At 43.7% G+C, this 50,895-nt stretch overlaps 1 protein-coding gene and 1 non-coding gene across 3 annotated transcripts; both read left to right on the plus strand.

The window, feature by feature from the left end:
- Nucleotides 1–8,371: 8,371 nt before the first annotated feature.
- On the plus strand, nucleotides 8,372–50,605 carry ABCB10 (ATP binding cassette subfamily B member 10). 2 transcript variants are annotated; one of them, XM_063724752.1, is made up of 13 exons: nucleotides 8,372–8,474; nucleotides 17,873–18,073; nucleotides 19,600–19,802; nucleotides 24,840–24,974; nucleotides 26,456–26,602; nucleotides 27,617–27,752; nucleotides 35,490–35,585; nucleotides 36,828–37,037; nucleotides 39,947–40,026; nucleotides 41,138–41,318; nucleotides 45,598–45,641; nucleotides 48,312–48,346; nucleotides 48,777–50,605. In XM_063724752.1, exons 2-13 carry the CDS (start codon nucleotides 17,893–17,895, stop codon nucleotides 49,006–49,008), a joined length of 1,680 nt encoding a protein of 559 aa, XP_063580822.1. In that variant the 5' UTR covers nucleotides 8,372–8,474; nucleotides 17,873–17,892; the 3' UTR covers nucleotides 49,009–50,605. The 2 variants fall into 2 exon arrangements, with proteins under 2 accessions (XP_063580822.1, XP_024093911.2); XM_024238143.3 differs by lacking the exon at nucleotides 8,372–8,474 and adding an exon at nucleotides 8,573–9,227.
- Nucleotides 32,015–32,150, plus strand: LOC112130883 (U4 spliceosomal RNA). Its single transcript, XR_002913056.2, has one exon. It is a non-coding gene; the product is annotated as a U4 spliceosomal RNA (small nuclear RNA).
- Nucleotides 50,606–50,895: the final 290 nt, after the last annotated feature.

The raw sequence follows: 50,895 nt of genomic DNA on the forward strand, positions 1-50,895 counted from the left end.
GAGAGGCCGAGGCAGGTGGATCACTTGAGCCCAGGAGTTCGAGACCAGCCTGGGCAACATGGTGAAACCCTGTCTCTACAAAAAAATACAAAAACTAACCATAGCCAGGCATAGTTGTGCGTGTCTATAGTCCCAGCTACTTGGGAGGCTGAGGCAGGAGGATCACGTGAGCCTGGGAGGTTGAGGCTGCAGTGAGACATCATCGCACCATTGCACTCCAGCCCAGGTAACAAAGTGAGACCCTGTTCCCCACATCCCCCCCCCAAAAAAAAATACCACAGCACTTGTTTTCATTTCCCCATTCCTTTATTTTTAGCCTTTTTCTTACATACAGAATATAGTTGATCTTGTTTTGTAGCCAAATTGGAAACATTTTCATTTCATAGATTAAACCCATTCCCATTTGTTCATTTTTTGTTAAAATTTTACTGTGTACATGATTATTTGCTTTGTTTTTGCCCATGTGATGTGTTTTCTTTGCTCTATTTTTAAATTTTCTCTTGGCATTTAGAAATCTTTGTATTTTTCAAGCAATTCTTTGGTATTTTTGCACTTTTCTTCCCTTTTTTTCTATAATACATAGGTTATCTTTTATTATTTTTGATTTTTTTATTCAATAAATTTATTTATTTTTGAATAAATAGTATACAATTTGAAAGCTACAAAGGAACACATACCCTTATACTTCAGTTATTTACTTCTCCCCAGAGGTCTTGGTGTATCCTCCCAAAGATATTCAATGAACACATGAATATAAGTGCATGTATGTGTACATTGATACATTTTTAATTTTTTACACAAATATAGCCATATTTGTGTAATATGTGCTTTGCCTGTTCATCCTGTGTGTGCAATACAGCATGCTGTACACACAATCCTGCACCTTGCTTTTTCATTATACATGTTAGGGTATGGTACCAAGTGAGCACGTGTAGAGCTGCCTCGTTCTTTCTGAGGATTGCATAGTCTTCCATTGCCTGGGTATACTACAAGTTATGTAACTAATGCACTAATGCTGGAAAGTAGTTTCCAGTCTTTTGCTATTACCAACAATATTACAGAAAGTTTCTTTGTATATATTTATCATTCTACACATGTGGGAGTTTAAATGTACCTTAAATTCCTAGAAGTGGCACACTGTTTTTTTTTGTTTTTTTTTTTAATTTTGAGATGGAGTTTCACTCTTGTTGCCCAGGCTGGAGTGCAATGGCACTATCTCGGCTCACTGCAACCTCTGCCTCCTGGGTTCAAGCAATTCTCCTGCCTCAGCCTCCCGTGTAGCTGGGATTACAGGTGCCTGCCATAACGCCCAGCTAATTTTTTGTATTTTTAGTAGAGACGGGATTTCACCATGTTGGCCAAGCTGGTCTCGAACTCCTGACATTAGATGATCCACCTGTCTTGGCCTCCCAGCACTTTGGGAGGGTGCATGAGCCACTGTACCCAGCCGGCACATCTCTTAGGATGACTCAAATCCAAAACTCTGACAACACCAAATGCCGGTGAGTATATGGAGCAACAGGAACTCTCATTCATTACTGGTGAAAACCCAAAATGGTACAGACACTTTGAAAGACAGTTTGGTAGTGTCTTATAAAATTAAACACACACTAACCATACAATCCAGTAACTGCACTCCATGTTATCTACCCAAATGAGCTGAAAACTCATGCCCACACAAAAACCTGCACAAAGATGTTTATAGCAGCTTTATTCATAATTGCCAGAACTTGAAAGCCACCAAGATGTCCTTCAGTCGGTGAATGGATAAACAAACTGGTACATCCAGACAATGAAATATTATTCAGTGCTAAAAAGAAAATCAGTTATCAAACTACACAAAGACATGGCAGTAACTTAAGTGCATATTACTAAGTGAAAGAAGCAACTCTCATAAAGCTATATGACTCTGGTTGTATGACATTCTGGAAAAGAAAAAACCATAGTGACAATAGAAAGATTAGTGGTTGCCAGAGGTTAAGAAGAAGGGAAGGGCTGGGTGTGGTGCCTCATGCCTGTAATCCCAACACTTCGGGAGGCTGAGATGAGAGGATCACTTGAGCCCAGTATTTCATGACCGGCTTGGGCAACATAGATGGGGGTTTATATATAAGACCCCATCATATATATATATATATATATGTACACATATATACACACACAAAAAAAAAAAGAAGGGAAGGGTGAATAGGCAGAGCAGGGAGAATGTTTAGGGCAGTGCAACTACTCTGTGTGATACTCTAAAGATGGATACATTTGTTTCCCTTAGAAAGGAATAAATTTTTGAGCTCTATTGCACAGCAGGATGACTATAGTTAATAATAATGTATATTTCAAATAGCTAAGAGAGTAAGTTTCAAATTTCTCACTACAAAAATAAGTGGGGTGAAGGAAATGTTAATTAGCTTGCTTTTAATCATTCCACATTGTATTCATTTATCAAAACATCACATTGTACCCCATAAATGTATACAATTATGACTTGTCAATTAAAAATAATATTAATTTTAAAACATAAACAAGTGATAGGGTATGGATGCTTTTTCTATTTGTCTGAGTCCAACCTCAGACTCTTAACATATGAAAAAATACTGTATCTAATTTTTTTCACCCGCTCCCCTATGTATCTAAATATTGTAAAACATGTAGAATCAGGCTCACTGTCTTGTTTGTAGTAGAAGAGTCCTGAGCTACATTTCATTACATCCTGCAAGGTTCTTTGTGTAGTCTGAAATCTAGATGGCTGTTGAACATACTTGCGGTAAAATGAAGGTAAGTATTGTAACAGATAAGATCAGCAAACTGACTATCTAAAGCAGCCTCAGTAACTCAGTTGCTTTTTTGGCCAAACATGAGTAAATAGACAAATACTGAACATCTACTGCAGTATTATTCAAGATACTGATGTCAGGACTTTGTATCCGTTTGCTAGGGTTGCCGTAAGCCATAACAAAGTGCCAGGAACTGGATGGCTTAAACGAACAAGCGGGTAGCTCAGGCCTATAATCCCAGCACTTTGGGAGGTTGAGGTGGATCCCCTGAGGTCAGGAGTTCAAGACCAGCCTGGCCAACATGGTGAAACTTGGTCTCCACTAAAAATACAGAATTACAAAATACTAAAAATACAAAAATTAGCTGGGCGTGGTGGTACAGGCCTGTAATCGCAGCTACTCAGAAGGCTGAGGCAGGAGAATCGCTTGAACCTGGGAGGCAGAGGTTGCAGTGAGCCGAGATGGCACCACTGCACTCCAGCCTGGGTGACAAAGTGAGACTCTGTCTCAAAAAAATAAAATAAAATAAAATAAAATATCTCACAGTTCTGGAGGCTAGAAGTGTGAAATTAAGGTATTAGCAGGAGGGCTGCAGGGGAGTCCTTCTATGTCTCTTCGTAGCCTCTGGTGATTTGCAATCTCTGGCATTCTCCTTGGCTTGCAGCTGCGTAGCTTCCACCTCTGTGTTCCTCATCACATGGCGTTTTCCCTGTGTGCGTCTGTCTTTGCATAGCTGTCTTATAAGGACACTCTGCTCCAATATGACCTCATCTTACATGAACTCATTATATCTGCAATGACCCGATTTCCAAATAAGGTCACATTCTGAGGTCCTGGGGAGTTAGGAACTTCAACATATCTTATTTGGAGGGACACAATTCAAACCACATCAACCTTTCTTTGGGCTCTTTTGTGAGAAGGTGAGAGAAAGAAATGTAAAAGCTAAAGATGGTAAAGCCTTCTACCTACAGTGCACTCACCTGCCTAAGGCATAGTGCTAAGAGGTTAAAGTTACACCCTCAGCATTCACTGTAATCACACAGTACAGGTGAGTTGCCAAAAGCTTCGATCCTAACCTCTTCAGAGGAATTTACAAAGCACTCCTGCCCCATGTGGATTCCACGCCTTTGCTGTGCATGCTTCACTGAGCTGCTTCCTTTATCTTCAGCCACAGTCCTGACACCCTACCCTTGACATGATGAGCTGCAGGCTTGAGCTGAAAGAAAAAGAATGTACCAATAAGGGTCAAATGACACCCCCAATCAGCTTACAAACTCCGACCAGAGAGCCTTTGTTTTGCTTCTTGCGCTATGGTGTACCCGTTCCTGCTGTCCATGTGGGCTCCCTCCTTCGCCACCCTTAGAGAGGGACAAGCACCCACAGGTGGAATGCTCTTGAAGTAATCCCAACAGCTCTCAAGTTGCATCAAAAGAAGTCCCTTTTGAATTCAATACCTGTTAGCCACGAAACCTATTAAGAGTCTCTTCAGAGGGCCAGATTTTACCTCTTGGTTCAGTCACACCTCCACCAACAGCATTCTGTGTCTTTCTTGTGGGCAGGACTTAAACTTTTGTTATTCTCTTGGCATTAATACACAGCCCTTTCTTGCTTTGCTCTGGTATTTTATTAATCCAATCACATCTGACTGGCTTGTTTTATTCTTTTCCAAACACACCTTAGAGCACTTTTTGTTTTGTTTTGTGTCTTTTTTTTTTTTTTTTTTGCTTGTTTCAGAGGCCTAGGAACTTGATCCTAATTTCTAAAGAGGCAGTGAAGGGCCGGGCGTAGTGACTCATGCCTGTAATCCCAGCACTTTAGGAGGCCGAGGCAGGCGGATTACTGGAGGTCGGGAGTTTGAGACCAGCCTGGCCAATGTGGTGAAACCCCTTTTCTACTAAAAATACAAAATTAGCCAGGCGTGGTGGTGCGCGCCTGTAATCTCAGCTACTCAGGGGGCTGAGGCAGGAGAATTGCTTGAACCTGGGAGGTGGAGGTTGCAGTGAGCCCACTCCAGTCTGGGCGACAGAGTGAGACTCCGTCTCAAAAAAAAAAATAGAGGCAGTGAAGTTATTCTTGTTTTCAAGTGAGAAGAGAAGGTCATAGAAATGCAAAGCAATAATTCATATATATATGAATATATATGTTATATAAACATATGTATGTATATTTAGAGTAGGTCATCTTTCTTTTCTTTTCTTTTTTTTTTTTTTTTTTGGTGTGATGGCTATATAGGTCCAGGTGATCCTTCTGCTAATATTCATTCCCCATTGTACTTTTAAGAGCCATAGACTTTTTTTTCTTTTCTTTTTTTTTTTTGAGACAGAGTCTTGCTCTGTTGCCCAGGCTGGAGTGCAGTGGTGTGATCTCTGCTCACTGCAACCTCCGCCTCCTCGGTTCAAGCCATTCTCCTCCCTCAGCCTCCCCAGTAGCTGGGATTCCAGGCACCCACCACTACACCCAGCTAATTTTTGTGTTTTTAGTAGAGATGAGGTGTCACCATGTTGGCCAGGCTGGTCTCGAACTCCTGACCTCAGGTGATCCACCCACCTTGGGCTCCCAAAGTGCTGGGATTATAGGCTTTCTCTTTTTTTTTTCTTGAGACAGGGTCTCACTCTGTTGCCCAGGCTTGAGTGCAGTGGCCCAATCACAGCTCACTGAAGCTTTGACCTCCTGGGCTCAGGGAATCCTTCCACTTTAGCCTCCCAAGTATCTGGGACTATAGGCACACGCCACCACACCCAGCTAATTTTTACGTTTTTAGTTTTTGTACAGATGGAGTCTCCCAATGTTGCACAGGCTGGTCTCAAACTCCTGGCCTCAAATGATCTTCCCACCTTGGCTTCCCAAAGTGTTGGCATTACAGGCGTGAGCCACCACACCTGGCCAAGTTTTGTTTTTTAATCAGCTACAGTTGAGTTATTTTTCTATTGACCGAAGGCCCTAGAGAGCAATGGCAGAAAAAGGCAGTGGGATGCCATGCCAGGGAAGGCAGGAAGGGAAGGCCAGTCTGACATTTCCTGGCCCTTGCAGCAGCAGGGGTTTTCTGGAAAGTGGGTAAGAGAAAGATGAAGCTTAGGTCTGGGTTAAAATTGTCACTTTCTCTCCAACTGGGAGAGTGTCGTTCATTGATGTTTCTTCAGTTGGGCTCAAAGAAGACGTAGCAGGATGCATGATGAGGAATGATCCCACTTCTTTTCAGAAGTCACTGCATAACATATTTGCTAAAAGGAATATGCTTACTCATAAATATCAGTGGAGCTGATTTCACACTATACCTCCAATTCTAGAACTTCTGCACTGATGAGAGACTAGCTTGAATTGTAGTCACCCTGGGGGCAGGAAAGTTGTGGGGGGGGCGGTAGGGAGGCGAGACTCCATGTCCCCTGGGTTTAAGAGGTTGGACTTTAGAGGATTACATGCTTACTGCTCATTTTACAGGCACATTTAAGGCCCGACTTAACCCCACACTTTCTATTATCCATCCTTCCTCCACCTCACGCCTTACCTACCAGAACCATATACTTAAGGCACTCTACCAGGGACAAAATTTAAAGATGTGCTAAAAAGTCTCAGTAATCAAATAATGCAAAATTTATTTTAATTGAAAAATTTTTAAGTCAGGTTTTATGAGGAGACTTCTGAAAAGAAATGGGATTGTTTCATCATGCATCTTGCTACCTCCTCTTTGTGTTTTTTGTTTGTTTTTATTTTGTTTTGAAAAGATGCAGTCTTGGTGTGTCACACAGGCTAGAGTGCATGGGGTGCAGTGATGTGATCTCAGCTCACTGCAACCTCCACCTCCTGGATTCAACCGATTATGCTCCCTCGGCGTCCCAAGTAGCAGAGACTACAGGCATGCACCACCAAGCCTGGCTAATTTTTGTATTTTCAGTAGGGATGGAGTTTCACCACGTTGGCCAGGCTGGTCTCGAACTCCAGACCTCGAGTGATCCGCCTGCCTTGGCCTCCTAGAATGTTGGGATTACAGGTGTGGGCCACTGCCCGGCCGCTACCTCCTCTTTTTTTTTTTTTTTTTTGAGACGGAGTCTTGCTCTGTCTCCCAGGCTGGAGTGCAGTGTGGCACCATCTCAGCTCACTGCAACCTCCGCCTCCCGGGTTCAAGCAATTCTCCTGCCTCAGCCTCCTGCGTAGCTGGGATTACAGGCACCCTCCACCACACTTGGCTAATTTTTGTATTTTTAGTAGAGACAGGGTTTCACCATGTTGGTCAGGCTGGTCTCGAACTCCTGACCTCGTGATCCGCCTGCCTCAGCCTCCCAAAATGTTGAGATTACAGGTGTGAGCCACCGTGCCCGGCCACTACCTCCTTTTTGAGCCCAACTAAAGAAACATCAAGGATTGATACCCTCCCAGTTGAAGAGAAAGTGACAACTTTAACCCAAATCTCACCTTCCTCTTAGTTTCTCTTTCCCATTTTCCAGCTGCCAAACTAAGGGCAGCTGCTGTCAGTTTTTGTAAATAAAGTTTCCAGGGCTGGGATTAGAGCGAGAGAAGAGAGGCAGGATTGTGAAAGGTCAGGAGTGGATACTCAATTAAAATTTTTTATATTTTGTTCATTATGGATTTTTTTAATTAACTTTGATTTTTAAAAATATTGCACTAAAATGTTTATGTTGATTGTTGAGGTTTTTTTGTTTTGTGAACCCATAAAATTTGCAACTGTCACCCTGTCCAAGTCCAGTAAAAATACCTAGGAGTCTACAAAAATCTACCCACGACTCACTGTACCCCAGGTACATATCCCCCCCATGAAGTCTCCATAAAGTGTCCCAGTGAGTTTTAATGTTCTCTCCTGTCTTTCCATGCACGTGTATTAAGATGCATTGCCTTCTGATTGGTGTTTTCCACTTCGAGCAGCGGGAATGCCTCGACCACGCCTGTCTTCAAATTTCTGCTCTAGTTAAGAAACGATCTCGGGCCGGGCGCGGTGGCTCACGCCTGTAATCCCAGCACTTTGGGAGGCTGAGGCGGGCGGATCACCTGAGGTCAGGGGTTCGAAAAGAGCCTGACCAACATGGTAAAACCCCGTCTCTACTAAAAATACAAAATCAGCCGGGCATGGTGGCGTATGCCTGTAATCCCAGCTACTTGGGAGGCTGAGGCGGGAGAATCACTTGAACCTGGGAGGCGGAGGTTGCAGTGAGCCGAGATCGTTTCAAGAAAAAAAAAAAAAAAGGAAAAAAAAAGAAACTATCTCTTCCCTTCTCAAAGTTATATACATTTCACTATTCGCCAACCACCTCCTCCACGCCGTCCAGAGCTGAGCTGACACGCAGCGAAGTCCTCTCAGTGGTCCCTCCGCACCTCAGCCCTGTGCTTGGCAGCGAGACGGGTGACAGGGCCGCCCCAGCATGGGTCTCCCGGGCCGCGGACCCGCCCCACGCCGTCTCCAGCACTCTGTCCTCCCGCCCCATCCTTGTGCCGGCCATCGTGTGGTCGCGTCTGCGCGCCCGGTCTGCCGGCGTGAGAAAGAGCTCGTGTCGCTCCCAAGTTCAGACCAGAGGGGACGGCGAAGCGCGAAAAAGTTCCCTGCGCCCAGTACGCAGGCGCAGCCGTGCTCCTGGGCTTCCCCGGCCTCGTCCCAGCTGGCGCGCCCGGCGCTCCTCCGCCAGCGGACCGTTGGGGGCGCTGCAGGGAGGGCACCCGAGCGGGTTGGGGGCGCTCGGAAGGGTGGCTTGCAAGGTCCGGGTAGCTGCAGTCCCCGGAGTGGGGCGGAGGGGCGCGGCACCGCGCGGACGAGGATGGGGCGGGGGCGGGCGCAGCCCGGGGGGTGCAGGCACGATAAGGCGGGTGACAGCCAGCGGGGAGGAGCGGGCGCCACCGCGTCCACGCCCTTTGCTCGGGGCCGGACCAGGAGGGTCCTCGGACTTGCGCGCGCCTGGCCGGGGAGCTGAGGCGTACGGGTCGCACGCAGCGCCATGCGCGGCCCCCCTGCCTGGCCGTTGGGGCTGCTCGCGCCACCGAGCCCAGCCGAGTCAGGTCGGCTCCTGCCGGTAGCCTGCGTTTGGGCCGCGTCCAGCCGCGTCCCCGGGTCCCTATCGCCGTTCACTGGCCTGAGGCCGGCGCGGCTATGGGGCGCGGGGCCCGCGCTGCTCTGGGGCGTTGGAGCCGCGCGCCGCTGGAGGAGCGGCTGCCGGGGCGGGGGTCCGGGCGCCTCGGGGGGCGGCCTGGGCCTCGCGCGGCTTCTGGGGCTGTGGGCTCGGGGCCCCGGCAGCTGCAGGTGCGGGGCTTTTGCCGGGCCAGGCGCTCCTCGGCTCCCGCGCGCCCGGTTCCCGGGCGGTCCCGTAGCCGCCGCCTGGGCAGGGGACGAGGCCTGGCGGCGCGGGCAGGCGGCGCCTCCAGGGGACAAGGGTCGGCTGCGCCCCGCGGCGGCCGGACTCCCGGAGGCCCGGAAGCTCCTGGGGCTGGCGTACCCTGAGCGCCGGAGGCTGGCAGGTAGGGCCCTCCCCGGCCACTTCCCTCCCCCGGGCCGCTCCTTCTCCACGCGTGGGGTCCCGGGGCGCCGAGAGGGACACGGCCGGGCCGCAGAGCGCCTGTCACCGCCGCCTCTCCTGGGCCACTCCTAACCCCGGAGGAGGGAGGGGATAGCTCACCTCAGAGTAGCGTTGTCAAGATTTCGCCTTAGCTGGGGACTCGTTTGCAGATTTTACACTTGTTTTCTTGTTGACACACGTTATGTATGTCATTATTGGAATCTTTGGGTCTGTTCCGCCACCAACTTAGTGGGAGCGTCTGTTTTGGCTTAGGCAGCAAAATGAGTTGGAGGTTTTTCTTTGGAAAAAAAAATTCTAGCCAAAAATATGCCTATTTTGTTATTAGGCATTTATACTTTTTTTTAAACCAAAAAAAAACATTATTTGCTTTAAGCGAGTCTGTCAAGCAGTCACCAATGCTTTCACAGGGGAAAGCAAAACTTTCAGACTTGTCTCTTGTGCTAAGTGGTAAGCAGGAAGTTACAGCAGTGTTCAACAGTCCACACCAACCAGTGATCTGTTCAGTAATTAACTTTTTTTAAAGAAGCCACAATGAATGTTTTTAGAAACAAAATTTAAATAGAACAGTTTTCTATAGCTCCTCATTTTTTAGCCATAATTGGAGGAGTGTTTAGATGCAAGGGCCTTGTAAGATCTAAAATTTTTTCGATTTCTCTAAATCTTCATTCCTTCTATAAACATTTGTTGAGCCCTCATTCTGGACTGGGCCCTGGGGTTACAGTGGCATGCACAAGGAAACATGGTCCCCACTTCTGCTGGGGCTTCTAGCTTAGCGGGGAGAAGCATCTGTGAAATATTCGTATGTATAGAGGTAAACCTGCACCTGTGGGCTGTGGAAGGGGGCCTGTGAGGTTGTCAGGTGCAACACCAGAAAAGCATTCTTTGCTGCAAATCCATTGCTTTAGAAAGGACCCTCCTGAGTAGTGATTTGGGATTTAGAGTAGGTTTGCACAGTGGAGGAGAGCAGTTAGGGTGGCGACTTTTCATCTGCCAGTTGCTATGAAAGCTTAGGGGGCTCTTGGTATCACTCGGGTATAAAGAGAATTATTTCATTGTTCAGTTGGTTGAGTGTAGATTTTGATGTAAAATATCTTTTTCTCTTTCCTGTTTTTAAAAACATTGGAGACTAGGAGCTCTCACTGGACTTTGAGCTGCTTGAGACGGGGACTAATTTATCTTTCTCTAGTTGTTAGCATGTGCACAGCACAGAGCAGGCGCTCAGAGTGCCTTCAGTGAAGGAATAAATGACCATACCACCAGGCACAGAGTGAGGCCTTTAGAAACCCTAGGCATCATAGGGTGCACCCACCACTTCTGTATGTGACTCAAAGTAAGTGTAAGGAAATCCAGTTCTGTTTTGTTTCTGAAATACTAGATGTCAGGAAGGGTGTTTAGGTGTCAGGCTTTGGTGGCCTACACGTGCCCAGTCCTGCTTATCCCACGACCATTGTTCCTGTGAGCCCTCACTCTGTCCCCAGATATCCTGCCATGCTAGCATGTTTTGGTGACAGCCTTAAACAAGACAAGACTGCCTCCTTTTTTATTTCTTTTGTTTTTCTGGGATAGGGGTCTCACTGTGTTGCTGAGACTTGTGTCGAACTCTTCAGCTCAAGCAGCCCTGCCTCTTTCTCCTGAGTAGTTGGGACCACAGGCATGTGCCACCACACCCAGCTTGTACCTTTTTTTTTTTTTTTTTGAGATGGAGTTTTGCTCTTGTTGCCCAGGCTGGAGTGCAATGGCGTGATCTCAGCTCACCACAACCTCCGCCTCCCGGGTTCAAGCGATTTTCCTGCCTCAGCCTTCCAAGTAGCTGGGATTACAGACATGTGCCATCATAACCGGCTAATTTTGTATTTTTGGAGACAGTGTTTCTCCATGTTGGTCAGGGTGGTCTCGAACTCCCGACCTCAGGTGATCTGCCCTCCTTGGCCTCCCAAAGGTGCTGGGATTACAGGTGTGAGCCACCGCACCCGGCCTTCTTTTTATTTTAAGAACAGAATATATGTTGTTCCACCACATTGAGAAATTATGAATATATAATTTGAAGAAACAAGCCTAGGGTTGGCACACTATTTTTTTTTTTTTTTTGCTTTTCAAACAGATAAATACATATTGTATGTTATGAGGATATCTGATAAAAAGCCCTTATTTAGACGTATGATTTCCTGAGAAGTCATTATGTATTAAAGCCAGTTAGGATTAAGAGGAAGTGGGAGTCATGGTTAATTTGTAATTTTAAAAAAAATGTGTAATTTATCATTCTAAGAGCATCCTGAGGTGTTGGCATATCTCTTTGAAATGCTGGAGGTAAAGAGCAATTGTGTGTGTGTATTTTCTAATCAAAACACTAAAAAAGCTGAGCTGAAAAGGAATTCCAATTTTAATTTGTTAATTTTTAGAAAAACAAATACAAAAATCTTTTTTCAAAAATGCAGCTTTATATTTTAATAATAATACCTCCATCTGTCTCAGCATTTTGCTGGGTATGCCTCCTAAACTGTGTGAACAGAAAACTTTGATAAGTAGTTTGCATCAGAAACTTTAAAAACACAGTCTACCATGAAATATATACAGACGTGTGCCGAAAGCAGTTTTATCATAACTGTGTTACATTCCTCTCCTAAAGGAAGGCCTAAGCCGCCCCTTTGGGGAGGAATTCGCTGCTATCTTCATACAGATGTAAGGTCCCTTTTCACTGATAATTCTCCATCTTATCACTTTGGCAGAAGGACTCTTAAAAGATGCTGGTGCTTGAGGAGGAGCAGGGTGTGGACTGATGGGATAAGCGACACTTCATCAGAACCATCTGGCTGTGCCTGGCAGATAGAGGAGGCTCTGACCTGAGTGAGTTAGGGGCAGGGTTTTAGGAGCAAATGTGGGCCCCTACAGTACTGTGAGATTAGGGCAAAGCTGCCTCCTGGAGGTTCTTTGGGTGGGGGGCTTCGGCGGCGGGGGTGGGCAGCATGCCTCCCCCACACCTCCCAACGGTGGACTGTACACATATATCCCCTCCGCTGGGGTGTGTTCAGTTGGTGCCTGTGTGGAGGACTCGGGAGGGCTCCTCTCACTGCAGTTACTGATAAGGGGTTGGTGTGTGTTTTGAGGGCAGGACTGCTCTGAGAACCTGAAGCTTGCTGGCAGCTTTTGCTGAGTTTGTAGTTGTATTTTATGAAGATGGACCGTGAGTGACCACAGTGAATATAGTGACAAAAGCAGTGGGTATGATGGGCAAGGAGGCCAGAGTAGCTACTTCCTGAAGCCCAGTGAGGGTGGAGATCCTGCAGGGACAGTGCCCTGTGGGGGCTGGGGAGGATGAACCTTTGAAATCGGAACTGCCCCCAAAAGCCAGGGATGTGCGTGTGCTACGGAAATACATTGTTTCAGAGAAACTGAGCATTCTGTAGCTGTGCTGTCACATCAGATTCTAGAAGGACAGTAGAGAAAAAATGTAAAATATCTTACTAATTTTTTATGTTGATCATGTGTGGATAATATTTTGGATATATTGGGTCAAGTAAAATGTTACTAAAATTAATTTTATGTATCCCTTTTTATAGTGTGGCAACTAGAGAAGTTTAAATTACCTAGGTGGCTCCCATCGTATGTCTGTTAAGAGTCCATGGCGAGCCCTCCTGTGGTTCATGGGACAGGTACCCCTAACTGTTTTATTTTAATTTTGTCTTTGGGGTACTCCTAACTCTAGAGCATGCTAATAGCCTGGACAGAGACAGTCTGATCTCGCACCAGACACATGGGGGCCTCGGATCTTTCTTCTCCAGATTTCTTCTCCAGATTTCCAGAACCTGGAGTCTCTGGCTTCTTCCTCTCTTCCGTTCTCATCTGTCAGCCGCTCATGTCCTCACTTATTCTCTACCCTTCACTCAGCCTCCATCTCCCCCATACCCTCGACTCCTGTGTTCTCCATCACACCCACCCGCATCCGTGGAAATGTGTCCCAACATGTCTAAAAACCAAAGTTACCTTTCTCTGCAAAGCATCTTTCCTCTTCTGTCTCTTGGTTGAGTGAGAGAGACTGCAGTGTGAACCTCTTGGCCTTGGCCAGAGACGTAGGTCATTCTTATAACGATAGTAATAAAGATAATAGTTAATACTTCTTGTGTACTCAGCCCTGGGCATTGTACCAGATGCTTTGAATATGTGTCTAGTTTACTCATAATTCTGTGAGGGAGGGATTGTTTCTATTGCCATTTTACAAATGAGGAAACTGGGCACAGAGAGATGGAGTGACTTATGCAAGGTCAAGCAGCTAGATGGCAGAGCTTAAAAGGAGAATTTAAGATAAAGAACGCCTAACCTAAGAGGGCCAGTTCTGAGGTTGAGTTGGTCAGGGTTCCGACGCAATCCTGACCAACTCAACCTCAGAATGGCCCTCCTAGGTTAGGCGTTCATTATCCTAAATCCTCCCATTTTTCAGAGAGGAAAAATGCTCACATCCAACCAGTCATCACGTCCTAGTTCTTAAAAATATCTGCAGTCCTCTACTCTGCCCTTTATCCCTCTGTCCCCAACCTACTTCACCCTAAGTTTGCTTCTCACCTAGGGTACTAGAACAACGCCCTGTTGGCCACTCCTTTCGCTCTGTAGCCAGAGTGGATCATTTAAAAATGCAAATCTGGCTGGGTGCAGTGGCTCACGCCTGTAATCCCAGTACTTTGGGAGGCTGAGGCGGGCGGATCACCGAAGGTGGAGAGTTCAAGACCAGCCTGACCAACATGGAGAAACCTCATCTCTACTAAAAATACAAAATTAGCCAGACATAGTGGCACATGCCTGTAATCCCAGCTACTCGGGAGGCTGAGGCGGGAGAATTGCTTGAACTTGGGAGGCAGAGGTTGCAGTGAGCCGAGATTGCGCCATTGCACTGGGCAACAAGAGGGAAACTCTATCTCAAAAGAAAAAAAAGCAAATCTGGCTGTATCATTCCCCAGTGTAAAGCCCTGTTAAGCCGACCTTGCCACAAAATCCTTCCTATAATCTAGAGGCTTCATTTCATTTCTCAGTTCTCCTTCCTGTGCACCCATGAGGTCTCTGCCCCTGCTCCATCCTGCCAGGCTTTCTGCTCCCTTCCCTGACTTGAAGGTGAGGCCTGTGCTGCTTCCTCTGCCTGGGACATGGGAAGATGCCAAAGACAGGCTTTGTCGCAGAATGTGATTCTGCGTTGTGTAAACTGGGAGACCTTGCGTAGGCTCCCTCTCTGTGTTCGAGATTCCCGTCTGAAAAACGAGGATGAGGGTGAAAGGGAGGATTTAAGATGATGGATGCCAGATCCTTCAGATAATGGTGAGGACTCTGAAGTGCTGTCTTTGAGTCCTTGAATGACAGTGGGGATTGCTGTACCTGCCTGATACAACCAGATGGGTGCCGTGTTCAGCAGTGGGCAGGTGGTAGGCACAGTGTACAGCTTCCTCCAACCACCCCCAACCTCTGTCCTTCTATCCAGCCCTGTTGTCCAGGAATCTGCAGTTCAGATTTTCCTTCCCCTTTCCTTTGAAGGGTATTTGTTTCCATCTTTGCTGCAATTCAGTAGAATGAGGTAACAGAAAGATACTTGAAGATATCTGTCAAGAAATAGATAATGGGAGAAGTTGCTGGGGCCGCATCAGGCAAGAGTGGGGGCAATCAAGAGACTTAACTATGGAGAAAAGGTGTGGGAGAATTTCAGAATTGCAGTATGCTCAGTTGTGTCCAGGGCTTGTGGTGGAATTTGAAATGATGTTTATGGAGCAAGTCTATAGTATTCATTAATATCAGAAGACAGTGATATGTAGTCAGATCTTGATTAACAAGAATCCAGTTAACTAAAAGCTGAAAAATATCTTTTACTTTTCTTACATTCAAATTGGACAAAGAAGCAAATGACAATAAAACAAGCTGATAATTTTTAAATGATTATTAAAAAGTAAAAGTGTTGGGGGGATACCCTGAAATTAATTTGGGTTCAGGTAAATTACTTCCTCTTTGTAATCAGCATTATTACTATGTGAGAACAAGACTCAGAATCATAATTAGGGGGCATTTCATTCATGTCATATGGATTATTGTAGAATCGTAACTGATTTAGAAAACTAGACGAGGAGGGAAGAGGTGGACCTTTATATAGCAGGTCACATACACTGTGCTTTCAGAATTATTCACTGAGGCGAAAGAATAGAGATTAGCTACTGATGAAGGACAAAAAGAATTTTCTGCTGAATCCTGAATTCGCCAGGATGACTCCTTCTGGAGCTGCCAGTTCATCGAGGCTGAGGTACTCGGAACCTCAAGTTAGACACACTCCCCGTCCTTTGGGCCTTCAAGCCCCTTTGGGCACTGTTGTAAGAAGCATGGTGCTTTGAAACAAGACCCCGGGCTTTACGTCAAAATAAAGTGACCCTTGCCCAGCTTCCTATTATTCAGTTAGACTGTGATTATGGGTTTTTAAGCCAGGCATATGGACTTTATGAGCTGCCAGAACTCACATTTCTGCTTAGGCTATTGAAGAATTTTGATCTGATAGATGTTATTGCTTCCATTGCCAAAGTTCAATTTATTTGTTTGTTCATCCAACAAAATAGTGATTGAGATTCTCCTATGTGCCTGTCACTGTAGGCAATCGGTGACAATCCAGACCAAAATCTTTTATGTCCTAATGGGGAGAGAAACTAAAACAAGTGAAACATTTAGAATGCTGAAAGGTAGGAGCTTCGAGAACACAAATGGAGAGGGAGTGAGGTGGGTAGTGTAGGGTGTCTGTATTTTAAGTGAGGCTGTCAGAGCAGGCCTTTTTGGGGAGGGGACTTTAGAATAAAGACCTTAAGGAGGGGCGAGAGCAATTGTTCTAAATGTTCTCCACTTAAAAAGGCCCATGTTTTTCCTAGAACTCTGTTTGTCGACTAAATGTCCAGTGGGCACTGAGTTTGCTCTGGACTCTTCATTAAGGTTATATAAAAGTAATACTTTTGGCTGGGTGCAGTGGCTCATGCCCGCAATCCCAGCACTTTGCAAGGCTGAGATGGGAGGACTGCTTGAGGCCAGGAGTTTGATACCAGCCTGGGCAACATAGTGAGACCCCCATCACTATCTTTTAAAAAAATGCATTTCTCTTATTATGGATGCAGTTATCTGTGATATGTGTTGTTACTAATTGGGTTTTCTTTTCTTTTTTTTTGAGACAGAGTCTTGCTCTGTCACCCAGGCTGGAGTGTAGCAGCACAATCTTGGCTCACTGCAACCTCCACCTCCCGGGTTCAAGCAATTCTCCTGCCTCAGCCTCCCAAGTAGCTAGGACTACAGATGCGCACCACCACACCTGGCTAATTTTTTGTATTTTTTTTTTTTTTAGTAGAGACAGGGTTTCACCATGTTGGCCATGGTAGTCTTTAACTCCTGAGCTGAAGTGACCTACCCGCCTTGGCTCCCAAAGTGCTGGGATTACAGGCATGAGCCACCATACCTGCCCTATTCATGTGGATTTTCTAAACCTTTTTTTTTTTTTTGGAGACAGCGTATTGCTGTGTCACCCAGGCTGGACTGCAGTGGCATAATCATGGCTCACTACAATCTCGACCTCCTGGGCTCAAGTAATCCTCCCACCTCAGGCTTCTGAGTAGCTGGGACTACAGGTGCATGCTACCATCCTGGCTAATGTCTGTATTTTGTGTAGAGACAGGGTTTCGCCATGTTGTCTAGGCTGGTCTCAAACTCCTGGGCTCAAACAATCCACCCGCCTCAGCCTCCTGAAGTGCTGGGATTACAGGCGTGAGCCACTGTGCCAAGCCAATATTTTCTCTTCAGATAAGACTATCTTGTTTGCCTGTTTTTTAGGTGCATGAACAATTCTGTTCATATTTATTTTCATATCATGTTGATATTTCGCAAAGCAATAATAGAATATTAAGAAGCAATATATTACATGTTTTATTGACATTTGCTTCTGTGTAATGATCTCTGAAACTTTTCCAAAAGTTATCTAGAATGGGTTGTTTGTTTGTTTAAAGCCTATGGCACCTTGTATTCCCAGGCAGTCTCCCGTCCAAGTACTAATGAGGCCTCACCCTGCGTAGCTTCTGAGGTCAGACAAGATTGGGTGCGTTCAGAGTGTATGACCGTAGACAGAGTGTTTTGAGATACTAGATGTAATCAAGGGCTTTAACTAGACAGCTTGATCTTCAAGTTACAGTATATTTAGATGCCAAGGAGTGTAGCATGTATAGCATGAATGGAGGAAAAATACGATCTGAGATGAACACCAAAATCAAGAGATGGGGAGGGAGGGGCTGGCCAGAACGGGTTCCATAGTTGGCTCCCAGTTTTTCTTGGTGAGGAAGAGTTGATCAGACTAAGAAGTCATCTTTTCTGGCTCAGATATGATCACTAACTTCCTTAGTCAACCTGCTTGTTCTCACCTGGAACTATTTGGTTCTTCCCTTGAGTCAGAGGTCGAGGAACAAAAGGGAGGAAACTGCTAGAGACTGAGATCAATGCATACTCTGAAAACAGCTTATTTGGCAAGGAAGCCTCCTGGACTCAGCACCGCAGCCCCTTTGCTGAAGCACCCTGAACATTGAGAGTGCTTGTGTTTTCTAGCTGCGGTTGGATTTCTCACGATGTCCAGTGTTATCTCCATGTCTGCCCCTTTCTTCCTGGGGAAGATCATCGATGTCATCTATACCAGCCCCACTGTGGACTACAGCGACAACCTGACCCGCCTCTGCCTTGGGCTCAGTGCCGTGTTTCTGTGTGGTGCTGCCGCCAATGCCATTCGTGTCTACCTCATGCAAACTTCAGGTAACAGTCTCTCCTCTCAGGGATGTGAGTCATCCTGAAGAAGATGTAGAGTCCTGTGGGTTTGTTCGGGCTCAAGTCTCATGTGCTGCAGGCTCCATTCTCTTCCTCTCTTCCTGGCATCCCATTAAGTGGGGATAGAGTCCAATGACTGCCCAGATGTTGGAGTTACAGGTTATTTTAGATCAAGCACTCTCTTCTCAACTCTTCTTTTATAGTTGAAATTGAGCTGTAAGGGCAATCATGTTGGTCTTATGGGAGGTTTGAAAATAAGCCCCTTGGGCTGGGTGCCGTGGCTCATGCCTGTAATCCCAGCACTTTGGGAGGCCGAGGCAAGTGGATCACGAGGTCAGGAGTTCGAGACCAGCCTGGCCAACATGGTGAAACCCCGTCTCTACTAAAAATACAAAAATTAGCCGGGCGTGGTGGTGTGTGCCTGTAATCTCAGCTACTCAGGAGGCTGAGGCAGGAGAATCACTTGAACCCAGGAGGCAGAGGTTGCAGTGAGCCCAGATAACACCACTGCACTCCAGCATGGGGGACAGAGCGAGACTCCATCTCAAAAAAAAAAAGAAAATGAGGCCCCTGGCCATGAAGCTGGACTTCTGAGGCTTCCTGAAGGCTTCAGAAACCCATTTACATGCCCCATGCTTGTGTTTCTCCTTAAGTAGCAGCTGGGATGATAACTTTGTTAGTATTTCTCTGAAGAGGTCTCGTTGTTACAGGCAGGTCACTGCCACAATAATGAGAGAACCTGGGACACCAACTCGGAGTCTGTTGCTCTCCATTTATCTCTGTGGATAATTAACCAGTTCTTGCCATTTGAAGGTTCAATACAGGAAAGGATTTCCAGGGAGGAACAAAATGAGCTTTTGGAAGTTAATGTAATAAAACTTCTTTGTAAATAATACCTTAAAAAAATCTCGGCCAAGTGTGGTAGCTCATGCCTGTAATCCTAGCACTTTGGGAGGCTGTGACAGGAGGATTGCTTGAGCCCATGAGTTTGAGACCAGCCTGAGCTACATAGCAAGACTCCGTCTGTACAAAAAATAAAAATAATTTAACTGGGTGTAGTGGCGGACATCTGTAGTTTCAGCTACCCAGGAGGCTGAGGTGGGAGGATGGCTTGAGCCCACAAGGTTGAGGTTACAGTGAACTGTGATCGTGCCACTTCATTCAAGCCTGGGTGATAGAGCAAGACCCAGTCTCTTAAAAAAAAAAAAAAAAAGTAAAAATAAAAAAAGCTTCTGAGTCATGTTATATTTATTTTATTCCTGTATCCTCTCACTAGCGCCCACAGTCTGTAGTTAATAAGAGAAAAGTAGTGTTAGTAGTGCATGACAGTTAATGTGCCTGGTTTGGGAAAGTCTCTTTCCACCCCTGGGATACAGTGCAGCAGACATGCTCAGAGGCTGCATTGCTCAGAAGGGTTACAACTCCAGGCCAAGCTGCTGCACAGTAGGTGGCTGCCCCATAACGGTAATGGATGTCTTTACCCTTGGTGAGCTTGTTCGTGTTTGCTTTTGCAGGTCAGCGCATTGTGAATAGGCTGAGAACTTCATTATTCTCCTCCATTCTGAGGCAGGAGGTTGCTTTCTTTGACAAGACTCGCACAGGAGAATTGATTAACCGCCTCTCATCAGACACTGCACTCCTGGGGCGCTCAGTGACTGAAAACCTCTCAGATGGGCTCAGGGCCGGGGCCCAGGCTTCTGTAGGCATCAGTATGATGGTATGTGGGCCTGGTTCCCCTTGGTACCTTCCTGCCAGGGCTTGGCTTGCACCAGGCCTCTCAAGTGTGAGATGAGCTCAAGCTGAGCGGTTCGCATCATTCTGTAAGTGCCTAGAGCCAAAAGTGCTGTTGCAGAGGCTGCTGGAACGTGGGGATTGCCTCTGCCTGCATGGCCTCTTATACCTTCATTTCTCCAGAATGAGTAATTATCTGGAAAATGAACTGTTGTGTTACTGCTGGATATTCTGAGATGTGTGTACCTGGGGTATTAAGGCAGAAAAGAGCATCAGGTAGAAGGAGCACTGGGTACTACCCTGTGGGTGGCACCAAGCGGTGACTAAATTCCATTCCTCTGTGTGTGTAAGTCAAACTGTGCCCTTTTAAGGGGAGAGCTCTTCACTCCCATGGCCTTTTTTCCTTTCCTTAACTGGGTGGCTTGTGCCTGTCCTGTCTGCTTGCCTTACCTCTTCAACCAGTATTTCTATTCAGCCCAGTGCTGCAGGTCATTAGAGAGGCAATGCAAGCCACATATGTGATTTTAATGTTTTAGTAGCCACATTTAAAAAAGCAAAAAGAAGCCAATGAGATTAATTTTTTTTTTAATTTTGATTTTTTTAGAGACTGTCTCACTCTGTTACCCAGGCTGGAGTACAGTGGCAAGATCATAGCTCACTGCAGTCTTAAACTCCTGGGCTAAAGTGATTCTCCCACCTCAATCTCCCAAGTATCTGGGACTACAGGCACACACCACCAAGTCTGGCTAATTTAAAGAATATATATATATTTTTTGTAGAGGCAGGGTCTCTCTATATTGCCCAGGCTGGTCTCAAACTCTTGGCCTCAAGTGATCCTCCTGCCTCGGCCTCCTGAAGTGCTCGGATTACAGGCTTGAGCCACCATACCTGGCTGAGATTAATTTTAATAATGTTTTGTTTAAGCCAGTATAAACAAAATATTGTCATCTCAATATGTAATTAATATCAAAATTATTAATGAGATATTTTATATTATTTCTTTCATATTATAGTTGACCCTTGAACAATGCAGGAGTTGGGACATTGAACCCCACACAGTCAAAAATGAAAGTATAACTTTTGACTCCCCAAAAACTTAACTACTAATAGCCTACTGTTGACCAGAAACCTTACTGATAACACAGTCAATTACCATGTATTTGGTATGTTATATGTATTATATACTATGTTCTTATAACAGAGTAAGCTAGAGAAAAGAAAGTGTTATTAAGAAAATCATAAGGAAGGTACAGTATATTTATTATTTATTAAGTGGAAGTGGATTATCATGAGAAGTTTTTTTTTTTTTTTTTTCCCGAGATGGAGTCTCGCACTGTCATCGGCCTGGAGTGCAATGGCGCGATCTTGGCTCACTGCAACCTCCGCCTCCTGGGTTCAAGTGATTCTTCTGCCTCAGCCTCCCGAGTAGCTGGGATTATAGGCGCCAGCCACCACGCCTCACTAATTTTTTTGTATTTTTAGTAGAGATGGGATTTCACTATGTTGACCAGGCTGGTCTTGAACTCCTGACCTCGTGATCTGCCTGCCTCAGCCTCCCAAAGTGCTGGGATTGCTGGCGTGAGCCACTGCGCCTGGCTCATCATAAAAGTATTTATTCTCATTGTCTTCACACTGAGTAGACTGAGAGGAGGAAGAAAGGTTGTTCTTGCTGTCTCAGGGGTGGCAGAGATGGAAGAAAATCTGTGTATAAGTTGACCCATGCATTTCAAACCAGTGTTGTTCAAAGGTCAACTGAATTTCCAAATCTGGTGTGTATTCTCTACTTATGGAGCATCTTAATTCGGATGCTAAATTTTCATTGAAAGTACTTGATCTATATTTAGATTTTATAAAATATACAATTGAAAAAGTAGTTTGACATACTCAAGTTTTCCAGACATACTTAATAGTTTTCCAATAACTGAATGGAGTATAGGCTTTTAAATTTTAATTAAACCTAAATACAATTAAAAAGTCAGTGTCTCAGTCATACCTGCCACATTTCAAGTTTCCAGTAGCCATGTAAGGCTATCGTTTTGGGCAGTGCAGTTCTAGACTCGTGGAATAAGAACTGTAAATAATCCTTTCTCGCAAGTGGAAAAGCTTGGATTTTGTCCTTTGTGTCCCATGAAGCACTCAGAGAGGAACGGTGTGTTGCCTATTAGATCTGACTTACGGAATGAAAAACAGCTTTGAAATCTCATGATTTTCCAGCTAAGAGAGAAGCAAACCTCTGGAAGAGGACCCTTCCTGCACTAACATGCCATTTTCCAAATATGAATAGTTTTGGGGATCAGGAAGAGTTCAAGCTGGGAAAAATCACTTGGGGTACCTTTTGTAACAAGGAAAGGGAATTCAATGTAGGTCAGATGAGCAATTCAAAGGGGTCTGTTTGGGATGCCATAATAATACCACAGACTGGGTGGCTGAAACAACAGAAATGTATTTCTCACAATTCTGGAGGTTAGAAGTCCAAGGTCAAGGTGCTAGCAAAATAGCTTAATTCTGAGGCCTTTTCTCTTGGCTTGTAGGCAGCTGCCATCTTGCCGTGATGTGCTCACACAGTGGAGAGGGAGTGTGCTCTAGAGTGTCTCTTATAAGGACACTAATCCTATTGGATCATGGCCCCATACTTAACGACCTCATTTAACCTTAGTTACTTTCTTAGAGGCCCCATCTTCAAATACAGCCATACTGGGGGTTAAGGCTTCAACATGTGAATTTCAGGGGGAATTTCCATTCAGTCTGTAAAAGGGCCTCAGGAAGTGGCTTCACCTAGGATCTGATCTTTGGATCTAGAGGATCAGAAATGTGACCTTGTTTCTCCTGCACAAACTCAGGGACCTGACATAGGGGAAGTCCAATTATGAGAACCTGATATTGTGTATGGCATGCTGCCAATTTATTAATTTACATAGTGGGCCTTCCCACCATTAAGTTGTGTTTCTGCTATTTCAATTTTTTTTTTTTTTTTTTGGGACAGGGTCTCATTCTGTTGCCTAGGCTGTAGTGCAGTGGTGTCATCTTGGCTCACTGCAACCTCTGCCTCCCGAGCTCGAGTGATCCTCCCGCATCAGCCTCCTGAGTAGCTGGAACTACAGGCGTGCACCACCATGCCTGGCTAATTTTTGTATTTTTTATAGAGACAGTGTCTCACCATGTTGCCCAGCCCACTGGTTTTGAACTCCTGGGCTCAAGTGATCCGCCCGCCTCAGCCTCCTGAAATGCTAGGATTACAGGTGCGAGCCACCATGCCTAGCCCATTTCTGCTATTCAAAACACTTCATTATGATGCCAGCGCCCTGTATTAGTCATCAGAAGTCTTTTCATTAAGTATGGAACCAGAGTGAAGGGAGGGGGGTGGTTCTGGGACAGTTCTAGGACAATCTTGATGGACTGTGCCTGCCCCACACAGAGGACACCTGTCCAGTTGGTTCATTTGACATCAGTTGTGTTCAGGCCCCAGAAGTGTTAGACCTGCCCTCTTGGTCTCATGTCCTGATGGTGACCATCAGAGATATGATTATGTTCCCCAAGGCTCACCCCAGGTGTCCTGATGGACTTGTCTTCTCAGGGTGGGACATTCCTATGCACATCTGCTTGCTCCTCTGTGAAGGTGCCAACCTCCTTTCTGCCTCAGGGCCTTTATGCAATGGCTCTTCCCTCTTGGTGGAGAGGTCTTCCAAGATCGTGTTACATCTGCAGTGATACTTTCTCTTTCTTTTACTTGTTTATTGTGTAAGTCTCACCTCTTCTTGCATGAAAACTCTGTGAGGGTTGGTTATCTCCCAGGTGCCTGGAATAGTACTTGCACTCAGTAACGTGGGCTCTCAGTAACAACTTGTTGAATGAGTAAATGAATGAGTGAATGATTGGTTGATCAGTCCACTTATGTTTCAGTTTGCAGTTTTTCCTTGGTATTATTTAGCCTTGTACTGATTATACTATTTTCTGTGCAGATGAGATATGGTAGATTTTAGTAATTTGTCGAAGAGATGCTAGTACTATTGAAAGTACAATCACCAAATTGCAAGGTTGACAGGAAAACCCTCTGTTACTTACATCTAGAAGTTAGGTTATTCTTTCAGCAATTCCGATTGCTAGAAGCTTCTCAGTATGTTGAGAACAGATCCATCCTGCTGACTTCAGTCCACTGAGCCGTGAAAGCAGCTCTAATTCTTCTTCGACTTGTTGTGTTCTCCAAGTCCTCTGTTGACTGTTTGTCATGCAATATGCGGTTTTTTTTGTTTGTTTGTTTGTTTTTGAGACGGAGTTTTGCTCTTGTTGCCCAGGCTAGAGTGCAGTGGCTCAGTCTTGGCTCACTGCAACCTCCACCTCCCAGGTTCAAGCAATTCTGCCTCAGCCTCCCGAGTAGCTGGCGTTACAGGCGTGTGCCCCAACACCCAGCTAATTTTTATATTTTTAGTAGAGATGGGGTTTCACCACGTTGGTCAGGCTGGTCTCAAACTCCTGACCTCAGGTGATCCGCCCGCCTCGGCCTCCCAAAGTACTGAGATTATAGGCGTGAGCCACCACACCCCACCCGATGTGGGATTTTTTGGTGACTTCACCATCTTGGTCATTTTGATGGGACGTGTTGCTGTGGTTGTTCAGTGCCTGCAGGTGGTTCAGTCCTGAATACACAACTCCTGAGGTGGACTGGAGCGTGGAGCAGAATGGGCCTCTGCCAAACTCCCATCCTGTCTCTTCCCACTCTGTTGTTAAACAGCATGGTCTGATCTAGTATTGGCCTGAGGATTCTTTCTTCAGCAATTGCTTGTCACATTTCTTCTATGTGGCATGCTGAATATTTATGGAGTTTTGTGAAGAATAAAGATGTCTGAAAAATTCCACCAAAACAGGATGTAACAACTTGAGGACAGTACCTTCAAGCCTGCTGTTAATTTAAACACACTCACACACACACAGACACACCCACACACACACTCCCCTATCGTAGGTAATGAGAATGCCTTGCCACCCAATGTAACAAACACCTCTGAATTTTTTTTGTTTTTGACAGTTTTTTGTCTCACCTAATCTGGCCACCTTTGTTTTGAGCGTGGTGCCTCCAGTGTCAATCATTGCTGTAATTTATGGGCGATATCTACGGAAACTGACCAAAGTCACTCAGGATTCCCTGGCACAAGCCACTCAGGTAAAGGCCCCTTCCCGTCCGTGTGGTTTCCAGCAGAATGGGGTCACAGCCAGGATCCTAGAGGGCAGATCCTAAGGGATGTACTTAGGTTTTTCAATAAAGTGACTGCCTTTCCTTTCATTAGAAATTACCCCAAGATCCCAGAAACTTAAACTACTCTGTTTTCTAGACTAGATTTCTACCCATATCTCAAAGTAGATCCAACTTCACTAAACATTTTGTGGAGTCCTCACTTGTTACTATCACTATTTCTTTTCTTTCTTTTTTTTTTTTTTTTTTTTTTTTTTTTTTGGGAGACAGGGTACATGAGAAAAGTTTTTTCATGCACTCTAGGCTGGAGTGCAGTGGTACAATCACAGCTCAGTGAAGCTTTAACCTCCCAGGCTCGAGTGATCCTCCCACCTCAGCCTCCTCAGTAGCTGGGACTATAGCCACATGCCACCATGCCCACTAATTTTTAAAATTTTTTGTAGAGACATGATCTTACTGTGTTGCCCAGGCTGGTTTCAAATTCCTGGGCTCAAGTGATCCTCCCACCTTGGCCTCCCAGAGTGTTGGGATTACAGGCATGAACCACCATACCTAGCCACTATCACTATTTGTTATAGGACAAAACAGTTAATCAGGTTTTGAAAGTAGTTACTAGATAAGTGTTTCATTAATTTAATAAATCTAGCTTTGCAGTGCTGTGCAACGTTATCTTTTCAAAAATTAAAAATGGCCAGGCGCAGTGGCTCGTGCCTATAATCCCAGCACATTGGGAGGCCAAGGCAGGTGGATCACCTGAGGTCAGGAGTTTGAGACCAGCCTGGCCAACATGGTGAAACCTTGTTTCTGCTAAAAATAGAAAAATTAGCTGGGCGTGCTGGCTTGTGCCTATAATCCCAGCTACTTGGGAGGCCAAGACAGGAGAATCGCTTGAACCCGGGAGGTGAAGGTTGCAGTGAGCTGAGATTGCGCCATTGCACTCCAGCGTGGGTGACGAGTGAAACTCCGTTCCAAAAAAAAAAGAAAAATTAAAAATAATCATTATACTTTCATGTTACAAAAACCATGCATGTTTATTGTTGAAAAATTTGAAAATATAAAGAGAGAAAACAAAAACACGCATAATCCTGTCTTTTAGAATTAACATTATTAACATTTTGGAGTCTGTCTTTTTCTCTGCATAAAAATGCATTTCTGCATCTACATATACTCGTATTTTTCTGCCTATATGTTTTTCTGATATGTTTAGGTATAGATTTTGTTTCCCCAAAACTAGGATTGTTTTGTATACTCTGCTTTGTCACTCTTTTTTGACTTAGTCACGTATCGAGAGTGGCTTTCCATTGATAGTGTCTTTTATGGAGTTCTCACTTCTTACTATCACTATTTCTTTTCTTTTTAATAACAAAATGAGAACCACATTTTATTGTTGCTTCTAGAAGCTCTTGAAATATGACCCTTCTCCTCCTGAAATGTATTTATTATTCTCCCAGCTAGCTGAGGAACGTATTGGAAATGTAAGAACTGTTCGAGCTTTTGGGAAAGAAATGACTGAAATAGAGAAATATGCCATCAAAGTGGACCATGTAATGCAGTTAGCAAGGAAAGAGGCATTCGCTCGGGCTGGCTTCTTTGGAGCGGTAAGTAGATCATTTTGGAAAAAGTGAAAGTGGCAAATGTTAGAATGGTGAGAGTTTTATTCTGTGGTGCTCAGCATAAGTAGAAAATAATTTTAATTTTTTAAATTTTAGTCTTAATTTCAAGGCCGAGACTGACTTTCTTTAAAATATTTTTGTGAAAAAGGAAGAAACAAGTAAATGTCCTTAGAGAAAAGTCAGTGCATGGTGTGATCGGGCACTGATTCTTTGTGCGGTGCAGGCCAGCGGCATCAGCTTTGCCTGAGCACTGGTCTGCCTCACCAAGACTCAGCTCCACCCCAGATCTGCTGGGTAGGAAACTGGGGCCAGCAATCTGTTTAACAGGCCTTCCAGGTCATTCTGATGCCAGCAAAGTCTGAGGATTAACCAAAATCACCTCAATGTGTTTCAAGAAACAAGTATAAAAAATCAATCACAATGCACTCAAATAGGACACTGAAATAGAAAATCATCATGAGGGAAAATTCAAGATATGTATAAACTGAAAAGAACTTCAGAGGCAATTCCATCATTGCTATGATTAACAGATAAGGAGCAGTGGCCTGGAGAAGGCCTCCCCTATACCTAAGAAAACCACACATGTAACCAAGGTAAAAGCAGGCCATAGATACAGGAGTCCAGCTCCTCAGGCTGGTGTCCTTGCCCAGAACATCTCATCATATTATATAAACCCATACGGTAGATATTTACTTGTTTCCTCTAGTTAGGGAAGGAACCTTTAATATTACTTTTATCCTTTGCAAACTGAGTGGATGGGATAAAATCGGGATCTGATGGGAGACTTAGCTTATAGGTTTTCATGGTGATGAGATTGTTTTCTTCATTATTGCAATATTACAAAACCATTTATAATTTGAAACTCAGGTGAAATTAATATTGTGGAAAAATCTTGCTGTGACAGTTGAATGAAAAAGGGACATGACAGGCCGTGTTCATGCTTTTCGCATTCTGGGTCCTTGATTCCCACCTGACTTCGATGTTTTCTTCATTCGACAGACTGGGCTCTCCGGAAACCTGATCGTGCTTTCTGTCCTGTACAAAGGAGGGCTGCTGATGGGCAGTGCCCACATGACCGTGGGTGAACTCTCTTCCTTCCTAATGTATGCTTTCTGGGTTGGAATAAGCATTGGAGGTAAATAATTTAAATAGGCTTGGGGTGTTACAAATTAAAAATCAGAGCATCATTTCTGAAAGAGAAACTGAACTTTCACATTACTTCAGTTAACTTCAACTGAAAAAGCATTTCCTAGAATGTTATTATTCCAACTGGGCTTTTAAAGAAGTAAAATGAGTGTGACCCTCCCCAGCAGGTGAGCAAACAGCTCCTTGGTTGGGAAGTTTGGGGATCTTTGGAGGCCTCTTATAGCTCAGCATCACTCTGGAGTGGTATTTCCCAGCTTGTGTCTTCAGACCATTTGTTCACTTGCTCACAGGTGCAGGCAGAAGGAGGGTGGCGCTGAGCAGGTGTGGACACGGAAACCCATAGTCCTGTGTTAGTCATGGTTTCGTGATTGGCAAATCAGTGGAGAATAAAATTCCTTTTGCACAAAGTCGACCATATTCAAAACTAATGAGCAATCAGAAAATATTTGTAAATTATCAAGTGTATGAAACAGAGTTGCCTGCTTTTATTAAGAATCTGTAAGAGTTCAGCTTTTATTTTTCATTCCCGGATGAAGGAAAGCAGGAATGCATCCCCAGTCAACTTGGGACAAATGATTTCCTGGTTTTTGTTTCCCTTCTTGTCTTTGAAAATCAAGATGGAAAGGTCAGGTAAGTAGCTTAAGGTCTGATTAATGGAACATTATCAGGTATCCTATGGTGTTGCCTCAACCAGAGAGTTTTATTTTCAGGGTTTTGTATCTGTCTAATTGTTGAAGGTAGAGGCATTTCCGTAGACATCTGCAGGCAAGTGAGGATTTTTTTCTGGAATGAGATTTTCAGAGACCCCTGAAAAAAGCATTTTAGTTCTGCTGGCTGGTCTTAAATAAAAACTGATTTTAAGATGTTATGGGGTGCTGGATGGTTTGGGAAACGAGAAGGTGGACCAGTTCAGGAGGACCCACAGACAGCATGTAGCTCTTCTCTCTCCATTTCCTGGATCGAGCCTGCTGGGCTGGAGGTTTCATACCCTCTTGTGGTCCTGTTCCCTTAGGTCTTCCATCCTCCTTCAAGTTGGACTACCTACCCCACTTCCCCTCTCCCTGGCCTTTCTGTTCACATTCCAGGTTTCCTCCCTGGCCTCCCGTCATCTTAATGTTTTCTGCCACGTTAGACATGATCTTTCTCAGCCCCTCCTCTTCCCTGCTCTGAACCATTTGGCATGATAGAAGTTATTTCTGTTTGTGGTTGTTCTGTTGCCCTCTCTGTTCACAATGGACAAGTTCACAACTGTGCCTTGCACAGAATGGGTTGGAAAACACAGTTCTAATCCATTGCTATGGTCAGTTACCACCACTGGTTATGGGAGGTGCTGCTAAGGCTTTGTCTGCATGCAGAGATTGGGTAATTTGGCTTTCTTAACCACAGGCTAGCCCACAACTCTGGTCAACTGTCTTGTTCAGGATCTGCCATCTGGTGCAAGGAGGGATGAGAGAAAATATGGGTAGGTCAGTGTACATCTGTTGCCACCAGTTCTTCCACATTTATAACATAGATGCCTAAGGTGATAGGAATTTAATCCAACAACTTGAATTAGCAGGTGAGAATTCTACCACTGAACCACCAATGCCCAACAACTTAAATTAGATTTTAAGTGCTTTTATGTTTGTTTGTTTGTTTGTTTGTTTGGAGATGGAGTCTCACTCTTTCGCCCAAGCTGGAGTGCAGTGGCATGATCTCGGCTCACTGCAACCTCCGCCTCTGGGGTTGAAGCAATTCTCCTGCCTCAGCCTTCTGAGTAGCTGGGACTACAGGCACGTGCCGCCACACCTGGCTAATTTTTTGGATTTTTTTTTAATAGAGATGGGGTTTCACCATGTTGCCCAGGCTGGTCTTGAACTCCTGAGCTCAGTCAATCTGCCCGCCTCAGCCTCCCAAATTACTAGGATTACAGGTGTGAGCCACCACACCCAGCCATGCTTTTATGTTTTTAAAGTAATTTTATACTATTATAGAATCACTGTCTAAAGTGATTCTATAATCTGCAAAGCAAGAAATTCTATTTTATTTATTAAATAAGAATTTTTATTTTGGTTTCTGCTTAGAAAGGCATACTAGGGGTAAAACCCCCAATGATTCTAAGTACGTTCTCTGCTAAGATGAAGTCAGAAGTACTGTATGAAGAAAAGCAAAACCTAACCATTTTCAAGTTTACAATTCAGTGGTGTTTAGTACATTCATAATGCTGTGCAACCACTACCTCCATCTAGCTCCCAAACCGTTTCATCACCGAAAAGAAAACCAGTACTCATTAAGCAGTCTGTCTACTTTACTTCCTCCTGCCAGCTCCTGGCAACCACAGTTTGCTTTCTGTCTCTATGTATTTACCTATTGTAGATATTTCATATAAAAGGAATCATACAATACATGTCCTCCTGTGCCTGGCTTCTTACACTTAGCATAACATTTTCAAAGTTCATCTACATGGTAGCACGTATCAGTACTTCATTCCTTTTTTTTTTTTTTTTTCTTTTCTTTTTTCCTGAGACAGGGGCTTGCTCTGTCACCCAGGCTGGAGTGCAGTAGGGCAGCCTTGACCTCCTGGGCTCAAGCAGTCCTCTCACCTCAGCCCCCTGAGTAGCTGGGACTTACAGGCATGCGCCACCATGCCTGGCTAGTTTTTGTAGAGACAGAGTTTCAACATGTTTCCCAGGCTGGTCTTGAACTTCTGGGCTCAAGCAATCTGCCCGCCTTTGCTTCCTAGAGTGTTGGGATGACAGGTATGAGCCACCGCAACTGGGCTAGTACGTCGTTCCTTTTTATGGTTGAATAATATTTCATTATAGTGAGAGATTGCATTTTGTTTATCCAAGGCCATTGTGCTTTTGTTCTTCAGAATCAAAGCTCTTTACTATGTTAAACTACTTCTGACTCTTTCCCTTTACTTCTTTTTTGTTTTGTTTTGTTTTAGAGACAGGGTCTTACTATGTCTCCAGGCAGGAGTGCAGTGGCACAATCCTAGCTCACTGCAGCCTCAACCTCCTGGGCTCAAGTGATCCTTCTGCCTCAGCCTCCTGAGTAGCTAGGACTGCAGGCATACACAACCATATTCAGCTAATTATTTTTATTTTTTGTAGAGACAGGGTCTTGCTATGTTGTGTTGCCCAGGCTGGTCTCAAACTCCTGGGCTCAAGTGATCCTCCTGCCTCGGCCTCCCAAAGTGCTGAGATTATAGGTGTGCACCACCATGCCCAGCCTTACTTTTTTTCTCTTCTTTCTTTCTTCCCTCCCTCCCTTCTTTTTAAAAATTAATACCATTTTCAAAGTAGTTTTATGTTCATAGCAAAATTGTGTGGAGATAGGGGTGTATACCCCTGCCCCCATACATGCACAGCCTCCCTATTAACATCCTCTGCAGAGTGGCACATTTGATACAATTAATGAACCTACAGCTGGGCGCAGTGGCTCACTCCTGTAATCCCAGCACTTTGCGAGGCTGAGGCGGGCAGATCACTTGAGACCAGGAGTTCGAGACCAGCCTGGCCAACATGGCAAAACCCTGTCTCTACTAAAAATACAAAAATTAGCTGGGTGTGCTGGTTCATGCCTGTAATCCCAGCTACTCGGGAGGCTGAGGCAGGAGAATTGCTTGAACCTGGGAGGCAGAGGTTGCAGTGAGCTGGGATTGCGCCACTGCACTCCAGCCTGGGTGACAGAGTGAGACTCTGTCTCAAAAAAGAAAAAAAAAAAAAAGAGCCTACATTGACACAGCATTACACCCAAAGTCCACACTTTACATTAGGGTTCGCTCTTGGTGTTGTACATTCTGTGGGTTTGGACAAATGCAAAATGACATGTATCCAACATTACTGTATCATACAGAGTAGTTTCACTGCCTCAAAGATCCTCTGAGCTCTGCTTATTCATCACCCTTCTGCAACCTACTGTTTCCATGGTTATGCCTTTTCTAGAATGTCATATATTTGTAATCATGCAATATGTAGCATTTGATTGGCTCTTTTCATAGAAATATGCATTTAAGATTTCTCCATGTCTTTTTATGGCTTGATAGCTCATTTATTTTTAGCACTGAATAATATTCCATTGCGTGGATGTACAACAGTTTATTCATTCACCTAGTAAAGGACACTTGGCTGCTTCTAAGTTTTGGCAATGATGAATAAAGCTGCTATAAACATCCATGTGTAGGTTTTTGTGTAGATAGAAGTTTTCAGCTCATTTAGGTAAATACCAAGGAGTACAACTGCTTGATTGGATGGTAAGAATATGTTTAGCTTAGCACAGTGGCAGTATCGTAGGCAATGAGGTTTATCTGAGGTGTAATTATTGCTAATTGAAAACTTTTCTCAATACCCTTCTGTGATGTTGCAATGTAGTCAGCATTGGCAAGGTTTTTTTTTTTTTAAAGGGAGTCTCATTCTGTTGCCCAGGCTGGAGTGCAGTAGCATCATCTCAGCTCACTGCAACCTCCACCTCCCGGGCTCAAGCAATTCTTGTGCCTCAGCCTCCCAAAGAGCTGAGATTACAGGTATCTGCCACCATGCCCGGCCCTTTTTTTTTTTTTTTTTTTTTTTTTTTTTTTTTTTTTTTTTTTTTTTTGAGATGGAGTCTTGCTCTGTCACCCAGGCTGGAGTGCAGTGGCGCAGTCTTGGCTCACTGCAACCTCCACCCCCTAGGTTCAACCGATTCTCCAGCCTCAGCCTCCCAAGTAGCTGGGACTACAGGTGCATGCCACTGCGTCCAGCTATTTTTTTTGTATTTTTAGTAGAGAAGGGGTTTCACCATGTTGTCCAGGCTGATCTTGAACTCCTGACCTCAGGTGATCCACCTGCCTCGGCCTCCCAAAGTCCTGGGATTACAGGCATGAGCCATCTGCGCCTGGCCTAATTTTTGTATTTTTTTTTTTAGTAGAGACAGGGTTTCACCATGTTGGCCAGGCTGGTCTTGAACTCCTGGTCTCGAGTGATCTGCCCACCTTGGCCTCCCAAAGTGCTGAGATTACAGGTGTGAGCCACCGCACCCGGCCAGCATTGGCAATTTTTGACATCTCTATGGTGACTGAATGAATTTTTTTTCTTACAAAAAAAAATTTTAGTTTTGTAAGAAACTCCCAAACTGCCTTCCAAAGTGTGTGTCCCATTTGCATCCCTACCAGCAAGGAATGAGAGTTCTTGTTGCTCCACATCCACCCCAGCATTTGGTGGCGTCGGCGTTCTAGCTTTTAGCCATTCTGATAGATGCATGGTATTTCATTGTTGTTTTAGTTTGCATTTCCCTGATGACATATGATGTTGGGCATCTGTTCATATGCTTATTTACTCTCTGTATATCTTCTCTGGTGAGTTGTCTGTTCAGGACTTTTGACCATTTTTAAGTAAGTCTTCATGTTTCCGTATTGTTGAGTTTTAAGAGTTCTTCGTATATTTTGGGTAGCAATCCTTTATTGGATAGGTCTTTTACAGATATTTTCTTCCGGTTTGTGGCTGGTCCTCTTCTTTTCACATTGTCTTTTGCAAAGCGTACATTTTTTATTTTAATGAAGTCCAGCTTCTTTCTTTCATGGATTGTACCTTTGGTATTGTATCTAGACAGTCATCACCAAATTCAAGGTCATCTACACTTGCTCCTATATTGCCTTCTAGGAGTTTATTGTTTTGTGTTTTACATTAGGTCTGTAATTAACTCTATATTAGTTTTTGGGAAAGGTGTAAGGTCTGTGTCTAGATTTCTTCTTTGCATGTGGATGTTCAGTTGTTCTAGAACCATTTGTTAAAAAGATAATGTGTATATTGCCATTGCATCTCCATTGTATTGCCTTTGCTTCTTTGTCAAAAATCAGTTGACTGTTCATGGGGGTCTATTTTTGCCAAATGCATTTTTAATTCAGCCTAAAAATCTTAGTCCATTGTATCTTGCGTAAATATTCATACCATAGAATATTTTAATTGTATTTTTTCAGCATCCTCACTGAGGGAAAATGTTACAAATAAATGTCCTCACATTTGATGTAGACCATTGCATTTGGGGTTTAAGTTGTTAAATGGTTCAGGCCAGGCATGGTGGCTCACACCTATAATCCCTGCACTTTGGGAGGCTGAGGTGGGTACATCACTTGAGGTTGGGAGTTGGAGACCAGCCTGGCCAACATGGTGAAACCCCATCTCTACTAAAAATACAAAGATTAGCCAGGCATGGTGGGGGGCGCCTGTAATCCCAGCTACTCGGGAGGCTGAGGCAGGGAGAATTGCTTGAACCTGGGAGGCAGAGGTTCAGTGATAAATACTACACCACAGCAGAGCAAGACTTCGTCTCAAAAAAAAAAAAAAAAAATGGTTCAAAGCTGACTTTAAAAAGTGATCGCTAGAGACCAGGGATGGTGATGCACACTTGTAATTCCAGCACTTCAGGAGGCCAAGGCAGGAGGATTGCTTGAGCCCAGGAGTTTAAGACCAGTCTAGGGAACATAGTAAGACCCTGTCTCCACAAAAAAATAAAAATAAAGAGATTGCTGGAATGTTTAACATTAACCAAATTTATTTCAGTTTTTGCTACTGTGAAAGTTTTTTTGTTGTTGTTGTTTTTTGTTTTGAGACAGGGTCTTGCTCTGTTGCCCTGAGTGCTGCCAGAGTGCAGTGGGGCAGTAATACCTCATTGCAGCCTTAACCTCTTGGACTCAAGTGATCCTCCTGCCTCAGCCTCCCAAGTAATTAGGAATATAGGCACATGCTACCAGGCCTGGCCTTACAGTTATTTTTTGTAGAAATAGGGTTCTCTCTGTGTTGCCCAGGCTGGTGTTGAACTCCTGGGCTCTACAGTCCTCCCACCTTGGCCTCCCAAAGTGTTGAGATTACAGCCATGAGCCACTTTGCCTGGCCCTTTTTTTTTTTTTTTTTTTTTTTACATAGCATTACATTGTATGAGGTATTGTAAGTAATCTAGGGATTACTTGAAGTATATGGGAGAATGTGAGTAGCTTATCAAAGTTGTATTTATTGAGTGCCTGAAGGTGAGGTATTATTTTGTGGATTTGTCTTTAAAATCAACATTGAAGTATTTTATATTTTTTTAAATTATGAGATAGCATTACATTTCAGTTAAATTGCTATGCTTTTAACTAGGTAGATTTCCTCTGCGGCATTATGATTTTAATCCAGTGGTTGATGAGTATGACTATATATGTTTTTCAATCCCTGATCAAACATTAAATCCTTATTAGAAATCAGTGAAATGTGGCCGGGTGCAGTGGCTCATGCCTATAATCCCACACTTTGGGAGGCCGAGGCGGGTGGATCACCTAAGGTCAGGAGTTTGAGAGCAGCCTTGCCAACATGGCGAAACCCCATCTCTACTAAAAATAAAAAAATTATCCAGGCCTGGTGGCGTGCACCTGTAATCCCAGCTACTCGGGAGGCTAAGGCAGGAGAATCACTTGAATTGGGGAGATGGAGATTGCAGTGAGCTGAGATCGTGCCACTGCACTCCAGCCTGAGTGTCAGAGTGATAATCTGTATCAAAAAAAAAAAAAAATCAATGAAACTGGAGGAGAAGCCAAAGGAAAACTAGAGTATGAGACAAGCAATTCTGAGTATCAGTTCCCAGGAAGCTGCCTCAAGTTGTTTTTTGAAAATATTGATAACAGATTTTATATTAAAAGCAATCATTGTCACTCCTTTCGGAGGAGTGGTGGCCAGTGCCAGTGCCAGTGCCAGTGGTGGACATGTGTGTGGATTCTGCTTCTCGTCCTCAGGTCTGAGCTCTTTCTACTCGGAGCTGATGAAAGGACTGGGTGCAGGGGGGCGCCTCTGGGAGCTCCTGGAGAGAGAGCCCAAGCTGCCTTTTAACGGTGGGTCTGAAAATTGATTGTTTCTTTGCTAGGATTAACAAATGTGGCTTTGAACAATGAGACCAGCTTTTCCCCTGCCTGCAAGGGCGTGAGGGATGAGCCACAGTAAGGATGTGGCTCCTGCTGCATGGTGGGTCTGGCGGGGGGGCGGTCAGGTTTTCTATGAGAGGGGGTGGGACAGCTGCTGGGGCACTGTTGTGGGCCAGGGTGTCCCTGGATGCATGGGCTGGCCACATAGTGTGCTGCCCTCTGTTCCCCTCCTTGCATCTGGGTGTTACCGCAAAGGGCAGGATGGAAGTCAGTGTGGCCCAGGGCTGTGACTAGGAAGGGTCCCAGCTAGTCCGCCAAATTGATCTTCCCTAGTGATTCTGACATCTCTGTGGAGGGCTATGATGGGAAGAAGGGAGGAGGAATCAGACATAAGAAAATATCTAAGTTTCTTGGCATTTTGGTGTGGGGTAGGGGAGGCTGGTACTCATTGGCTGGAGCCATCTCCTTCCTTATCAGTGACTTCTCTGGAGCTGTAGGGCCTAAACCAACTAGCCAGGAATCGGGAGAAATGGCTATGAGTAGTAACCACTCCCAACTGCTTATTAACTTCCTAGGACATTGTTAGGTAGCCCCAGGTCCATAAGTGAAAGCCCAATATTCTCCAATGTGATAGGCCTAGGAAATAGGCCCAGCTGAGAGAGTTTCAGTGGTGTCTCCCAAAGCACAGCAGGTGAACACCAGGGCAGAACAGACCTCTGACCCCTCCAGTTCTGCGGCTGCTGTGCAGCGCTCCCCGTTTCATCATAACTCTTTCAAAATATTTATTCCAGGTAGGTAAGATAAACTCTGGAGCTACACAGAGGCAGTGGCGTAGAGAGAAGGCCATCGGGTTTGAAACCAGACTAACAAGGGTGGATCTTAACTCCACTACTTGTTAGCTTAAGCAGGTTGTTGTCTGTGGTCTTCAATGTCCTCATCAGCAAAATTGGAATTATAATTTCTGCCTCTCAGGGTTGTAAGGATCAAGTAAGACCATCTACGTATATAATACCTTGGACATAGTAGGTGCAGAGTTGGCACGTGGTAAGCATTTAGCCTAGGTCTGCTTCTGACTTGCCCTTTAAGAGCTCATATACCAGGATTAGCTGTGGTGGAGTCACCCATCCATAGCCAGATGAGTAGGAGAACCGAGTTCAGCTTTTGAGTTTAATTTTTTGCTGTTAGTAATTAATATTCCATTTTATGTTTCAGAGGGGGTCATCTTAAATGAGAAAAGCTTCCAGGGTGCTTTGGAGTTTAAGAACGTGCATTTTGCCTATCCAGCTCGCCCAGAGGTGCCCATATTTCAGGATTTCAGCCTTTCCATTCCGTCAGGATCTGTCACGGCACTGGTTGGCCCAAGTGGTTCTGGCAAATCAACAGTGCTTTCGCTCCTGCTGAGGTTGTATGACCCTGCTTCTGGTAAGTGGTTCACCACACTATAGCACCGGGGGACTCTCCGGAGCTCTGCTCCCACTTTTGCGCCCTGGGAGATGCTCAAACCATGCAGATACCTTATTTTGTGAGAGTACCTTCTTTTCTAAGTGCCGGTGGAAAGAAATCCCTCAAACAGAAGGTGTCATTTGCAGGGGCATGACAGCTCATACAGAGGCCTTTAGAGCTTTTTGTATGTAATGTGTCCTACCTCTTCAAGCCCAGAGTGACTTCCCCAGTTCTACCTCCTCATCTCCCATGCGGGTATCTCCTCTGGATATGCCCTCTACTGGGAGCAGGTGGATGAGGCTGTGCTCAGCAGCCAGGAGAAGGTGCCTGGGGTGCCGCTGGACATCCCTACACACCAGCAGCACCCTGGAGAACCACCGTGTGCCAGCGCGCATGCTGGGCGCAGGAGCGATAGGGAGCTCCTAGAGAACCTCTGCCTCTGCCTGTGACCCATTGAGTGCTTATTGTGCACACAGTTAACTTGGCAATCAGTGATTCACTTCTTTTTTTTTGAGACAGAGTCTTGCTCTGTCGCCCAGGCTGGAGTGGAGTGGCGCAATCTCAGCTCACTGCAAGCTCTGCCTCCCGGGTTCCCGCCATTCTCCTGCCTCAGCCTCCCGAGTAGCTGGGACTACAGGCGCCTGCCTGCCACCACGCCCGGCTAATTTTTTATATTTTTAGTAGAGTCGGGATTTCACCGTGTTAGCCAGGATGGTCTCAATCTCCTGACCTCGTGATCCGCCCGCCTTGGCCTCCCAAAGTGCTGGGATTACAGGCGTGAGCCACTGCGCCCGGCCAGTGATTCACTTCTATGTGACTGTTCCATTGAAGCTATTTTGAGCTAGTAGGGATTTTCTTTTTTTTTTTTTTGAGATGGAGTCTTGCTCTGTCGCCCAGGCTGGAGTGCAGTGGCGCGATCTCAGCTCACTGCAAGCTCTGCCTCCCGGGTTCATGCCATTCTCCTGCCTCAGCCTCCCGAGTAGCTGGGACCACAGGTACCTGTCACCACGCCCGGCTAATTTTTTTTGTATTTTTAGTAGAGACGGGGTTTCACCGTGTTAGCCAGGATGGTCTCGATCTCCTGACCTCATGATCCATCCGCCTCGGCCCCCCAAAGTGCTCGGATTACAGGCGTGAGCCACCGCGCCCAGCCGGGATTTTCTTAATGGATGATTTTTCTCATTCTAGTTTTTATTTTATTTTTAACTGGATTATAACATCTTTAAGAGCAAAGAGCACATGATTTTACTTCCTTCTATCTTCCCTGTAGTAGACAACAATGTCTACTACAAACAAGCAAACAACTCTGAGTAAAATGTCAGCAAGCAAACAACTCTGAGTAAAAATCAAATCATGAATTTAGAAAGAATATTTTGGCCAGATGTGGAGCCCCACACCTGTAATTCCAACACTTTGGGAGGCTGAGGTGGGAGGATCACTTGAGGCCACAAGTTGGACACCAGCCCGGGTAACATAGTGAGACCCTGTCTCTATTTATTAAAAAAAAAAATAATTCTTTAATTTAAAAAATGAACGTTTTGTGTCTTTGTGCTTACGCTTTTTGGTTAAAACAATGTGAGAGCTGGTTACATGTCAGATAAATATGTGACTTGCAAATCCTGACCCACGGAATCACCACCTGTGTTAAAATGGGGCTTACTACATTGTTTGTCTCTGGAATCGCTTTCTTGATTCACCATTGACTTGCTATAAAATTTGGAGTTTAAGAAAATCCTAGTTAGCCGGACACAGTAGTTCACGCCTGTAATCTCAGCTCTTAGGGAGGCAGAGGTGGGAGGATAGCTTGAGCGCGGGCGTTTGAGACCTGCTTGGGCAATATAGTGAGACCTTGTTCTCCATAAAAAGGAAAAAAAAAGACAAGAAAGAATCCTATTTAGGTTGCTGTAATTCAAGTAAAAATACTGAGTCTCTAGTTTCTTCATCACAATGAATAAATCCAGGACAAAGCAAACTGCAGTTAAATGTCTGCCATGTGTAGTCTATAAAGAGCTTTGTGCTTTTTTGTCAAAGACCTCAAGTTTTTGCCAGTTTGTGAATGTTTCCAGCTGGCTTCTATAATTCCACAACATTAACTGAGAAGAAATGGCATTTCTTATGCTGTCACTGTTGTCATCATCACCAAGTTTTGTTGAGCACCCTCAATGTGAAGAATTCTGTTAGCAAAAGTCATAGAGATAGCGTCTGATTATTTAAAAGCTCTGCCATTGTATCGACCAGATTCTTAGTTGCAGACAACAGATTCCTCACCAACTAAGCTTATTACAGAAAGGGATATTTTAAGGAGTAATACAAGAGCTCAAAAATCACTGGCAGGAATGACAAAATAGATTCTAGGTTGTACTTCCAGGACAGTTCCCAGAACTCCACCCCAGAACCAGGCCTTCAAGGTAGCTGCTGACACTGGCATGGTCAGGAAGCTACAGATTTAGGCAGTTGCCATCATGGGTGCCAGCTTCAGAGCTGTGCCACCTCTGCCAATATTTGTGCCACAAGTGGACGCCTCATGGCTTGCCCCTCCCTTCTGAATTAAAGCTTTGCACAAGTGCATCTTATCGGTGGAATCCTAAGTCACTAGGGAGTTTTGGGAAAACTTCCTAGAACCTCCGGAGTACAGGAAGGCAAGCTGGACAGATGGACTCGGTGAGATAGTCATCCAGCTACTGTAGGGAAACAATAACTTGGACAATCCAGAAAGTCCCTTTTAGCTCTGAAATTTCATGAAATATGTTAGTTTTAAGAGTCCATCTGGAGATTTTCAGTACATTTTGATCTTTAAAAAATGAGTCTGGAATTTTCCCACCGGATCCCTTCCGTGTTGGTCATCAGCCTCATCACACTCAGTGACTCTTTCCTTTCCTCTCAACAAGGAACTATTAGTCTTGATGGCCATGACATCCGTCGGCTAAACCCAGTGTGGCTGAGATCCAAGATTGGGACAGTGAGTCAGGTAAGAAGAGAGGCTTCCATTTCTATTTCACTTTCTTTTAAAATTACTTTTGTCTTTTGCTTTGCTTTTTTTTTTTTTTTTGTCTTGAACTTCTCAAGAGAGAAGGAATGGAAGTCTTTGGGATGTATTAAGCTCATCTCACATGGCAGGTTGTTTAGGTTTGCAAGTAGCGCTGTTTCCTGAAAACCCTAAATGACTGAGCAAGGGTGAAGCATTGACTTTTTATTGAAAGCTGGAGACTACCATTACTAGATAGTCTACAGGATGGGGAGGAAATGATAGAAGATTTTATTGACTCTTTTTTAGCTTTTACTGATTCTTCCCATTTTCATTACCAGCCACAGTCTACTATTCTGCATAATGGGTTTCAGGGAGAAGTGAGCAAAGACTATGGCAAGAGTCAGAGTCCTCCTTGCAAAGAAGTTGCAGATTTCAAAGCAGAGTGTTAATGTAATGTGGTCACTTTGATAAGGCCATTTTCACAAGACCCTTTGGGGCAGGGAAATGTTGCTGCAGCTGTTTTAATTTTTATTAACAGGCTGTGCACACAGCATACAAACCTGAGCCTCCCCCCATTTCTGAACCTCTCTTTGTGATTAGCTCATCCTCTCCCCACTCCACTTGGGTGAGGGCAGGTGGACAGTGATGGGTGCTCAGGAGTGTAGGGACATCAGTGGTGTATATGATTAAGGATGGAGAAAAGAGCCTGGAAGTTTGCTTATTTTTTAGGACTACTCCATAGGGTTCTGTCAGAATTGTTTGTTCCCATCTGATTTGTGTGTATTTCAAAAAGTAATGGATGGAGATGGATTCCCCGCTTTGTCCTGAGTGGAAGGCAGGCAGCTGGAAAATGCAGATGGACTTGGGGTCTCCCGGTGCCTCCTGATTCCTAAGGCAGGGGACTGACATTTACGAAGTTCCTACCTTGTGCCAGGCGCCTTGCAGGCACCTGCTGTGAGGTCTCATTGCCTGCAACATGGTGAGAACTACAGATGATAAAATCCTGTTCGTGGCAAAACATAAATTTTAAAAAAGACTTCTAGGTCTAAATTTATTAGACATGTTTTAAGTCTGTTTGAAATTCATGATATGTTTTATTTCTAATTTGTAGGAACCCATTTTGTTTTCTTGCTCTATTGCTGAGAACATTGCTTATGGTGCTGATGACCCTTCCTCTGTGACCGCTGAGGAAATCCAGAGAGTGGCTGAAGTGGCCAATGCAGTGGCCTTCATCCGGAATTTCCCCCAAGGGTTCAACACTGTGGTTGGAGAAAAGGGTGTTCTCCTCTCAGGTGCATTTCTTTACTGCTTTGTAGCAAAGTCTCTATATCCAAAGAACTTTTCACATGTTTCTTGTTTTTTTTTTTTTTTTTTTTTTTTGAGACAGAGTCTTGCTCTGTCACCCAGGCTGGAGTGCAGTGGCGCGATCTCTGCTCTCTGCAAGCTCCGCCTCCCAGGTTCATGCCATTCTCCTGCCTCAGCCTCCCGAGTAGCTGGGACCACAGGCACCCGCCACCACGTCCATCTAATTTTTTGTATTTTTAGTAGAGACAGGATTTCACTGTGTTAGCCAGGGTGGTCTTGATCTCCTGACCTCGTGATCCGCCAACCTTGCCCTCGCAAAGTGCTGGGATTACAGGCATGAGCCACCGTGCCCGGCCCACATGTTTCTATATTGCAGTATTCTTTTCTAATTAGGTTTTCATCTTTAGAGTTTTTGAAATTAGCCTTACCACTTGCTCTCTTATATGTGGAAAACTCCACAGTGTTTTCTTTCACTTTCTACCCCATGTGTGTTCCAAAAATTCTGAGTAGTACTCAGCCACAGCAAGCTTTTTTTCATCTGAAAAAAAAAACAAAACAACAACTGTGCTTTGCAACCTGAGACCCTCAAAAATTAAAGAAAATAATAAGTGGCAGGATGATTTGCCCATGGAGTCAGGGAATGTGCATCAGGAACAAAGCTGAAATTTGAAGAATTATTTACTCCCTACATACTAGACCAGGGTTTGACAAACTTTACTTTAAAGAGCTAGAGAGTAAATATTGTGGATTTTGGCCAGGCACGGTGGCTCACACCTATAATCCCAGCACTTTGGGAGGCCGAGGCGGGTGGATCACTTGAGATCAGGAGTTCAAGACTAGCCTGGTGAACATGGTGAAACCCCGTCTCTACTAAAAATACAAAAAGTTAGCCGGGCGTGGTGGTGGGCACCTGTAATCCCAGCTACTGTGGAGGCTGAGGCTTGAGAATTGCTTGAACCCAGGAGGCAGAGGTTGCAGTGAGCCAAGATTGTGCCATTGCGCTCCAGCCTGGGAGACAGAGTGAGACTCTGTCTCAAAAAAAAAAAAATTGTGGGTTTTATGGGTCACATATGATTGCTGTCACACATCCTTCTTTGTGTGTGTATTTTTAAGCAACTTTAAAAATGTAAAACACATTCTTAGCTTGAGGGCTGTGCATAAACAAGCCACGGTTCAAGTCTGGCCTGTGGGCCGTAATTTGCTGAATGGACTCACGGCTGTGAGGCAAAGTGAGCGATTCCCTGTGATGTCAGACCACACCTATCATTCTGGATCACATTATGGTTGCCATAATTTGAGGAGAGAGAAGACTCACTTTGTATTTCTTTAAAGTGCAGAAATGAACCAATGAGTAGAACTTAAAGAGAAATAAGTGTTCAGCTAAACACTTTTTTTTTCAATACAAATATTGAAATGTTTCCTTGCAAGATAACAAGTTCCTGGCCGGGCATGGTGGCTCATGCCTGTAGTCCTAGCACTCCGGGAGGCCAAGACAGGCTGATTGCTTGAGCTCAGTAGTTCGAGACCAGCCTGGGCAACATGGTGAGACGCCCTTTCTACCAAAAATACAAAACAATAGCCAGGTGTGGTGGTGAGCACCTATGGTCCCAGCTACTCGGGAGGCTGAGATAGGAGTACTGCTTGAGCCCAGCGAGGCAGAGGTTGCAGTGAGCTGAGATCGCACCACTGCACTCCACTCTTAGTGACAGAGTGAGTGAGACTCTGTCTTAAAAAAAACAAAAACAAACAAAAAAAACTTGTCTCTGTTTGAGCAGAGGGTGGGTGCCTTTTTGTCACAGTGAAGGCTGGCAGATTAGACTAAAACAATAGTCTTTTCCTATGCTAAACTTTTCATTTGAAGTTAGACCACAGAAAATATATAACAAAAGGGTTTTAAGCTTATTGTATATGATTAAAAATATATATATATAAGCAGTAAATGAAAAGGCGTCTTTGATAGATCTGAGATGTTCCAGGAGTAGAATTCCTGACTGCTGTGTAAAAGTGAACTGCTACTTCATCTCTGAAACGTATCTGAGAAACGGGGCAGAAAACCAGTGTAAACTGCTCGTGGTGAAATTATTGAACATTGAAGTGTGAGGCTTGTCCTAAGAGCACATCACCTTCCTTGACACAGATTCTGCATGTCCTTCCCTCTGGTAGGATCCTCCAGTTCCGTTTCTCAGCGAAGTAACCAGAGGTTCCAGTCTGCTCTTGCTTTCTGGGAGGAAGAGAGCACCTAGTAATAGATTCCCAGTGTACTGACTGGCACCACAAATGACTCAGAGGGGACCTAAGTCATCAGCAGGCTGCTCTAAGGACCTACCTCAGGGCACTCAGACACCCTCACCAATCAGAGGCTCAGGAGAGGGTTTTCCTCACTGCCCTCCTTGTGTGCACTGGTTTCCTGTTTGAGAGCAGCATTTAGCAGCACCACACACCTCAGATCTAGAGGATGAACCTCTCTTATATGAAATAAAATGATGTCCAGCAACTACTGTTGATAAGTATGTTCAGCCAATAAAATCAAAAAGGAATGTTTTTTATCCCCAAAAATGGAATTGGGTTTTATATATAATTTAAGTTGGGAGGAGTGAGCACTCTGAGACTTTCCAAGTATGACTTAGGAGTAGCATCCCTGGAGGAAAAGAGGGAGGATGGGGTGAGACAAAGATAGGGAGGGAATCAACACAGATTCTGCTGACTCCACTCCATCCCACCTTCTCCCACACCTACTTCCAGTTTGTTCCCTCACTTTTAGTAGAATTTGAACTTAAAAAGACAGGATTAGAGTGGCTTACTGTAACTTTCAGTGTCGTACATGTACACATAGTACTATTTTTTCCTCTAGAGGAGGGGAAAAGAACATCTTAAAGAATAAGTGCTGTGTTAGCCAGGTATGGTGGCACTGCCTGTAGTCCCAGGTACTGGGGAGGCTGAGGCAGGAGAATCACTTGAGCCCAGGAGCGAGAGGTTGCAGTGAGCCATGATTGCACTCCACCTGGAAGACAGAGCAAGACTCTTGTCTCAAAAAAAAATAAAAAAAGAAGAATTGCTATAATGTGGGAATATTAGAATTATCAGTCTCAGCACCATTGATGTCCTTTGCTCCCAGACATTTCAACTGTTCTTTGGAAACCTGCAAATATCTTGAGTTTCTGGTTTCCTTGCTACATTGGATATTCTGCTAGGGAGGAAGTATGTGTAGTGATGAACAGCATAGATCTTTACATGCTTTTAAGAGCATACCCCTTGCACTGTGTAGGTTCAGATCTCAGTTCCACTACTTACCAACTGTGAGATCTTGGACATGTCGCTTTGTATCTCAGTCTATCATCTGTAAAATGGGAATAATTATAGGGTCTATCTCATAGGATTTTTAAAAAGATTAGCCAGGCACCGTGGCTCACACAGTGGCTCACAATCTCAGCACTTTGGGAGACCAAGGCAGGAGGATCTCTTGGGTCCAGGAGTTTGACACCAGCCTGGGCAACAGAGCAAGACCATCTCTACAAAAAATTTTAAAAATTAGCCAGGTTTGGTGGTATGGGCCTGTGGTCCCAGCTACTCAGGAGGCTGAGACAGGAGGATCACTTGAGTCCAGGAGGTTGAAGCTGCAATGAGCCATGTTCATGCCATTGCACTCCAGTTGGGTGACAGAGCAAGACCTTGTTTGAAATTATTTAAAATTAAAACATTAAATGAAATAATACATGCAGTGCATATAGAAAATGCCTGGTATTGGCTGGGCACTGTGGCTCCTGCCTATAATCCCAGCACTTTGGGAGGCTGAGGTGGGCGGATTGCTTGAGCCCCGGGGCTTGAGACCAGGCTGGGCAACATGGCAAAACCCCGTCTTTACCAAAAATTAGCCAGGTGTGTTGGTGCACACCTGTAGTCTCAGCTACTTGGGAGGCTGAGGTGGGAGGATCACTTGAGCCCAGGAGATTGAGGCTGCAATGAGCCGTGATCATGCCACTGCACTCCAGCATGGGTGACAGAGCGAGACCCTGTCTCAAAAATAGAAAGAAAAGAAAATACTTGGTATATAGGAAGTCCTCAATACATTTTGGCTATGATAATAATTATTAATTTGGGGATTGATATATTTTAAACCTATATTTTAAAATAGGTTTCTGGTCTATTTGTGTCAGCTGTGACTAACTAGAAGAAGCTTACCTTCAAATTGCTATATGGTTTACCATAAAAGCCTGTTACTAAGATTTTTTGTTGAGGCTTTCTTTTTTTAAATATTGTCTTTGTCAGGTGGGCAGAAACAGCGGATTGCGATTGCCCGTGCTCTGCTAAAGGTAAGCCTGAAGCGACTTGGATGTTTTTTAAATTAGGGATTATTTTTATTAGGGACCTTGTAATTTGTAATTTACTATTTGTCGTCTTCCTTTTCTTGTTTTTTGTTTGTTTTTTTTTTTTTCTTGGAGGGGGAAGGTGACAGTTCTGGTGAAAGGTAAGTTAGTGTAGTATATTGTCCAAATTTAATAAGTAATTCTTAGGTATCATGAGCCCAGTACTGTGCTAAGGTTGTTGGAGGTAGAAGAATTTAACACATGGACCCTCCATCAAGAAGCGTACAGTCTAGCCAGTGAAACAGTGATTATTAATGCAAAATATAAAACAGCATAAGTATGCATATTTGTACAATCTGTAATCAGCTGCTAAAGTGAATAGTACAGACTTGACGTACTTAGACAAGATTCCTAGAAGGAAAGGGAAGAGCTATTTTAGCTGAAAGGCAGGCATTCTCTTTTTAAGGAAGCAATAGCCTTCCCTTTGTTATACAAGTGTTCTTCTCAGGCTTATAGGTGATTTAAAAAAAAAAAAAAACAGCTTTACTGAAGCAGAATTTACATATATAAAATTCATTTATTTTAAATGTACTTTCCAGTGACTTTTAGTAAATTTGCGGAGTTGGTTGCACACAAAGTCCAGTTTCAGAACATTTCTGTCACCCTAAAAAGATCTCTCGTGCCCACTTGCAGTCGTTCCTTGTTTCCAGCCCCAGGATGCCACGAATCTACTTTCTGTCTGTCTAGATTTGCTTTTCCAGACATTTCAGATAAATGGAATCAGACAATATATGGTTTTTGGCATCTAGCTTCTTTCACTTAGTACAGGTGGAGTGTTTTTGAGATTTCTCCAATTTGTAGCTTGTATCAGTACTTTATTCCCGTCTACTGTTGAGTAGTATGGATGGATCCCTATTTGTTGATCTGTTCACCAGCTGATGAACACTTGGGTCATTTCCAATTTGGGGCTATTGTGAATAATATATGAAGAATAGTAGCTACCTTTTTGTGAGGGTGTGTGTTTTCATTTGCAAAGCTAGACTTGTAACATTTTATCTACATCAGATTAGTCTTTTTTTTTTTTTGGTCTTACATGTTAGCTTTTCTTTTTTCATTTTTTCTTTTTTTCTTTTTTTTTTTTTTTTTTGAGACAGAGTATCGCTCTGTCACCTAGGCTGGAGTGCAGTGGTCCGATCTCAGCACATTGCAACCTCTGCCTCCCAGGTTGCAAGTGATACTCATGCCTCAGCCTCCCACGTAGCTGGGATCACAGATGCACGCCACCACACCCAGCTGATTTTTGTATTTTTAGTAGAGGTGGGGTTTCACCATGTTGGCCAGGCTGGTCTTGAACTCCTGACCTCAAGTGATCCACCCACCTTGGCCTCCCAAAGTTAGTTTATTATTTCTAAATTAACTATAAGCAATACCTTGAAAGTTATAGACTATATCTTTTTAATTTTAATTTTATTTTATTTTTAAATGTGACAGGGTCTCATTCTGTCACCCAGGCTGGAGTGCAGTGCAAGCTCACTGTAGCCTTGACTTCCTGGGCTTCAGTAATTTACCTGTCTCAGCCTCCCAGGGAGCTAGGACTATAGGCGCATACCATACCAAACCCAGCTAATGTTAAAAAAAATTTTTTTGGTAGAGATGGGGTCTTGCTATTTTGCCCAAGCTGGTCTTGAACTCCTGGGCTCAAGCAGTCCTCCCCACTCAGCCTGCCAGAGTGTTGGGATTACAGGTGTGAGCCACCATACTCAGCCTTACTCATTTTATTTATTTATTTATTTATTTATTTATTTACTTTATTTATTTTCTGAGACAGAGTCTTACTCTGTCACCCAGGCTGGAGTGCAGTGGTGTGATCTTGGCTCACTGCAGCCTCCACTTCCCGAGTTCAAGCGATTCTCCTGCCTCAGCATCCAGAGTAGCTGGGATTACAGGCATGCGCCACCAGGCCAGCTAATTTTTTTATATTTTTAATAGAGACGGGGTTTTGTCATGTTGGCCAGGCTAGTCCCAAACTCCTGACCTCAGGTGATCCACCTGCCTTGGCCTCCCAAATTGCTGGGATTACAGTCGTGAGCCATCACGTCCGGCCACCTTACTCATTTTAGATTCCCATCTCACTGACCAGCAGGATAAAACTGTGCTATAAATGATACCTGGTCTAGTGATTACTCTGATGATCATTTAGAATAGTCTCTAATTCTTTCATTTATGTACTTATCCCAGACAGTAATTTGTGGGGTTTTTTGTAACAGCTTTGAGATATAATTCACATACTACATAATTTGCCCATTTAAAAAATAAATTCATTGGTTTTTAGTGTATTCAGTGTTGTGCATCCATCATCACAATTTTAGAACATTTTCATCACCCCCCCAGGGACCCTCTACTCTTTAGCAGCCATGCAGCTCCCCTTCCTTATTTCCTGCATTGAACCCAGCCCCAGATATCCACCAATCTGTAGAAGTGCCTGTTGTGGACATTTCATATAAGTGAACTCATACAGTATGTGATTCTTTGTGTCTGGGTTCTTTCACTTAGCATAAGTTTCCAAGGCTCATCCACATTGTAGCATGTGTCGGAATTTTATTCCTTTTTTATTGCTGAGAGTTTGTGTTTTTCCAATAAAATTATTTTATCTTTTCCTTTTTTTTCCTTCTTCAGAATCCCAAAATTCTTCTCCTAGATGAAGCAACCAGGTGAGGATATCTTAATAATATATACAATTATATGTATTAAACCAAATTCTTCCTTCACCAAAAGACTTTTAATTCTGTACCTCAAAGTGATACAACTGAAAATGCTTTCTCCCCCCTTTACTTTAAAGTGAGGGAAGCTGAATTAATAATGACAGTTGAAAAGCAGTGGGCAGACTGAGTCCTAGTTGAGAGTTCTGGGTCCACTTCAGACATGGTTGCCATCAATCCTAATCACTCTGTAAGCCGTAACCGTGCAGTGTGCTTTTCTCCTTACATCACAGTATAGTGTTATGGAAATCAGAAAGTCCCAAACAGTTGAAATTTTGATCATAGTAAAAATTGGTTACTCAGGAAGGGCTGCTATGTGTGTATCAGGAAGCACATGGGTGTCACTGACGTCTTTGCTTTCTTGTGTGCGCTCCTGTGTCAGTGCGCTGGATGCCGAAAATGAGTACCTTGTTCAAGAAGCTCTAGATCGACTGATGGATGGAAGAACAGTGTTGGTTATTGCCCATCGTCTGTCCACCATTAAGAATGCTAATATGGTTGCTGTTCTTGACCAAGGAAAAATTACTGAATATGGAAAAAATGAAGAGCTGCTTTCAAAACCAAATGGGATATACAGAAAACTAATGAACAAACAAAGTTTTATTTCAGCATAAGGAAGCAATTACTGGTAAACAATATGAGACTTTAATGCAAAACAGTGTTGCAGAAAAAAAAAACAAAACTCAGAGACTATGAAATACGTAAACCATATATCAAGTTATTTGAAAAATACCTATTTTTTTCCAAAGTGTGTAAAAGATTGTTTTGAAATGTACCTGTTCTCAAGATCTTTTTATTCAGTTTTAATAATTATAACTTTTTAAATGTCTATAGCACTGAAGTTATTTTCAGGTTTCGTATTTTCTTTTATTGTGGAATATTTTAATTAATATAGCATGGCACCTCATTTTCTTTTGCCTGCTGTCAAAGATTGAAGCTGTTGTCAAATGACAACTTAAAAAGGCAATTATAAATAAAAAGCCTGATTATTTTAGGCCAGTTTACCAATCACTGTGTAATTCTTCTGGTAGTATTCTACCTACTTTTAAGTCTAATTTTACAGATAGAATAATGGAAATTGAAAATTTAACCCTTTATCCCAATAATCTCATGAAGCAAACCTAACTATTTAACATCAGCTGGAAAGAAGGGAACATTTATATTGCCCGTCTCCTGTGTCTTCAAAGGTGTGAGAGCTGAGGAATATGTGTTCCTATGGGAACTGTGTTTGAATATGTGCAGTTTTCAACATTTTGGCACATGAAAGCCTGACAAGTTTTTAAAAGGGCAGAAGCTTTATTTTTTGAACAGAAAAACGTGTTTTTTAAATTCACGTGTTTGTATGAGTACTTTTGCGAAGCAAGGCATGAACTGCTAGGTATTATTAAGAATGAATGATTTTTGCATTTAAGTTGTTTGAAGGCAGGTATTTTGAAAAATATCTGTTACAAATTTATAATTTCAAGACAAATTGAATCTTATTTTATAATACTTCTGGAATTTCATTAATAAGGCTAAAATTTGAGGAATATAATTAATTTTCAGCCCTAAGACATTTAAGTTTGGAAGTCCTTGCTATTCAACAGAATAACAAGAAAACTTCAGAATGTATCACTCCTGAAAAGAAGATATTAATAAGCCCTTTTATTTATGGTTATAGTTTTATTTATAGTCTCAAAATTCCTAAAGCAGTGCTACAACCATTGAATTTGCCATATTTTGTATCAGTGCTGTTAATTTGCTGTTGCCTCAAGAAAAAGTGCTTTTTCTCCATGGATGAGGCTAGACCCTAAGAAGTAATTAAGTCAATGTAAATCAGATGGAAGTTTTCCCATGAACTAAGCATTTATTAGTTCCCTGATTAGACTGGAAGAAGAAACCACTATTTCATGAAAAGCATGGAATATGATATTTTATTCTTCATAATTAATAAAATTGATATGAATGAATGTAGTGTTCTTTGAATTAGTAAACAGTCCATCTGTGACAATCATTTTTAACAAGCTCTACTTGTGTTCTTTATAAAGTGTGATTTTCAGAAAGCAAACAAAACACAATTACAAGGTTGAATCTGAGGAAAATAATCCTTGTGCCATAGAAGTATTTACAAAATTGCATTTCATTGTTATGTTTTATTTTCTGATACATGATGTTCAATTTTATCTTTAGGTAATATTTTATATCATAGATTAAAATTTATAGTGAACTTTATCTGTGTCTGTCACTTTTTTTTTTTTAATGACCCAGGAACCAAAGACGCAGTCTGTCATTTCTTATAAAACTTCTCACTACATTGTTTCTTAGTAGAATTTGGCTGTGTAGATTCAGGAATAAAGAAAAGACTAACATTACACATATCCAAAAACATGTAATTAAAAGTTCCATTCATTCCTCCTTATCAAGTTTGTTGATGTCATCACTTGTTTCCTACTTACAAATATTGTTTGTTTCACTGCAGTAAATAAGTATCTTCTACCCACATCAGGGACAAGGAACTGTGC

Source organism: Pongo abelii, chromosome 1, assembly GCF_028885655.2.
Source record: "Pongo abelii isolate AG06213 chromosome 1, NHGRI_mPonAbe1-v2.0_pri, whole genome shotgun sequence".
NCBI lineage: Eukaryota > Metazoa > Chordata > Mammalia > Primates > Hominidae > Pongo > Pongo abelii.

Bases quoted from the DNA above. Each gene is read 5' to 3' on its own strand.
- ABCB10 (XM_024238143.3), top strand. From the start codon at position 8,711: ATGCGCGGCCCCCCTGCCTGGCCGTTGGGGCTGCTCGCGCCACCGAGC. The intron at 9,228-17,872 runs GTAGGGCCCTCC...TGTGTTTTCTAG, and splicing joins TGAGCGCCGGAGGCTGGCAG to CTGCGGTTGGATTTCTCACG. The intron at 45,642-48,311 runs GTAAGCCTGAAG...TTCCTTCTTCAG, and splicing joins TTGCCCGTGCTCTGCTAAAG to AATCCCAAAATTCTTCTCCT.